General features: G+C 31.5%; 1 protein-coding gene across 1 annotated transcript; it reads left to right on the top strand.

The window, feature by feature from the left end:
* The first annotated feature begins 29286 nt into the window (after nt 1-29286).
* LOC134694573 (degenerin-like protein unc-105) lies at nt 29287-33098 on the top strand. Its single transcript, XM_063555588.1, has 4 exons — nt 29287-29339; nt 30025-30135; nt 31228-31303; nt 32746-33098. Exons 1-4 carry the CDS (start codon nt 29290-29292, stop codon nt 32989-32991), a joined length of 483 nt encoding a protein of 160 aa, XP_063411658.1. The 5' UTR covers nt 29287-29289; the 3' UTR covers nt 32992-33098.
* Nucleotides 33099-72089: the final 38991 nt, after the last annotated feature.

The following is a 72089-nucleotide window of genomic DNA, read 5'->3' as shown; positions in this document are numbered from 1 at the left end:
TTGTAATTTTAGTTTCTTGAGTTAAATTTGGAGTTTAATATTGCGTTTATTATCACTGAACTAGTGTATATTTGTTTAGGGGCCAGTTGAAGGACGCTTCCGGGTGCGGAAATTTCGCGCTACATTGAAGAACTGTTGTTGACCGTCTCCTGTTTTTTTCTATGTCTAAGTTGTTGTCTCTTTGACACATTCCCCATTTCCATTCTCAATTTTATGAACAGATCTTATGCGTGAGTCATCGACTGTTTGTATATCTTTAGTATGTTTTTTTTTATAGTCAGGGGTAAGATCGTAAAAAACATGTACTTTCAATTGATGTTTTCAATTTTCCTCAATCAGAAAGAAATAGATGTGAAAATACTGCTTAATTAAGTGCTTATATAGAAAAGAAATGTTGTATGGTTACTAATGAGAAAACTCTCAGTTATTGTAAAAAAAAGAAAATGTGGTATAATTGCCAGTGAAACAACTCTCCACAAGAGACCAAATGACACAGAAAGTAGTTAGTTTAAACATTGTATTTGCTCAAAGCAAAAAAGGATCAGACACAGGTAAACATACTTATAAAGTCTTTTCCACAATACAATAAGTATAACAAATTGAACGTTAGCATGCATCATATAATAATAATACTTAACTATAATTAAAAAAGTAGAGGGAATGGGGAAAGAACGACAGAGATTAGGTTGATGATGATAATGATGATGAAGTGCGTTTTACCTATGTTGATACTATACTACGAAGAATCGGTTTGATCTTTTTAACAATTTGCACATTTTGATAATAGGAGAGAGTTTCTTTTCCAAAAACCTGTTGTTTTAAGTCCAAATCGCAGCCTTCGGGAAGCTCTAATCAAGTCACAATTGAAGAACGATGCCGAACATCTAAATTGGGTTAATATTATATTCAATTTTCTTGGACCATATGAATAATGTTTTAGAAATTGACGAGTTACAGCCCCTAACCACGATAACGGGTCTCCAAAAGTAAAATGTTGTAAATGCAAAAGTGGTTATAATGAAATATTTAAACCAATATACCATTACTACAAATACAAACAGTTTAACAAAACTGATTCTCATCCTTTGTACTTATAACAAAATTGTTTTTATTTGTTATGCATATATGTGTATATGCAAGCATGTGTATATACAAATGATCTTTTTAAATATGTTTTGAATATGTATTTCAAGTTGAAGTGCATGATATGTGTTTATATTTATTTTATCCCATCAGACACTAAGTGTACTCAAGTTATGATGTACATGTCAATGACTGTTATTGAGGTCACAAGGATCACCCAAATAATGACCTTTGAGGTCAAAGAAAACAACACATTTTTCTCATTTTTTAATGTAATTTGTAGTTGTATGTATGCTAATTTTTTCATGATAACACATATAAAACCAGTAAAACTTTTTGTGATTTGTGACTGTTATACGTAGAGACATCTATACGCATTCTGGTTTACGTTTACAATGAACACACTATACATGTTTCTTTGACTGAATATCAATCATTTTGTGCAGACTAGCTTTTTCTTTGTATTCGTAAAAAGTATCATACGTTTCATTATAGTTGATTGCTTCAAAAAAGATTCAAAATACTATAAGCTTGTATTGTTACTTTTTTTAGGGTCGATTACCCCGCCCCTCCCCCTCATAAGTTAAATTATTGTATATTTAATTTGAATAATTGTTTTATAACGTGATATCACCGGGTTTAATTTCTTTTAGCGATTTTAACCTTTTTATTTTTTTCAAAAAATAATAGTAAAATCTGCATTCCGTATACATCATGTACATGTTTGACTTCATAAATAACACTTGGAAATAAATTTTGAACAACGAATTTGTCACAATTTCGCTTTGTCGTCTGCCCAAGTTAGTCTGGTCTTGCAATATGCATGAGATACTTGAACATATTTATAGAACCGTCGCTTTTCAAAAGAATTCACGTTTGATATCATTAGTTGCGGTTTACGTGCTATTTCACAAGGTTCGCATTAAAGTTATACATGAACAGAATAACTAACTATAAAAAAAAATTATGATGATTTCTTCTTAACGTTCTGCTGCTGAAACAAAAAGCTGTGATTTTTTTTTATATTCGTAATTTCGACGAATCAAAGCAAGTTCGATCTATAGGTCATATACATGTACTAGTATGCATTTAACAATATTCAATCGTTGTACAAATTTATTGTAGAACATGTAGAAGAATCCGTCCGTTCCGATCAAATCTTAACTGAAGTACCATTGTGCACATATACGGATGCTGTATTTAAATCAGATCTGTTCTGGCGGTTTTTGTCGTCTTTTTTTTTGCAAAATAAATACTTTTAATGTGACTATCTTTTATTTAACTATCATATGCGAGTTTATCTATTGTCGAATAAAGGATCATGGGAAAACTGTATTTGTTTACGTTTCGAAAATACCTAAATAATTGATTTGAAGGAAAATTTCACCATTTTTTTATTGTGATATATCTTTTTATTGTACAAAAACAACATTAAAGTTTAAATAAAAGCAACATAATATAGCATATCGATTATTGAAAGCGATCCATTTTAACTATAGATGCGATGAATTATCACTATTAGTGCAATCATTTCTGCTGTAGAATTTTCAAAGATGCGAAGAATTTTCATTGTAGATTTATGTGAAAATGGACTTGCAACAAATGAAAAAACTTAGTTGATGACTAAACTATTTATGATATTTTCAAATTGAAATAATTGGTATGGACAAGAAAATGCATGAAAAAGTAAAACATTCCAGCTGAGGTATACTGTTAATTTGTCAAAAAGAGATCAGAAAATGGTTTAATATTAGTTTATACTGCAACTAGTTGTGCTTATATCCTAAATATAGTTACACAGCTAAATTTGTGCAATGTCATTTTCATCATGGAAATATACAATAATGTATATTTTCGGAAAATATATAATGTATTTGTTTGATCTTTAGAAACAGAAGAAAAGCGCAGCAGAGCCTCGCTTGTCGGAAAATATATAATTTATTTGTTTGAGCTTTCGAAACAGGAGAAAAGCTCGGCAGCCGAATGTACATATATTGTTTTTTCCTGATATACACACCCAATACTCGAGCCTTTCGTTGTCAAATGTAAATCATTCTCTAATGTTTCAAAGCAATCGACAGTTTTAACGCGGACCGCGATGACGACACTCAAAATGAACAAAAGAAAAATTCCCATTACCACGTGGTCAACGAATTATATAGAAATTGTTTATGAAAAAAGTTCTCCTAGATGATATTTTCTGTGATAAAAGTTCCACTGGAACTTTTTTCACAGAAACAACTTTTGGCTCACACTATCAGCTCGGGGAAAGAGCTCAGGTAAACATGAGTAGTATAAATGTTTTTTAAAATAGTTACTTCACATCAGTAATCCATTTATATTTTAGGATTTACTTCATTATTTTATTTTTGATCTTATATTGCGTAGACCTACATCTGAATGTGCAAGGCTTGGCCAAACTTTAAACGAAATGTTAACTAAAAAAAATGTACTTAAATCAAGGTGAATGTAATAAGGGTATACTTGATGTAACTGGCTTAATAATTTCAAATTGAAACACACCACATTATTTTCTGAGACTTCAAGAGAAAGAGAAAGAATCATTTTATTTCGACGAGATCAAGAAGGTTTATTATTTATATACGGTGGTATTGGATGATTAAAATTCAAACTTCGCAAGTATTCCTCACAGACAATTGTATAACATGATAATGCAAAGGGACAAACGTCATTGAAGACTCATGGATGGTCTTCGGCTGTTATCTGCTCTTAAGTTGGGTTGTTGTCTTTTTGACATATTCCCAATTTTCATTCTCTATTTTTTGAATTCATCGTATTATGACAACGAACAATTGTTATGTAATATAGTTAAGGCTCTAAAACATGAACTAAAACTACCGGTTAACCGTTTAATAAGTCGAACGACTATTCGAGTAACGGTTAGGCAAAATTGCACGATTTAACAAAACTAATATCAAGCCCATTATAAATATATTTGAAAAGTAGAGTGGTTTTATTCCTTTTTATCCCATCCCATTTCGGTTTTGAGCCAAAGATAGATATAAGAAGATGTCGTATGTGACAATGAGAGAACTTTTCATCCGAGTCACAATTTATAAAATGTAGACCGTTATAGGTTAAAGTACGGTCTTCAACATGGAGTCTTTGCGCACATCAAAAAGCAAGTTATAAAGAGCCCCAGTGTAAAACCTTTAAACAGGAAAAACCAACGGTTTAATAGATATCAAAATGAAGTGTCATGGAAAGGGATAAATAAAACCAAGGATAAAGAACCCTCCTATTTATAAGATCTTAAATGGATTACATTTGACTTGAAAGTGTCTGAGCAGATAGTTGATGAAGCAGGGGTATGTCAAAGAACGTCTTGTCCTTTTTCTAAAACAAATCATCGGAAGATACCAAGAACTTGTTGATAAATATTCCATATCAACTTCAAAAATAATACAAGATGGTCTTGAAGTATAGATTTTGCGTACTGACGTTGGTTATTATCTTAATAGCGTGTTAAAGTATTATTTTTGTCGTCTTTATTAATATTACTTTTACTGCTAAATCAGTTTTTTTAGATATCCATTTAACGTGACTCTTGCTTATGTATAACACCATACTTTGAACGACAGAATTATTTCATTTATTAATATTACTTTTACTTATGGAAGTTATGGTTCATGACATACTTTGAATGACAAATTATTTTATTCAATAATACTACTTTTTCAGTTTAGGTGTAATACCACCAAATCATGGTACGTCACATCCGGTTGCATACGAAAGTAGGTCTAAAAAAATATTCCCTTGAATTTTACCGTTGTAGGTAATTAATCCTACATTTTATTGCAGTAAAACTATTTCTGTGTCATAAACATATGTCTTGGGTATTTCAAAACACCATTATTTTTTATTTGTGATTTCTATAGAAAATTTTGTAATCTTGAGGTTACATGGTGACTAAACCTTGAACACAGATAGAATAAGGGGAGAAATTTGATTGGTTAACTTCCAATGATGGTTATTTTCTTTTATGCAATGAAATGTTATGTGAAACTTTTTCTATAGAACTGGACAGGATAAAACTTTACTCATGCCAAGTATTTCTTTATTTGAAACAAAGATAAATTCTGCACAATTTATTGAAAAGTGCAAATTTAACAAAGACTAATATGGGAAAATCAATGGTGGTATTATACCTTTAGTCTGGGTTTTTTTATGATATACATTTGATGTGTAACTGTACTTATATATCCCGTCAAACTTTGAACCACACTATTATATTATCTTATTTATTATTATTACTTTTACTGTTAAGTCTGTTATTTGTTATATCTACTTTACGTGATTCTGCATTTATGTATGCCGTCATACTTTGAACGAAAAAATTATTTTATGTCTAGCTGTGCGAATTTCAAACGCGCAATTTTACACCAGTACTGAAACCTTCCATTCTAGACATTAAATGTTTTAAGATGACTTAAAAACATGTGAGAAAGCTTAAGAGAACGATTTCTGTCATAGTTTTATTCTTCAGCGATGATTTTTACATCTCAGTTAGGTCAAAATAAGGGATTTTGGCGAAATTTGACAAAATCAGCAGGATTTCAGCCAAATTTAAGATCAGGAAACATAGAGCACAGCCGTCGAAAAAACCTTAACAATCAAGTTAAACATTTAAAATTTCATTACAAACATTAGTGTCAAGGATCGTATTTGTCGATATATGCGCTCTATGTTTCCTGTCCAAATATTCAATGGAAATTTACCCATTTTCATTGGGTTTTTTTTCCATAGAAAATCAAAATTAGTACTATTTGTGACGTCATGAATAGAACGCAGGAACGTAAATTTGCAAAAAAGACTTATTTCCTCTCTTGTCACTGTATAAGCTTTAATTCATTGTGATATTGGTCAATACGAACCTTCTCCTTTGATGTATGCCTTTTTGTGCTTCTTCGATACATTTGTTTTTTTTATAGTGATTAAGATGATAACACAATATTGACTACTTTACAACTATTTTTGACATTTTTACTCTTTGAGAATGTTTGTTTTGTTCATGCATCGTTGAAAGTGCAATGAAAATTGATGCGACTGTCATACAAGTGAGAGGTTTATCTGCAATAAAACCAGGTTCAATCCACCATTTTCTACAGTAGAAAATGCCTGTACCAAGTCAGGAATATGAGTTCAGTATTTTTGTGTTTTTACTTTTTTTTTTTAAATAAATGTTATTTCTATTGAATTTATTAGAGTGTCAAATCAAACTTTGCTCCGCAAGTTAAACTTTATCAAATACTTCTCTTACAATAGCTATAATTGTTTGAGCAAGTCGGGTAAATTAAGTTTTTAATAGATAAAAAAAAATAATATAGTGAAAATGCACCGCATATACAATAGTAATGAATCGCTCTACACATGCTACAGTAAAAATGAAAGTGAAGTATTCGACAGTAAACATGACTCGCATAACGAAAGCATCATAGTGGAATTTAGTTCAATATGAAGAAACTGAATGACGTTCTATTCTACATTATACAACTTTAATAATTGTGTTGAAATGAATATGTTTCTGCAAAAACATATTACCTGCTAGTTTTAAATCACCTTTACGATCTGTTCGTGAAATGTCCTAAATATTCACCTATTTCGGTATATATTTTACAGTTTTTTCGCACCTCTTACATTGTCTTACTAGTATTATGTATTTCTAAACATATACATTTTACCTCATTTTCTTAAAAAATAAAAAATAAAAAAAATCGTCTGTTAATTTATCATTCTACATCTGCAATTTATGGCATATACAGTGAAAATGATATTTTAGGATCCGCACTTTACATACACTGCATAAGGGAAGTGCAATTTCATTTTTTACTATTATTAGCATTCTATTACTATTTTTGTCTGGACCAACAGCTTTATTTGAATATAAAGTAGAACTAATATCTTTAACGTCTTCTAAAGTAACTTTAATTTCAGACAAAATGTTAATACCTCCACCATCGAAGTCGGGCAATTTTTCGTTTAGACTAGACTAGCTATTGAACAAACATATCTATTTAGAATATCAACTTTTTCTTTTGCATCATAAGAAAATTCAAAATTAATACTAGGGTTTTGCATCGGTGGAATATCATTTGTAGATCTGTCTTCTTTTAATAAGGAATTTGTTATTTTTCAATATACTCTATTTTTCGTTAGTTTAAGTTCGTTTAAGTTTTCATTGATATTTTCTTTAACGTTTTGTTGAATTTGTTTCTTTAAATCATGTTAAATTATTCACTCGATTCCTTATGCTTTTTAAATTTCTTTTCGTTTGTCATGCTTTTAATCTTTTTTAAACATTTACGAAACCTGTCTCGTTTTCTTATTTCTTTACGGAGATTTGAATTAAACCAAATTTTATCATTAGATCGAATATTTACTTCTTTTTCGGAATGAAAGATTAAGTCACTTTTAAAAGTTCGTGCGTAGATATATTGCAGGATTCATGGATGCTAATATCAATATCCAGTAAATTATTCCATTCGACCTCTGACACCATCTGTTTCATTAAATTATAATCCCCAATATGTTTTGTTTTGTGTTAACTAACCCCAGAAATACTTTTTTTGCCAAATTTAATGAGTCTACTGTGTAAAAACAGTGTGGTTCCAATTTGCAAATTAATCCAAGAACATGTTATTAAACAATAAAATTAGGAATGGAAATGGGGAATGTGTCAAAGAGACAACAACCCGACCAAATAAAAAAAACAACAACAGGTCTTCAATGTAGCGAGAAATTCCCGCACCCGGAGGCGTCCTTCAGCTGGCCCCTAAACAAATATATACTAGTTCAGTGATAATGAACGCCATACTAATTTCCAAATTGTACACAAGAAACTAAAATTAAAATAATACAAGACTAACAAAGGCCAGAGGCTTCTGACTTGGGACAGGCGCAAAAATGCGGCGGGTTTAAACATGTTTGTGAGATCTCGCCCCCCCCCCCCTCATACCTCTAACCAATTTCGTAGAGATTTTTCAATCAGTGAACTAATTGATTTTCATTTAACATCAAAGTTAGCTATCATTTATTATTAAGCGTAAATCGTAATAATGGATAAAAAAATTCACTTATTTGTATGTATTACTGCACTTCGAAAATTCTAGCAAGATGTTCAAATGATTTGAACAATAGAAAAAGACGCCAACATAACAGATATGCTTCTTAACAAAATAAAAGATACCTTACGAAATTTCGCAGGAAATACAACTTTGCATGGAATTGACAGGGTTTCATCAAGAAAGCACGTCATAGGAAAACTTATCTGGGCTTGTATTGTATTGACATGCGTGTCTACATGTTTCATACAAATATATACACTTGGTGTCCAGTATGCAAGGTAAGAATTGTGTGTCTTATACTGCAGCAAATTCTATGAAATATGTTTATACCTAAACGAGAAACGAAACTAACTGCAAATTTTAAGGCATTCTTTGCAATATGATATTACATTGTTATTGTTTTCTCATCGTTACAATCTATATGAACTGTAAACATTAAATATGATTGTTGTTAAAATCGATAATTGAGACAGTATAACTTTGAAGTCATTAAATAAAGATGGATGCACGGTAAACATCAAAGAGACAGCAATTAAATAACACAGTTAACTAACAACATAAAGACATCAAGAAACAGTCTTAAAAAGAATGCACGGACAATATTTACAACATATTTTTGACTCGGTGTGATTTCAAGCTTAACAATATATGGATACACACCTTTTGATTACTGAAGGTTATTTTTAGTTATGCTATTGACACTGGCATTGGATTGCATGAAATATGTTTAAACTTTAAATCGCTCCGAGTAAATCTCGCATATTAATGATAACATTCATACAAATTGTAAGTTTAAGATTAACCAAAACGTTTTTCACAGTGAAAGAGGGATTATAGATATACTGTGGTACTCTTTACTCGCGTATTGGCATTAATCTATGTGGATTTATAAGAACTCGAGAAAAAAAACTTGGGGAAACAAAATCACGGTCATTTTCTGCAATGGATTCTATTAAATCCTTTGTTTTTTCATTGCCTTTACACAATAATATCACGTAAAGAACTGCCAACCCGTCTTAACGAAATAATCTCAATGCTCTTCTCCATAACAATGCCACCACACGCTACAAATTTATTGTTTTTGGAATATAATTCGCTATGTTTTGTTAAAAATGAACATTAGAAAAACATTCTCAAACAGTAAAGAACAAGTGATCAGTGTAATTGAGTTTCTCATTGACAACATAGTTGTTGAATTTGTAGGTGGAATAGTGTCTACTTAACATATAATATTATTAAACTTTAGTTTCCCCCTTGTTTGTCTTCGTGCTATTATGTTTCTTTCGGTCGTGTGACTCAGTATTTATACAACTCGACATCATGTTTTTGACTTTTGACTTTTGGTTGTGCATGGTGCAGTTTTGTCGTGAGGTGCGATTCACATAAAACGAGTTTTTACAGTATTGATTCTTTGTTGTTTACCATTGAATTTGTATTTAATTGATTCGTACTTTCTGTAATATTATGTTGTCATTTCAATGTTATATTTAACTTTGCCGTTAAAGTGCGAGGTTTGGCATGCCTTAAAACCAGATTCAACCCACCACTTGTATTCCCCTTTAAAAGTGTCCTGTACCAAGTCAGGAAGATGGTCATTGTTATAATATTGTTCGTTTCTCTTTGTGTTGCATTTTAACGTTGAGTCGTTTGTGTTTTCTCTTATTTTTGAGATATTGAGATAAGACGTGGCACGGTACTTGTCTATCCCAAATTCATGTATTTGGTTTTTATGTTACATTTGTTATTCTCGTGGTGTTTTGTCTGATGATTGGTCTGTTTCTGTGTGTGTTGCGTTTCGGTGTTGTGTCGTTCTTCTCCTCTTATATTTAATGCGTGTCGCTCGGTTTTGGTTTGTTACCCCGATTTTGTTTTTTGTCCATGGATTTATGAGTTTTGAACAGCGGTATACTACTGTTGCCTTTATTCATCGATAATGTGTATATACTATAAACACCAATGTAATTTTAACGACAAAAAATGTTGACGTCATTATCCAGTTTAAACTTTATTATCTTTCTTCTTGTTGTTTGTTTTATATTAATTTGTATGCTTGATTGATTTCGTTAGTTGTAATATGTCTATCATGCATGTTTACAGAGTTTTGGCTGATTGATCCTGGTTATTGTTACATTAACTTATGTTTTTATTAGTTTGAATGTCCCTGTAGTATCTTTCGCCTCTCATTTACGTCTGTGTGGGTTAATTTCCAAATGTTGTCAATGTAACGGAGCTATAAATAACTTTCATACAATTGGGAGCCGTAAAAAACTAGGTTTAATATATACTGTGTTTCGGAAAATGTCTGTAGCAAGTCAGGACACTAGCAGTTGTTTTTCACCTGCGTCTTTGATTGATAGCGTGTGGTTTTGTCATTTTTTCAAGATTTCTTTCCCCTTTATGCATTTGCCTTGAAGTTCTGTATTTTTGGTTATTAACGGGATTGTGTGACAAAAACTATATGTAACACTTGTCACACTTAATTGATTTTTGTTGAAGGTCTAATTACAAATAGTTGATAAATATTCAGTAGGTGAACGAATACGCAATAGTCTAAATAGATTAGGATAAATGGATCTACTGGAATTCGAGTCCTAAAAAAAAATTAGGGTATGTTATGCAGATTGTTATCTATAGACCTTACTAAGCATATGTTATCTCTGCGAAACATCAGAATATTCATCATAGTTTCGAGTTGTCGTGATTGCGTAGATTTACATCGTGCACAACCAAAACGAAGCCCGTTATAATCAATATCATATTCCTTCTGGATAAGACAAGCCAAGGGATGAATGTATTTGCATGTCCCCTTTTATCCGCAGGTCTCTAGTCAAAGTTCACTAAAAGTATTTCACCATCAGCTTTTCCATGGGTTTAACAATCAAATATAAAAAGGGTAAGCAAAACCTGCTCCACATGTGGCACCCGTCGTGATGTTCATGTTAGTACAAACCCGATGGTGTGTCTTATTCTGTAGGTCACATTGGGGGAAAGGGGATGATATTGTAGGAAACTGTATATAATTTGTTTCTCTAATAAATTGAAATAAGAACGTCGAATTCCTTGTCCAGAGGTTTTTGTTGACATTTGTCACTTTATGCCTTGAAATAAGTAAGATTGCTGACACCCGTAATAGCTTCATACTTATTTTATTGCAAAGTTAACTTGACAATAAAGAAAAAGAGTACTAAATGTGTAAATATCATATTAAGTTTAAGAAACAACTTTACATGTTTCCGTTATTGGCTTAACGTTCGAAAGCAAAAATTACAGGCGTATTTAGAACATGTCAAATACTTGAATTTTGAAATAATCAAATTAATTTTACAGTAAACAAGTCAACACGAAAGTCTTCATCCAAAACCAGAAAATTTACTTTCCTGCTGTTTCATTTTGCAATTTGAATCCGGTCAGCTTTCTAAAGCTCCAAAACAATCGTCAACAATTAATGTCTGCTTTCTTCATTTACCATGAGTACAAAGAAATAATTAAAGACATCAATAAACAATTTGAAGACTCACCTGAACGTAACAAGGTAATTTACATATTGTTTTGGCACAATATATTTTTATTCATGATCGATGTACTACACGTTTTATTATGTTAAAGTTACAAAAAAACAGGATATGATAACGAATATGAGATGTATGAAGATACAAGAGCGCACGAAAGTGAAGTCCTGGTACATTATCCATACCTGAAAATAACATTTTCCATGAACACCTGGTACATTATCCATGCCTGAAAATAATTTTTCATAAACACATACAGTATAATCCTTTATATCATTATGGATGACTTACAGGGTGATTGTTTAGTACTGTGACCACTTGTAAAGCTCCATAAAACTTATTTTATTTTCACGACTTATCTATGTATCCTAAAAATCACTTAATAACCATTTACCACTCTTTGGTGTTTAAAGTATTTCAAACACTTACAACTAATTGTCTTGCTTAATAATGATCAATTCAATTAAACAGTCGGATATTCAATACTGTAAACCAACTTATTTTCACGGATACTTTATTTCGGTTTAACCCTACCTAGCGACTTCGAGTCGGTTTTATTTCGCAAATTTCTAATTTAGTCGATATAATTACGTAAGGATATATCCAATATTTGCATATTCGCGACGAGTTATTTTCGCGGTATTTTCTACTCGCGAAAGTCGCGAAATTAAATCGCTCGCAAAAATAAGTTGGTTTACAGTATTTAAAACATAAAGGTAATGTACAAAAGTAAAACCATGTGAATGTGTGCCGTGAAGATCCAACAAACCATCAGTAGTTACAATGTAGCCTAACTAATATATTTCTCTCAACCAATGAGATGATAGGTGCAAAATATTGCTAAGTATTCATTCCTGTGTCATATTACATAATAAGGTAAATGACTAATCTTAAAATTGTATAATCAGAACCCTGAATATTGCAATCATTAAGAAATGTTTTCTAGTGTCATGTACTATGGAAACAGGTGACTACACAACGTATGTTATATTAATTAGTGATTGCTTAACGCCACATTTGCCAAAACAACTTTGCATTATTATTCTTTTGTTTTGTATTGTTTTGTTTTGTTAATTCATTGAAGACATACTATTATATGTCAGATTTTGATTCTTGGAAACACATATATACGTTCGAAATGGAGACGCAACATACGTTTTTTGTTAATGTACACTTTTTTCGTAAACTAAGTGACTTCTTTTATAGAATTCAAAATAGTACTCTGAATTACTTTTTCAATTTCCTGTATATTGTTATGTCTGAAAAACAATAATCATATATGTACACAAATGTATATACTAAACCGTTTTTATTTTAAATCTACTCATTTTCAAAATTTATTTTTTAAAGTATATAATATATCTTATAAATAAGAAGATGTGGTATGAGTGCCAATGAGACAACTATTCACCCAAGTCACAATGTGAAAACACTAAACACTTATAGGTCAAATTATGGTCGTCTATTCGGAGCCTTGTCTCACACCGAACAGCAAGCTATAAAGGGTACCAAAATTCAAACAGGAAAACAAAAGGCCAAACAAACGAAAAAACGAGAACCGAGAAATGATTATGAATCACAGTTACAAACAACAACCAATCGACCAATGTACATATAACAGACGAAGACCACTATAACGCAATTACAAAATCCCGCACCTAGTGGTGGTGTTCAGCTGGCTCCTAAATACAAATGTGTACTAGTTCAGTGAAAATGGACGTCATACTTAACTCCAAATCATAAAAAAACTTAAATTAACACACATACAAGACTAACAAAGGCTAGAGGCTGTTGACTTTTGACAAGCCCAAAAAAACAGCGTGGTTAAACATGTTTTGTGAGATCTCAACCCTTTCCCTTTACCTCTAGCCAATGTAGGATAAAGAAATACACAGCAATACGCATTGTAAAACTCAGTTTAAAAAAAAATGTGTGTACAATGTCAGAATAGGTGACACAATGATATATGAATTAACAAAAGACTACTAGCAGTTACTGACAGACCTCAATTAAACTGAGTGAAATATTATGACTTCATTATAAAAATATCAGTCCCTCCCGTGAAGTTTTTCGTATCATACCACCATAAAATATATTAGAAGAACTTAAAGTGTATCATGCCAACAACTGGTTTTAGAATAAATGTGTTTATTTCCGATGGAAAGACCATAAGAGTTAATCAATATCATTACAAAAAAACGCCATCCTTAATGAACTGACAACAATATCGTAACTAAATCTTTTTCTAATTTAATAAACACAACATCAGTTGCAGTTTTTTAGTTTAAAACATGTTTTTTCGTCTTTTATAAGATTATTTTTTTACTCACGACAGGTAAATAAATTAATGAGTGATAGATTTTTCTCACAAAAATGTAAAGGTCTCAGTGAATAAACTACAAAAAGAACAATTGTTTTATTAGATAGGACAGAAGAAGATAATTCGACAGTGGGTCTGTGGAAACGTATCATTTGATTCGCAATAAATTGACTTTTACATCATAGATGTGCTTTAAAGAGTCATTGTTGATAACAACATACGGGAGTTTTCTTTTCAGTGAAATATATCACATGCATTAGTTTAATGTGCTATTATCATTTGCACATATGTTGTGTTTATGGTTCAGAAGACTATGTTAACCGTTACAGAAGTCAGAATCAATATGTTAAAAATTTTATGAACATTTTATTTTTAGAGCGATGTCCAAGGAACATTTGAAGAAATCCAGGGTAAATTTAATATATATTACCAAGCATGTTAAAAACAAAAATATTATTTTGATATATAGTAGAACCTTTAAGCAACTTCCTTTTACCATTGACATGATGTAGTATAATTGCCAATGAGTAAATATCCAACAGTGACCAAATGCAGCGGTAGTAAGCAACTAATACTCCAACGACGAAAAGACAAACAGCAATAACAAAAATCACTAAATACAAAACTAAAGTCTGAGCAACACGAACTAAATCTAAAGCCAGGGGTGATCTCAGATGCCCTCGAAGGGCAAACTAAACGCAATATATCTAGATTCTGTCTATAACTAAATTTCTAAATAGATAAAACATTTACTAATTGTATTTCAATTAATAAAAAGGTGTCGGATTAGTAAACAATAGATTTCGTTCTATGTCACAATTAAGTTATTTTCATCAGATCTGGGTTTTTTTTCAATATCGTGTTTCGACTTCCCAAGTTTTTCCAAGCGAGGCGAAAGAAACCAAAGGGACATTTAAACTCATAAGTAGGAAATAAACTAACGGCTTTCACCTGGAGGAAAATCAGTTCAATATAAATCAACTGCATTTGTTTTCAATCAAATTGAGCATAGACGTCAACACTACCATTACGGGCATTTGCAAATTGTGAAGGTATTTAGACATGTCATAAATTGTTCGATTTTGGTGTTTGCCCACTAACTTGTGTGTTCTCCTCATAATTTGATTATGTATATACTGAAAAAAAATTGAAAACCATCTACAGTCCTTGTTATGTTTTTCATAGTTTGTAAAGTAATAAAGTTGTTAATGTTAAATATCTGAAAAATCTAGAGATAATAATTTTCCGCCAAATTTTCAATTGACTATATTGTAAAATGAAGGACACGGATCTATAATTTTTTCCACTTCTTAGGTTCCGTTATTCATAAACTATCAAACTATCCTAGTCCGTTGAAAATAATGTTAACGTAAAACAGAGGAGAAACATGCAAAGTATTTTTTTACTACATGTACCACCTTTAATGATCCCATTAGTAAGGAAGCAATCAAGTCTTAAGATGAATCCATTACCTAATTATTTGAGTAACGTTTATACTACTGTTGGTTAATCATTACTTTCGGGAGGTTGAAATATAAACGTATCTGCAATAGTGTAGACTGGTACTTTTGTGTCAAACATTTTTTTGGATACATTTTGAGCTTCAAAGTAACAGCGATTTTTTTTAACCTAATTAGTTTGTTAAATATTTCATCGATGAAACTGTCCATTACAAACACCAAACCAAATTAAAGGGTTATCTCTACTGACCCAGGTCTACCGTCTCAATCTATTATGTGTTTTTGTTGTGAATTATATCAATTTAACACAAGCGAGCGCATTTTCTTAACTAATTTGTATAACGACAACCTTTGTGAAAATTCCAAAGTCAAATCGCGCATTAAGACATGCCAGTTCCAATTTATACGTAATTTCATTCTTTTTTTCCTTTTTTCCTTCTCATTTGTTTATGATTCCATGACACGGCAGTCATGTTGAAATTTACTCAGCTAAACAGAAACTGTATCAATGCCAGTCGTTATTTGTGTAAAGTTTCATAATTTTTTCATCATTTTGAAGTTTTAGCTTTTTTCATGTTTACGGTAAAAATACGTGCAACTTTTAGGGATGAAGTTAGGTAAAATTAATATATATATATAAACGAGTCTAAATTGAAAACTAAGTTCAAACCTATGATAGCGTTGGATAAAAACCGCGTATATATATAATTGAGTACTGATACTATAAGTCGGAAAAGCATCAATTAAGGCTATAATTAATAATAGGTTATGGAACTCCTTTTTGAGATATTTGATTTTTTTAATGGCAGGAAAAGGCTGACACGGCCGACTTTACCTTATATTTAACATTGGCATTATGTGGGTCTCATATCGTAATAAAAGAATCTACTGAAATTTTGGTAATGACCTTCTAATGAGCTCCATTTATTGTATTCTTCTATAAAAATAACCCATTTCTCTGACGTCTTGTTATTGTTCATACTGTAGATAGTTTATTAAGTATCCACTGACCACTATGCTACTTATATTATAACTTTAAACCTTTAGCTTTTAATCCTTTCTCTTCTCAAAACGAATTCAATATGAAGGGTTCGAACTTGTGCATATTTTCATAATTTATCATTACAGTCTTCAGTTTATGCATAATACCACTATACCAAGAGTGCTGACATAGATCAATATTTAAGTTACACTCTTGAATCGCTTAACTGTGAATACATGTCCATAAACTGGATTTCTATTTCATTGATAATTCTGTTTTGTAATCTATGAAATAAAATATTATGTCTTATACAACAAATACTAAACGAGACCTGATCATCTTTAATAAGAAGCTATACGATAAAGAAATGTTGTCTTTTGTCAACATCATGACTTTAATGTAATATTGACAGACGTTCAGAACAAACAGATCAGTTCCAAATGGTGAAGTTGAAATCATCCCTTCGTAAATTTTACGGACGCCATCACGAGTTGGTTGACCGTTATGGAATAACCATTTCACAAATGATATCGGATATGTTCCTCACGTCGTAACTACAATCCCCTTCCCTTTCATGAATTTGACCTACCGAATTAGACTATTTACCGGATTTGTAATCACATAAGCAACACGACGGGTGCCGCATGTGGAGCAGGATCTGCTTACCCTTCCGGAGCACCTGAGATCACCCCTAGTTTTTGGTGGGGTTCGTGTTGTTTATTCTTTAGATTTCTATGTTGTGTCATGTGTACTATTGTTTTTCTGTTTGTCTTTTTCATTTTTAGCCATGGCGTTGTCAGTTTATTTTAGATTTATGAGTTTGACTGTCCCTTTGGTATCTTTCGTCCCTCTTTTGCAGTAAAGTAAATACCCTGAACACTGTTAAGCCAGTTTCGTGTGACCTTGAATTATCCCTCAACTAAAGAAATGGTAGTTTCGCGCTGTAAATACAAAAACAAACCATTATTTACACAAAGATTTGGCCATAACGTAAATTTACTTTTATATATAAATATACCTTCTAATATTATAATGCATTTATGTTTATCAGCAGAGGATTCAGATATCTTGAGCATGTTGAAAAGAAGCGAGCGATTCAGGGTGGTAATGTTTATGTTCTTTGAATATTTTGCTGATAAAGAAGAGACGTTATTCAAACAACTGTTTGCGGATTTTTCTGAATTTGTAATCCACTGCAAGTTTGAGGGACGTCAGTGTAATGAAAGGTTTTTATTTTTCTAGCCTATGTTTATGCTAATGTCTAGTCTATATACTTTTAAAATTTGTAATCCAAATGATTGAACGACATTCTGATAAGTATTTGCATATTTGCCAGACCATATGAGTATTTGGACCATACGTCATGACCATATTTGTATATATTCATATGGTCCGACCATACGCGTATGGTCGGGGTAATTAACAGGTTTACCTTTAATACATAACTCTTCATATAACCCATCTAGTTGTCACTATATATAAAAAAAGCAGATGTGGTATGATTGCCAATGAGAAAACTGTCCACAAGAGACCAAAATGACACAGACATTAACAACTATAGGTCACCGTACGGCCTTCAACAATTAGCAAAGCCCATACCGCATAGTCAGCTATAATAGGCCCCGATATGACAATGTAAAACAATTCAAACGAGAAAACTAACGTCATTTTAAAAAAAGACACTACCATAAGTCGTTTTATTATAGATCTATCAAAAACCAAAATAACAAGATTAACTTATTAAAATAAGCAGTTTCACACGGTAGATGTCATTACTACTCAAAACGATAAGAAATACCTGTTATACCTACATTTGTATGATCATGTTATTACGAGTTAATGGCAAAAATGATAACTTCCAAAAATATCCATTATAAAAGAAGTCAACTGTTCTACTATAAACTGACGTAAAACTCAACATGCAGGATATTTTGATAATTTGCTTACTTTTGAAACTTTATATAATTAGCAATAGAAGTTCAGAATTTTGTCACTTATACGTATTTTTGTTTTAAAAAAATTGAAAGATGTCATCGGCAAGGACCTTAATCTATTTCTGTAATCTGGTGATATGATTCACTTCAGTCATGTAACGATATTGAGAACTAGAGCTTTAAAAAAACATAGAACCCTCGGAACGACCCCTTACCTTAACTTTAATTCTCTCCAAGCCAGAACTCGCATAAGGCCTTATCGGAACGACCCATGACCCAAGACAAGCGATGGTACCGTGTGGAAGTAATTGCTACCTGTCTTATACACATCATGCATATGTCAACCTGAACTTGCATGGCACATTTGCCATGGACATTATGCAAACATGAAACACATTTTAAAGTTGAAGTTACATTCAATAAAACTTATTCTAAGTAGCCATAAAGTTACGATTATCATCCCGAATATTTCAACGGCAATTTTCAAAGCGTTTAGACGATTCCAGTGCACCGTTACGATTCAAATATGATGTAATGATATAGAAAAACCTTGCAGCTGAGTAACTTTTGGCAAAAACAATCAGAATATATATTACATATTATTCCATATTAGTATTATTTTAGTAGGTTTTTATATATGAATTGGATTTTAAATAAAAAAGCATATTCACCTGGAGAAAAGTGTTATTCACCGCGCTAAACGTCACGCGCTTTTACATGTAACGTTATGGTAAAATGTGTGATGTACAATTGGTTTAGATAAATATTTGTCATTAAATACATGGTTTTCTCTTAAGAAATGGAATAAAACAATTACTGTCTTTTGTTTCGGTAAATATGTGGTTTAATTGACTTTTGAAAAAATGATATTCACTTCGACCCTCGGTCTCATTGAATATCAGTTTTTCAAAAGTCATTAAAATCGCATATTTACCTCATCAAAAGACAGTAATTGTATAATATGTTTTCCATTTTTTATTTTAATAAGTTATATGTTAAAATGATAAAAGTCAGACTATGATACCAGTCATAAGAAGAAATTTCTACCATAATGTTTATTCCAAAGATAATTTATTATGTAATCCTATTTGAATTTGTTTTATGTGATTAAAATTCTGAGGCATCGGTCCTTTTATTATGCTTATGGAATAAATATCACATAACAATAATTCCAATTGGAACTTTTGTTACATAATAAGTTATCTTTGGAATAAATATTATGACGGAAATTATTCTGTGACAGTATCACATCTTCTAATATTCTCATTATTAGTCAATGATATGTTCTAATTATTATCACATGTCTTTCCGTAACGTTATCGCATGGCATTCCATTGATACTCGGCAAATTCCGGAAAATACACCTCAATGCTACGTTTTCACTGAAAAACATTACAAAGTAGTGTACAAAACAATTATTTGGATATTGGAAAATATTTTGTGTAAAATAATTAATAAAAGAACAAAAAATAAACTAACAAACAAACTATTAAATAAATGCATTTTAAAAGGTTTCAAACATAATTTAGAAAGTGACTTTAAAAAAGTTGACTTTTCCAAACAGTGTTCACTATATATATTTTTGTCGATTCGTCCATATCAAAATATGTTTCTTCTCTGTTGAGGCATATGATAGAAAGATTTCATATTGAATGAACAAAATTCGGGGTCCGACGTCCGTGAACTTTTCAGTCTTTGTTATTTGGATGGAGAGTTGTCTCATTGGCACTCATACCACATCTTCCTCTATCTATTTGAACTTTTATTGGAAACCAAGTAAAAGGATCAATATATGAATTCTGGTTTTTTTCCATTGTTGAAGCATATGATAAAAAGATCAAAACATGTAATTTTTCATATCGCATGTATTATCAGCCCTCGGTCAATTTCAGCCTCGAGCCATGCGTGATACAACAAGCGATATGAAAAATGTCATGTAATAATCTAATAATATATACATCCTCCTTCATTAATAACTGCTGTTTCCTTTGAATCTTAAATAAGAAATAAGAAAAAAAAATGTTGCGTTATAACGCTAATGTTTGGGTTATATTGCAAATGTTTGCGTTATATTTCAAATGTTTACGTTATAACGCAAAGGTGTGCGTTATTACGCAAAGGTGTGCGTTAAATCGCAAAGGTGTTAACGCAAAGGTTTGCGTTATAACGCAAAAATAGAAAGAAACATTTAAAAAAAAGATGTGTGTCGCTAATACGCTTCCGTAAGGATGATTGCCGTTATAATTTTTATTGATTTCTAATCACATATCAGTGTCATCAAAGGAATTTACAAAAGAATGACTGGACACTTCATTGGTGAGTTTATCCTAAAACACCTATCTATAGATGGACTGGTTTGTTATGAGCGAACCGGTTAAGCTCCGCCAAGTCAAGTAAAATAAATCGAGTAATACATATGCTTGTGTGTGAGATAATAGAATTGAGAAAGGAAATGGGGAATGTGTCAAAGCGACAACAACCCGACCGCAGACCAGACAACAACCCGACTGTAGACCAGACAACAGCCGAAGGCCAACAATGGGTCTTCAATGTAGCGAGAAACTCGCGCACCCGGGGGCGTCCTTCAGCTGGCCCCTTAAAAAAATATGTATACTAGTTCAGTGATAATGGACGTCATACTAAACTTCGAATTATACACAAGAAACTAAAATTAAAAATCATACAAGACTAACAAAGGCCAGAGGCTCCTGACTTGGGACAGGCGAAAAATAATTGCGGGGGGCTAAACATGGTTATGAGATCTCAACTCTCCCCCTATACCTCTAGCCAATGTAGAAAGTAAACGCATTACAATACGCACATTAAAATTCAGTTCAAGAGAAGTCCGAGTCCGATGTCAGAAGATGTAACAAAAGAAAATAAACAAAATGACAATAATGCATAAATAACAAAGGATTACTAGCAGTTAACTGACATGCCAGCTCCAGACCTCAATTAATTAGTTATCAATGGTTCCAAGATTATAATTAAGTACGCCAGACGCACGTGGCGTCCACATGAGACTCATCAGTTGAAAGATTATGTCTTCATCATATGAATATCTGGCAGAATCCCTCCCGTTAGGGGTTTAGTATCATACTATCATAAAATATATGAGAAGAACATAACCCGTGTCATGCCAACAACTGTTTATTAAAATAAATGTGTTTAGTTACGTTACAAAGACCCTATAAGTGAATCAACATTAAAGCCAAAATATGCAATCTTTAATGATCTGACAACAGTATCGCAACTATATCCCTTCTTAATTAGTCTGTTTAAAGGTTTCGTAAGTTTTTTTTAGGTGAATACTGACATTTTTTTGCTTTGTAAAGAATATAACCATAAAAGACTGAATGTGAAATACCTGAACGTATAAGATGTCTGCATGTTGAGTTAAACTTACTAATTATTTCCTTAGACCGATGATAAAATTTTGTAAATGTTTTGACTAGTTTATGATATCAGGAACCCTGTTGTAATAGTTTTTCAGAAATACAGAAATTTCTCTCGCTAAAATCTAATACGTTCTTACATACACGAGCGAATCGTACAAGTTGAGATATATAAACACCATAACATGGTGACAAGGGAACGTAACTATCTAAAAAATGATAATTAACGATAGGAAATGAACAATCATCTCTTTTATCATAATGTTTTGTATTAATCTTCCCGATAATGATATAGATATCAAGATCGAGGAAAGGGCAGTAGTCATTGTTAGTATTAGCTTTATTTAAAGTAAGTTCAATTACTAGATAAATTTCTTTGGTATACATACAGTACTGAAGTCTTTATTATTTAGTGCCAATATATCATCCAAATATCTAAAAGTATTGTCAAATTTTTGTATCAAATATTGTTTCGATGGGTCTTTGCTAATTTTAGTCATCAATTGTAACGCAAAACAATACAAAAACAGGTCCGCAATAAGTGGTGCACAGTTAGTTCCCATTGGAATTGCAATAACTTGACGATATACGGAATCTCAAAAGCGAACACAAATGTTATCAAGTAAAAATTCAAGCGCAGATATAGTATCAAATCATGTCCAATTGACATAGTACTTTTGTTTATTGTTACTAAAAATCACCTAAAAGAGTTTGAACATATGGACTTGCATTCTGACTTTTTAAATGCCCAGTTAATTAGGGATGTGATTTTTTTCTTAATAAGAATAAGAGGCAAAGTGGTATATAGAGTAGAAAAATCAAAACTTTTAACAGATTCAAAATCACCAATATATGCATGCAATTTATCAAGTACTTCCAATGAGTTTTTAACACTCCAAAAGTAATCAATTCTACTATTTTAAAAGGCCTTAATTGAACAATTTATTATCAGGTTTTTTTATTGTACCAAGTGTACTAGTAAGTAGAATAGACAATTAAGTAGTGGAACAATTGCTTGAAGAAGAAATAAATCTATATTTGTAAGTTTTTTGTGTAGCTTCGGGAGCCAGTAAATAGTTGGGACTTTCATTGTATTTGGTTCTGCTTGAAAAGAAGTAGCTAAAGGTTTGTGTTTGTTACAGATGTCGTTTTCTAAAAATGTGGTAAGTTGGAATGTTGGTGAATTCGTGATTTCCTTACTATTCTTGACAGTAATTCGTCTTGCAATTGATTACAACTTGATTGATCATGATAACCTACTGTTAAATGTTATCGTGAACAATTTCGCCATTTAAATTACAATTTTCCCGTACTTCAACCAAATGATGTGCGTTTTCTGCGAATGCTTTGAAATTCTTAGCTATTTAATTACTCATACAAGGTTACCGAAAGTTTCATTTCACTGAAATATACTTATTTCACTTCAGTATGTTTGTACCATTTCTTGACAAGCACTATGGTCAGTGTTACAGATTTCCATCAAAACCAACCATCACAACACGTGCAGGGCCACTCTTTGGTAAATAAAGTTTGTGTTATACTTTGTATCCAAGGCAAATTTGTATTACATTTTCTAATCATGGTTTAATAAACAATTCTTGTTGTTTTTTTAAACTAAATTAAGTTAACTTGAATCCGAGAGCTTACATTTGTACAGACAAACACTATTAAAAAGATCTTAAAAATTGCTTTCCTCTTCAATTTCGTTAATTTTTACAACTTATAAAAGTATTGTTATATCAATTATTGAATTTTAAAGTAAATACATATTGGGTCGAGTTATTATCAAGAGCCTCTGATATATTTTCTTTATATGTATACAGCATTACAGTTGCTAATCAACGTAAATCAGAGTGATTATGTCCCATACATAGCTGCAGAAGCTGGTATAAGGCTGTCCATTCACGAACATGGTTCGCAACCTTTTTTGGAAAATAATGGATTTTCTGTGGCTACTGGATTTAGAACAGATGTTTCATTATCTCAGGTAGGCCTTTTTAATTACAGGAAGCAAAAATAAACGATTAAGTGGTGTCATGTATACGTCTTTTTTTTTGGCAGTTAACACCACCTACCTCCATCTAACATACGAAAGAATTTGGCAAGGAATATTAAGCAAAAGTTGTAGCTTACACATTTTTAACCCGAGTAAAAGAAAACCGAAAGAATTGCATGATAAGCTATTAGTGTATCGAAAGGGTAAACATTTCCAGCTTTGAATGCAAAACTCGCCATTCTCTAAAATGGTAAAGATATGGATTATGACACACGGTACGGTTAATTTAAAAATCAGAAGACCCAACTTTGAGACCGCGTAAACTCTCTCGTACGTGCACAATTGATTCCTACCGATATAACATGTTTTTTCACCAATTAATTTTTCTTAAAATTTGCATACATAAACAATGGCCTCTATAAAGATTTGAGTTAGAAATAGTATTCACCAGACTCGTTTCCATGGTAACGGTCACCAAAGTTGTTTAATCACGTGTATGCATAAATACATACCTGGTGTAGAAATTCTGGATTTTTTTTTTTACGCCTTTGAAAGTATTTGAAAGGTTTGTTCTTCATTCAGTACAAAAATATTATTAAAAATTTAAATAAAACACAAATAATGACAGTTTTATTCATATTTATTTATTTCAGCTCCAATTCCGTCAACACTGCTGCACACAAAAAATCACAGATTTTGCTAAAAAAAAAATCTATTTTTCTTAAATTTAAAAAAGAAATGGTCCATTGAATATTTTTTTCAAATATGACATAAGATGGTCAATACAATAAGCTTTAGAAAAATGAAAATAAAAAAATGGGTAACCAGACGATTTTTTGACCGAAAAACGTTTTTGTGACCCCTAACGACACAGTGATCAACAGCAGTTCTTTGTATATCTTTCAAAATCGGTGTACACAGTGTGACACATGTTGTGATATCCTTTGTTAAACTTACACAGAATAATAAATCCTCAAGATAATCAGATGAAAGCATTTTGTTTTTGTTTCTACGAACAACGGTTACCATGGAAACAGGACAAGAAAGATAAAATTCAAGTTTTTGCATTGTTCTGATCAGCAAAAGTTACAACTTATATTGCTATCTGTTTCTCTCCTTATCGTAATGATAATTCGGCTTGTGTTTCACTTCTGTACTCATGATAATACTGCAAGTTATACTTGCATGCTTCCAACTTACGGTGTGTAGAGGAGGTGTAACATTTAACTTGCCGAAATCTAAGAAAAAATAAGCTATTACAATATTGTCATGAGACAATCAAGACCTAAATGATCTAAATATCGAAGAATGGCAGACAAACTACAAATGTAATACAAAGGATAAGAATGCAAACATTCAAATTTAAACGATTGTCATTGCAGAATCGTCATGTTATAATTCTAACTTCTAAATATTTTTTAAAAGAAGAGAATAGAAAGAATGCCTGGTACAACACTGTGTGATACAAGTAATAAATTCAGTAGCATTAATGTAAGTCATTTATGTAATATTATTTTGTTTACACATATACATTTTCACTGTCCAGAAGGATATATGAATACATTGCCCCAAAAAACAAAAGAACGGACATTTTTATTACCTAAAATATTTCTATTTTGAACGGACATGTTAAGTTCGAATAACATCCAGAAAGGCGTACAAAGTGTCCTTAAAAATAAACCATGCCATATATCATTTAAAACCGATATTCTCAATTAAAAAGTAAGTAAATGTGAAAACAAAAAATGTTGATTTCGTCAGCGAGATTAGATGTTTACATGTACTCTTAAAGTTGTTTTTTTTCACTTTGGATATTCATTTGTCTACACGCCTTGACCAAAATTACTTTGTAATAGACTGCTGCATTTTATATAAGATACATGACCTTACATCAAATTATGCTGATCACTGTCTTTTGCAGCAAAATCTCAACATATAAACAAACATTATTCAAAACAATAATTAGAACCGAAAAAGGGCTAATTAGTCACACCACAATGACGTCATTGCTAGATAAATCATTAGTACCCCTTTTGATTTTGTAATTGTCTGTTTCAATGTATATATGATAACAGTTCAGGTAGAAAATCATCACAAACTATTTGTTCATACAAATCTCACTTTATAAAATGCGTGCATCCGATGCGCGTTTTTACATTTACTTTGATAATCAAGTACGCACACCCCATACAATGTAATGATGCTAGTACAGAATTATAAACAACAGATGACAAAATGTATACAATGTACCGTGTTGAATGCGTCATTTAGACAGTATCTCAAAAGATCAGAAGGTGAAATTTCATTTCAATAATACGTGTTCTTCTATCTACGATGTTTCATTTAAAATATTTTATAAAAGAGGGACGCAAGATACCAGAGGGACTGTCAAACCCATAAATCGAAAACAAACTGACAAAGTCGTGGTTAAAAATGAAAAGGACAAACAGACAAACAATAGTACACATGACATGAACATAAATGGTGTATGGTATGAAACTTAATTATGATAAATAAAGTTTAATATGAATAAAGAAGCTATTTTTATAACACATATCTATGTTGCCATTTTAACATAAAATATATAATTTAGTTAAGCGATAGAACTGTTGCGTTGGTATGTGAAATTGTAGTATGTGCTTATATCCAACATGGCGTTAGCATTGCGGTTCAGGTATAAGAAGATGCTGCTCAAATGGAAATTTCATTTTGTGTTATAAATGTTGCATAACTGTTTATCCCGGTATGTCCAATTGTGCGTCTTTTAGATTACATTTTATGTTTCTCCTCAAAACAAAAGTAGTTTACGTCAAGTGTTGTATGCGTATCCTTTATAAAAGATGAATATAAAATAAAACAAAATAATTTCTAGTTATTAAAATAATGTCGATATGAATAATACTGTTTTTTTTAGTTTTCTAGATTCAAATGCCAGACACTAGTTTAACTATATATATTTAAAGATTTTGTTAATTTTTATAAGAACATTTAATTGTCAACATGAACGATGAACGTGTCAAGGAAGTTTGTGAGGAAGAATTACTGTAATCATCAGTATATAAACACATAGTGTTTTTATGTTGTTTGCTCTTTACAATGTGTCATTGATTAGTGTGCTTCAATGTTTTTCATGTATAACATACCCTGAAGATGAAATACGATTGTCAAATTGTTCTAGTCTTAAAAATGAATTGTAAATTAAAACTGAACACAAAGCAAGCTACAATCAATTAATCGATCATATACACATGTTTAATTAATCAATCAAAAATTGTAATCTTTTTTTTCATAAGTTTTGATCTTTGAAATGTTCCTCTGAATATGAAGTTGGAATTTGTTGTTTGTTATCTGACACAACTGTAGACTCCTGTCCTTTTCTACGACGATTTAAAATATTTGTATACTATTCAAATAAAAAGAACTGAATTTAACGTGATAGTGACGCCAAATAATAGAAAAATTAAATATACCAAAAATTCAATTCAAAGTGTTCAGACAAGAATGGTTTAATCTGTATTGAGGTACAAATCTTTTATGTAGGCTTGTTTCGAAGAGTGTGTCGAAAGAAATGTAGAACAAAAATGCCCGTGTTATATGACCAATGCTGATATCAGGACTGATGTAGATGTACCCTGTTATATGGAAGGTATGATAACAAAAAATAGTTTGCAATTATCATTAGTTAAAAAATTTACTCCAAGTAGTATATATGTGTCGTGCTTCCACATGGGGCTGTTGTCAAGGTGAGATGTTCAATATCCAGTTCCGTCCTTTGAGAAGCCAGTGTCACGTTTCGTCAAAGGCCACGTTCTATCTAGACGCTATCAATTTAGTTACCCAGTCACCTTAACTATGTTATGATTTCATTAAATATAATCATATACTTCTACTTTGTCATGTCCTGTTTACAATTCCACCTGATTATAACTTAAAATAAACGATTTGATTGGTTCATTCAAATTTTAACCGTTCATCATCTGGTTCACGAACTCAGAGCTTATTCAAACTTAGTGTTAATAAATTGATTGGGTACATCATTAAAAATAATAATAAATGTCATGGTAATTTACAGACTTTGTTATATTGCTGTCTGTTATATTAAGTATCATGCTTGCAAACATTTAAATGCAACAGAATGATAAATCTATTTGCCTAAGGTTTTTTGTTCAGTTAACAGAACACAATTCAAGGAAAAAGAGACATAACTCGACCCAGTGTCTTGAAAAATATAGAATGAATCTTTCACCTCAAACTTTTGCTTATAGACAAAATAAATAAACTCAGTCCATATTGAAATAGAATGTCCTTCTATGTAGCCTGAAACCGGAACTTTGAAAACAAAATCATAAGGAAAAGCCATCTGGCATGTGTCAATATAACACCAGTAACTGACTCGGTTAACTTTCCTTGTCATTCATATTTGTTATTTAAAAACGCGTAAACACATTGCTATATTTGTTTCTTTTTGTATGTTTTTCACATTTTGCCTTTTCATTACTTTGTCCTGTTTTGTCTTTAGGCTATAGCAGCTTATCAAAAGACACTGGATTTCAGCATGAAAATCATACCATTTGTTAGTAATAACATTGGTTACTTTCGCTCTAGTGAAGTATTTGTGCTCAAGGTTTTTCACACCAAGAATCTAGTTATATAGCGGTTTGGAACAGGCATGATACGTATGACTGATTTAGTCTGTAAATTTCCAACAAAAAATTCTTATTTCTTTATAAGAACAAAAGTCGCAACTGCTTTAGGTAAAATTGATCTTAGTTAGTTTAGAGTTTTATGTTTAGCCTTTACCGTTATTTTTATGTCATGTTTTATAACGTTTTTTTTCAAGGAGGAGTGGTAGGTGCCCTTAAACATTTCATGGTTTCTTCTTTAGTATACTTGATCAATGATACAAAACACTTGCTGTTAGCACGGATATTGCAAAGTACCCTTAGATAGTTTGAAAATGGTACCAGAAAAGTGGTAGTTGTGCTATTAATGTCAGAAATATTCATTCGTTGATAATTGTGATATCGAAGACATTCCTTAATATCTTAAGTTCAATGAAGCTGTTAAACGAATCGAAACGATTAAATTGTGCAGAACCATTAACTTTATTGAATTTACAGAACATTCAATATAATTTCCATTGTATTGTGACAAATACTTCTATAAATAGACGAAGATGTGGTACCAGTATGATTGCCAAAGGGACAATTAATCACCAAATCAAATGACTAAGGTCTAAATGATTTATGTTCTTTTCTAAGTTGGCAAAATTGGTGTTGGCTTTTGTGATTGGTATGTTTCTATGATTTACTGGGTTTTTTTTTTCGTTTTCTTCATTTTCCGGCGTGTTAGATTTTCCTTTCCATGCACATTTGTACTTGATAATTAGTTTACATGAGATTTTTGAAATTATACATCTTACTTTAAAATTGAAAGACCAGAGTAGCTAAAAGATAATTATGTATTAATAGCTTCTCCTTACATTAAAAAGACTTAGTTTTATTGTAGAATCCTTCGACTGCAGAATGGATGTTCGTGGAAACGTGACGGGATGTAAATGCAACAATCCTTGCAGGTAAATAAGAGATTGTCGACCAAATGTTACCACCAATGTAAATCAATCAAAGGATAATACTATTTTACATTTAAATATGCGTGTTTAATTGAAAGCCATATTTTAATCATCCTTTTTTTAATCTGCTTTTATCAACAACAACAACAACTTGTAGGATTTCATTTTTTAATAATATGCATTTACTTTTCTTTTATTCTAAGCAGATTTATACTTTTTTTTTAAACAACGTGTGTGTGTTTTTTTTTTTTTTATCTAAGTTGATCATTGGTTAGTAATTGATTATTCATACGTTCTTGTTTTCTAATGATTTTGTGATTGTGAATTCAAGAAAAAGGGCGATCATACCTGAACGGTCATATAGAAAAGGTCAACTTTATACACTGTTTTAGCAGATTATTTAACAAACGATTCAGTTTGCCAACGTATCGTCAAAAAATAATTAGAGAAACAAATTCTTCCATCAAATTTTGTGTTAATCGATATTATTCCACTCTCAACTATGTAAATTTGAAGATTTTATTATTTCCAGTAGATAGAATATTACTCGATGAGTTGGTAGAATCTATATTCATGTGCAGGCAATAGGCTGATAAACACATGACACCCTTCCCAAATGATGTCCGTGCTGCCAATATTCTTTCTTATCTTTTGTTGTTTCAATTTCATCCAATTTTTTATATTGTAGTGAAAATCAGTACATCAAGACAATTCATACTAGTAGGTGGCCAGCTAAAAGCTATGAAGTTTTACTTGACAAAATATTAAAAAGAAAAGGACTCTCACTTTCAAATACAAGGTAACATATATTTCGTTATATCACCAAAATGGTTCTTTTGATATATTTAACTGAAAAGATACTTGTTATCATAAAGAATCTAGCAAGTCAATACTATTAAGACACGCAAGGTCTTGAATATCGTACCAAATAGAACAATTACTTCATATGAACAAAGGAATGAACATAACATAACATTGTTTTGCCATATGTGTTGTAGGGTTTGCTTACCCTTCCGGAGTATCTTATATCACCCATTGTTTTTTTTTTGGTTGGGTTGGTATTGTTCAATATTCATATGTATATTCATCATTTTTCCTGTTTTGCCATGCGGTCGCTTGTGAATTTTTCCAGTTATGTCTGTTTTGATACTGTTTTACGTTAACTCCAGTTTATCTATACTCATTGCATATACTCTTTTTTTATTATTTTAAAACAGATACTATGTAACTGACTATTGTTCTGCAAACACCCTGTTGTAATGTTTTGAAAGGAACAATAATCTTGATTCAATTTTTGAAGTTTAAATGCATTTTATTTAAAAGCTTTCTATGTTTTAAGTACATAATTAAGATTTTTTTTTTAATATTTTCGTCATGCATAGAATAAAACTAGGTTAGAACTATGTTTAAACTTTTGTATCACAATATTTGTTCTCTCGATAACAGATGCAGATGCGAAAACAGATGATATCAGTGTTAGTGATGTTTGCACTATGCAATGCATAGTAGATGTTAGATAAGAGACACGAGTAGTATCCAACCCCTTCAGACAATTAACCTGACATGAATTTGACTATTCTTTTATGCCCCTTTTTGGTGGTACAGCTGCTAATGTGGCTACTTATTTTTACATTTATCATCTTTTTAATGAAACTGTGCACATTGCTTATTTTATCTTAATTGGAGATCGAACACTTTTTTTAATGCAGTTAGTGAAAAATAATCTGATAAAAAAAAGATGGAAAAAAATGCATCAAATCAAAATATTTATTAAGTATTCTTATAACGTTTTCTTTTCAATGTTGATAGGCAAAATTTGTAAGCATATATGATATATATTCGATATTATTTGCAAAATTACATGTGTAAGTTAAAGCTTTTTGTTTTGTAGTGATAGTTTGTTGCAAGTCAACATATACTTTTCGTCGTTATATGAGGAAGTTACAGAAGAAACACTATCTTTCACGGTATAATATTTTTCAAATGTGTTCAACAGTTATATGTTATTGTGTCATTGTTGAAGGGCTCGTTCGTGTGTTTGTACCCAGTAGTTCAGAGAATTTTGGCGTAACAGCGTTGTGGTTGGCAAAGTAACTTTAAAAAACAATCCACCTCCATGCAATCCTTGTTAAATAAGATTGGAGCGGGGTTTGAACTCTCAATCTCAGAGTGGACAGGCTAGTGATGACTGTCAATAAAGTACTTATGCAAATGTATAAGATATGATATGGCTGTCAATAAGACAACTATACAACAGAGCAACATGACGTAGATTTAAACAATTAGAGTTATCTGTACTGTCTTCAACCATGAGTAAAACCAATACCATATCGTAAGCTATAAAGGGATCCAACATGACAACATGTGGAAAAATTTCAATCGAACAACGAAACGGCCTTATGAGAAAACAATTAACGAAAAACCGACAACCACTGAATTACAGGCTCCTGCATAAGGGCATGCACATACATTATTTGGTGAGGCTGAACTAGTTTGTGAGTGATCACCCTTCCTTGACAATGGTGACTCAGTACAAATAAGAACAAACTGTATATATCAGTTTGAAACGGCTTGACTCATGCGACCGGCAAGAACCACAAAAAAAACTTTAATATAGACAAAAAATACAGTTTACAGATCTTATTGTATGAACAGTTACAGAAAACTCGTTCATAGACAATTACGAGTTATTAATAAACCATGTTTTCCAATACTCGAGTACCAACCAGTACTCATTAAATGGATTTTGTGTAAAAACGTCATAAAAAGTATGAGAAGACAATGACCAAGTGTAAGCCCAAAATATAAGTACATGACATCGACAGGATGTTTGACAATAAGTATTGATAAATATAAGTCTATAAATATTAATGTATGTTTTAACTATCAAAACAAAATTGATGTCAGTACCGATAAAACCATATTCATAGAGCTATATATGGTATTCATAAAGAAAAACGTATTCAAAGGATCAATAAGATAACACGGATTCTTTTGGAATTTAAGTGGTTTTTTTAACAAAATCACTGTAAAAATTCGGATGTAATAACCCGTTTTAAGAAAACCATCTGGCCACCATGAACCCATTTGGGTAGGGAATTGTTAACAATGTATAGCTGGAATTCACAATAATGGTTATTAAGATATTCGGACAACATTGATCGCGTGATAATTTGTATGCATAATTGAATATTATATTCAAATCTTACTTTTAAACTTCAGCAAAAGTGAATAATATAAAAACAATCTATAGTTATCACTAGATTGGGAAGACCTTTTTTATACCTAATTTCCTTTTTGAATATTTCTTTTCTTCAAATTTTTAATTCCAGATTTCAATATTTTGCTTCCATGTGGATTATATGATCCACATATTTTCATAAATTATTCAACTTTTTATCAATTTCAGTTTGAGAACTTTCTGTCGAATATCGGAGGACTTCTTGGTCTATGGATAGGAATGTCCGCCATTAGCATTGGCGAATTGCTAGAACTGTGTTTCTTTCTCTTGAGAAGTATGACGAGACGTAACAGAGTTGTAGAGAACCAAACTGGTGTGAGCTTAAATGAAATTGGAGAAACCACTGACCAAAATATCACACAATCTGTTCATATTGATATGTCAATCATCGACGAAATGGAGAGTGGTCTATAAAAACGACTAATTCGTCTAGAGAAAAAAAACAGGGACCTACCATTGACTGATAGGATGCATATATTATTAATCTATGTAAAAGTATTTTTATATTAGTAAGCCTTGAACATGCGTATTTATTGTATATAGTATATTTTTTAATTGTTTTGACTATACATATGGGAGAAAATCTAAGCCTGAAATAAGTTCGAAAAATTTGAGTTTTTCGCATAATTAAATCTCGTTAAAATTCAATTGATGTGCAGTATAAATATGTCGTTACAAGTATATCTTCTTTTAAATATAGACAACTTACATGTCATTGTATGAATGAGTTTCCCTGTTATGATGTTGACAAACTTATTTTGACCGTTTTGTATGCCCTGTTGTTATCGTATTGTCATTCACACTATTTCAACAATTAATCACATTAATTAGAAAATTAGAAAAACAAATATCATGGTATCCTTGTTGACGCATCTTTATTAAATACAATAACTTAGTACTCGGGGTAAAAAAATCTTTTATGTTTGCCACTGGTGACACATATTTTCTGAAATACATTTACTCTTTGCATTTACGAAAAACTTCATATCCAGAGTTGATCGTTATTAGTAGGGATGTCAACGAGTACTCGATTACTCGAGTATCGCTCGGTAGTACCGAGTATCGATTACCAAAAGGATACTCGACTAATCGGTTTCCTGTAGGAATGTTGTTGCTTTATCAAGTTAATACAAAAACTATGTTTATTGAGAGCGTCTGCCGGGAAATTGTATATAATTAAAATTGATAAAAATTGAAAAACGATTCAAATATTTGGGCTTAACTGTTATTTAAAATTCCTCCAAACAGAGGTATATATTAACAAGTGTATTTTTCCAAGGCTTACACTTTTAGCGAAGCGTAGTTATCTCCAACCTCTGTACCGTCAGAGCGTATATTTACATCAGCAGACATGTTATTTACCTGCGAAATCGATACATGCCAGAACAAGCTGACAAGATTTTTTTTTAAATGAGAACCAAATTATTTGCTCCCTTGTATCGACCCTCATAAAATAATTAATTGCATTAGAAAGTTCTTATCATTACCACGATAATAATTGTGTTGTTTGGTAATTAATTACTTGATTAGAATATAACCACTTTACATAATTAGTTCATGAAGTAAATGATGTATCAATTATAGTAAAAATTCCTTGTACAATTATCTAGTCCTAGGTAATAATGTTAAGGATATTACGATCTTAAGACTACGACCCACAATACATAAAAATAGTATACTTTAGTGTTTCCATTTTGTTAATGTATACCGAGCGAGTATTCGAGTATCGCTCGGTAAATACAACGAGTAATCGATTAGTAAATATTCACCGAGTTGACATCCTTAGTTATAAGCGATGCCTTCTGGTCAAACAGTCGGATGATTTTTGCTCGGGAAAAACTGTAAAGTATTGTACAGATGCTTGTATGAATCATTTATTAAATAGGATTGTTATGCAATGCATGTTTTGTTTACGACTGAAACCTTTGAGGTATAAATATTTATGTAATCATATCTATTGATGTTATTTATCTGTTTAATAAACTGCACGCTTTAACCAAGTTTTAATTCGTATATTTCATGTAAATTTACAATACAAGTGTAATGGAATATTCTTCTTTTACACAAGAGATAGACGCGATTAGTCGACATAAAACATAATAATATGCAGTATAATTGCAAATGAGACAACTCTTCACCAGGGATAAAATGATCGAGAAGATCGCAACTATCCGTTGGCCTACGGACTTCAACCATCAGCGAAACCCACTGGTATTAAATCAACTCCTTAGGCTATGTTCTTTTTCATTTATCAATAACCTCAAAAATACCTCCCTATCATAATTATCAGTCTGTACCTAGGATTTATTATCTCTATGCTAAATTATTTTAATCTAACATTTTCAATTACACACACATTTTCAAAGAACTCACTATTGACGACTCATAGTTTCGATTCGTTGATTGCACCTCTGCTGGTGTTCCATTCATATATAATCCCACTGCCTACGTTTTGTTTACCTGATTATTGCGAAATGTTTGATACAACTCCCGAACTATTTTAAGTCCAATAACATCAATTAAAAACGAAAGTTCTAAATACTTATGAATGTAGTCTGAGATTATGCCAGGTAACGGATAAAGGTAGATCATTGGTTTATATTTTTTTATCATGAAATAGAGCTTTCTTTTACTTTGCCAAATTGAAGATTTTACTATGCCTTTTTCCAAAGCATAATATAAAGTATGGGTCACCGTGCTATTTTTCATGCTTCAATTCGTTGAACATTGCCTTAATTTGGTTACATTGTTCATGAAAAAACACATTTGTGTGATCAAAAAGAGTATGCGTGATAGAATTTTAGAATAAATTGTGAGAAGATAGGTTTTATGATATGTTTAAGTAAATAAAAAGAAACAATGGTGTCACCGAACTTGTTTTCATGCTACCAGTAAAAATTGAAAATTTCTCTATCAGTCCAATAGATATCTCTTACTAAAAGAGTTATCTCCCCTGAAATGCCTCTGTTTAAAAAAAATATTTCAAAAACACAAAATTTGAAAAAACAAATATTTTGAGTTATTCAATAAATCACCACGTTTTATTTATATAAATAAACAGTCAAACCCAGAAATTGCAAATCTGTCCCTTAATTTTCAGATTTGAACAAACAACTAGACTGATTTTGTACTGGGATTGTACAATCCAAGATTGCTTTATACCATGAATCTACCGTAAACGCGAGAGGGAGACAAATATATAAATTAAGGCTGTAGATTGTTGATACAAATCAGAATTAAAAAGTACATGGATCTATGAGTACACATGCTACATCAATCGTAAAAGATAGAGTGTAGCAAAACACCTGTCCTACCCCATAACAAATATATAATAGTCCCCGCAGATATAGCCCTAGAAAACATGTTGTGTATGTGTAAATCACATCGAATAAACTGCTTAATAAATGAATTAGGTATTGACAATTATCATAGAAACTCTACATTTAACGCCACGATCCTTACCAAGGAGGAATCCTAGATAATCATAGGTCTGTTATTTGTTCCTTTGAACTTTAAACCAAAGATGAAGAACTGGATCTTCCTTCACCTCACTGGATACCTTAATTTCATAAATGTGTGAATCAGATGAGGAAACAAAAAGTCCAAAGATCTTTTAGAGTACATAAAAATTCTGTAAAGAAATACACTCTGACTCAAAACAAACATTTTTAAGAAAAAGACATTATCAGGATGCTAAATTTCTTGATTGACGACATTTTTGTTACGTTTGTAGGACGTGGTGTTTTTCAACAAACAGTCAGCAATCCTAAAAGAACCAAATGTGCACCTCTTCTTGCCTACTTGTTCTTTATTAATGTGTGGTTGTCTTCATCCAGGGCTTCTTAGGAAGAAAGAAAAGAAGTAAACATTATCCTTTTACTTCACTTTTCGCTATATAGATCATTTTCTCTAACATCCCTTCTTAAATCTTTCGAACGCAACCACGAGTTGGTTAATCGTTATGGAATATTTCTTACACAGATGCCGACGGATATTTTCCAATTGTTGTAACCAAAATCTCGTCATTTTTTCCCAAAAGTAATATATCGAGTTAGAATTATCATTTCTCATTTTTATTTATTTTTAGTACTAACATGAGCAACACAACTGGTGTCACATGTGCAGTAGGATCTTGTAACCCTTCCTTTAGCAATGTTGTCTCTCAGTCATCAGTTAATGTCTTTGCCGTGTTCTTTGATTGTTGATTTATGGTTTGAGGTCCATTGTTCAAGTTTTGATATTTGTATGAAGTGTTTAAGGATATGTTGCTTGTGAGTCTGTTATACAGATTCGTGTTCCTTTATTGTTTGTAGTAGTGGTTGTATCTGTATATTAACGAATTTGTTTTACCTCTTGCACCAAAATAATGTTAGCGTACCGTTTCAGCCAAAATTCATGTGTTACGACATGTTGCATCTTACAATTTAATAAAAAAAATATGTTGTCGATATCTTATACGGTTTATGGAATTTAAAATATGACATTGACCTCTTACCTTGACCTAATTTTCTTATTTATGGATCAACAACGTCATATCAAAAGATCCTTGGTCTCTTTCAATTATGGTTTACAAGATAGAAATGCATATCAATTATTTTAAATGCATCAGGGGAAATAACTCTCATATGGAGTGTTCATATCGCTTCGATTAAAATAGAACAAATCATGCGAAGGATATAATGAACAATTTTATAAGGCACTTATTTGGCCCAAAAATTATTGCAAATTTAAAAGTTATCAAACATGTTTGTATTCTTAAATAACTGAAAACCTTACTACAGTACAAGGTACTCAGAGAAACAAAACAAATTTAACATTGAATAAGTTTTCATGGCAATAAATCATGATTTATTTTGCATATTTTGTAACATTTCGTGATTTTCCTTGTTTTTCATCAAATTTTATGTTTATTTTAGATTGAAAAAGTATGTTCGAACCCAAGAAACAACTTTATATTTGGTGGGATCATGTCTATAGTAATAATAAAGCTTCTGTTAAATTATTTTGCTGTTTCTTGCCTGCGCACGATGTTTCCGTAACAGAAATATAGATGGAAAACTGCATAAGATCTGTATTTTTCATCGATTTTTTTTAAAATGGTACATATTATGACGTATTTGTGACGTCATCAGGTAAGAATCTTCATGTTTTTCTTTTATATTTCTTGAACCTATGCATTTCTAAACATTATGTGCCAATTTGAAAAACGATATCAAACATTTATTTTTTTGGGGCCAAATCCAGGCCTTAATGCCCCTACTCTTTTGTCGCCTCATTTTGCAGTTACGGGAGGGATGCAGTCACAAGGAAAACTGTGTTTAGGGAAATAACTCTTACAAAGAAAATTGTTCCTCTTAGCAACGTGAAATTTAAAAGCGCATAAACTATACAATACAATATGAAAAATATCTAAACAACATATTGCGCAACAAATATTTATCACAAGATTAGGCGGAAGAAACAAAAATTAATCAGAACAAATACAATAAGTCTTTCCACAGAAAAGTGGAAAGATCTTATAAGCCTATTTCATGTCTGAAAGGTATTATAGTAAAAATAATAACATTTTATTCTGGCTTTATATATATATATCCAAGTTTTCAGAAAAAAAATAAGGATGTTTATATTATGTTTACGTAAATGTAAATTGTGCATCACAAAACATTCATATATAACATATACAAGTGTTATTTTGATATATTTTCATGTCTGTGACTTAAAAAGACTAAAATATCATAGTTCTGCATGGTTTTATTTATAAAGACCCATATATATGGCGTGTGATTTGATGTATGCACAGCAAATGACTTATAGGCTGTTGATGCATCGATCTTAATTCTTTTTTTGAATTAGAAGTTAAAAGGAGTCCTTCATTTTTTGTACAAAGTCAAAATACAAATGATAATTTGCACATTTTTTTGGTACACAATTTTAACTTGTACACAACATAGAAATCCTTGTGTATTGGAATTGTACCAAGGTTCAACAAATACGGTTAAGACCCCTTATCACCCTTGCAATAAAATGGACTCATAATGTGTCCACTTCAACAGCACAACAACTGTTTAAAAGTCTTTGAATAAGTCTTTAATAGTAGGCGAATTTGGAGCTAAAGGTTGCACTTCTGTTAATAGAGACATTAAATTTCCCATAGGAACTCCTATTACCGTCAACACTGTGCCACTTTTACAATAAGTTTCTTAAAAATTATATCTCAGAATGGAATGTTCATATGCACTACTATTTGTTTCGAAGGTAAAATATAGGGCTGTGCGGAATATTTTCAACATTTATATGTCTCGAACTTCTACAAGTTTAAACTTATACTCAAATTCTGTACTACTCTTGCCTTCAATTCGGGTCACTTTAGCAAACAAACTCTTGTTCTAATGAGGGTAATATTACTTAATTGATTTGAAGAAATTATCAGTCAATCTAAAACATCGTTTGGGGAAAATGTAAACCAATTACACTACAAACTGCTCAGAGTCTGAATTGACCAGTTTTTGTGCTCGACCAGTAAAATCGAGCACACATTTTACTCGACTAGTCTCGACTTTGTCTCGACTGGACTTAACTGTACTTAAGTGTACTCGACTAGGTCTCGACTTAACTTAATTAGTCTGAAATGGTCTTGACCAAGGCTCGACCTGTCTCGACCTGTCTTGACTAGTCTCGACTCAGTCTGAACCAGTCTCGACCTGTCTCGACTAGTCTCGACTCAGTCTGAACCAGTCTCGACCTGTCTCGACTAGTCTTGACCTTCAAATTTAGTTTTGACTGGTATAAAGAAGCCCATCTAACTTAATTAAATATTGATCTTACAAAATTCAAGCTTATTAGGTAGTTTGATGACTGGCTGTGAAATAAAAAAAAAAAAATTTACAATAGGTAAAAATAAAAATTATTATATAAATTCAGATAGGCATCTTTAAATTTTCTAATAACTTTTTTTAAATCAACTTGGATTTTCATCAAACTATGCACCTATCTAAGATATATATCAAGCTTACTGAATCCCATTTCGTTTACTTTTTAGTTGTATATCTATGAAATTTAAGAATTAAAGTCATCTTGGTAAAAAAAGCTAGGATTTGCAATTTCGACAAAATAGAGATAGGCATCTTTAATTTTTTTAATAACTTTTTCAAATTAACTTATATTTTCATCAAACTATGCAGCCATCTTAGATATAAATCAAGCTTACTGAATCCCATTTCATTTACTTTTTTGTTGTACTGTTGTAAAATTTAAGAGTTAAAGTCATCTCAGTAAAAAAAGCTAGGATTTGCAATTCAGACAAAATAGAGATAGGCATCTTTATTTTTTTTAATAACTTTTTCAAATCAACTTGGATTGTCATCAAACTATGCAGCTATCTTAGATTTATATCAAGCTTACTGAATCTCATTTCATTTACTTTTTTGTTGTACTGTTGTAAAATTTAAGAGTTAAAGTCATCTCGGTTAAAAAAGCTAGGATTTGCAATTCAGACAAAATAGAGATAGGCATCTTTAATTTTTTCAATAACTTTTTCAAAATCACTTGGATTTTTATCAAACTATGCAGCTATCTTAGATATAAATCAAGCTTACTGTATCCCATTTCATTTACTTTTTTGTTGTATTGCTGTAAAATTTAAGAATTAAAGTCATCTCGTTAAAAAAAGCTAGGATTTGCAATTCAGACAAAATAGAGATAGGCATCTTTAATTTTTTTAATATCTTTTTCAAAATCACTTGGATTTTCATCAAACTATTCAGCTGGTGTATTTCTGTCAAATTTAAGAATTTAATTAGTCTACATGTAGGTCAAAAAGCTACAATATTCCTCATAATTTTGGAAAAAGTATATATAAATTAGTTATATAATTCCTTTAATGTTTTATTCCTTTTGATATATAAATCCTATAAATATATCAAAAAGCAAAGAAAAATTAAAGAAATTATTCAAATAGTTCTTCTGATTTGTGGTGATTTATAAGGCAATACATTCTGCTTGGGGCAAACTTATTAAAAAGAACACATCTACCTGAGAGTTTTAATTAAATTCTAAATAACATTTATTCAAAGTTGCAACATCCTGTTCAATCTAAATCGCAAGGCTTTTTCAATTCTCTTGATAAGTAATACACGAGTTTAAGAAAAGTAGGGCTTTCTTTTAACCTGTAAAACTCAGGTGTACTGATGTAATTAAACCATGTATAGTGCCATGTCAATATTTTAAGATTTGATTAAAATTAATTTTTACTGTAACTTTGGAACACATTTCTTTTTTCAAAAGGTTATCAAGGATTGTTATATAAGTTCATGATATCATTTTTTTGTTTTACTACAAAAAAAGGGGTTTATTTTGTTTAAGCTGATTTGAAAAAGATATGAAATCTTAAAAAAGACACCTTTTTTTTGTTAAAACAAAAATTTAATATTTTTATTTAAAGAAAGATATATTTCTAATATCAAAGATTTTTGACCTACATGTAGATTAATTAAATTCTTAAATTTGACAGAAATACATCAGACTAAATAACAACTTATGGTTTAGAAAGATATTTAGCAAGAATATTGCAAAGATAGTTATAAAGTTTGATGAAAATCTAAGTTGATTTCAAAAAGTTATGAAAAAATTAAAGATGCCTATCTCTATTTTGTCAAAAATGCAAATCCTAGCTTTTTAAACGAGATGACTTTAATTCTTAAATTTTACAACAGTACAACAAAAAAGTAAATGAAATGGGATTCAGTAAGCTTGATATACATCTAAGATAGCTGCATAGTTTGATGACAATCCAAGTTGATTTGAAAAAGTTATTAAAAAAATTAAAGATGCCTATCTCTATTTTGTCCTAATTGCAAATCCTTGCTTTTTTTTACCGAGATGACTTTAATTCTTTAATTTTACAACAGAACAACAAAAAAGTAAATAAAATGGGATTCAGTAAGCTTGATATATATCTAAGATAGCTGCATAGTTTGATGAAAATATAAGTTAATTTGAAAAAGTTATTAAAAAAATTAAAGATGCCTATCTCTATTTTGTCCAAATTGCAAATCCTAGCTTTTTTTACTGAGATGACTTTAATTCTTAAATTTCATAGATATACAACAAAAAAGTAAATGAAATGGGATTCAGTAAGCTTGATATATATCTTAGATAGGTGCATAGTTTGATGAAAATCCAAGTTGATTTGAAAAAGTTATTAGAAAATTTAAAGATGCCTATCTGAATTTATATAATAATTTTTATTTTTACCTATTGTAAAAAAAAAAATTTTTTATTTCACAGGCAGTAATCAAACTACCTAATAAGCTTGAATTTTGTAAGATCAATATTCAATTAAGTGAGATGGGCTTCTTTATACCAGTCAAAACTAAATTTGAAGGTCAAGACTAGTCGAGACAGGTCGAGACTGGTTCAGACTGAGTCGAGACTAGTCGAGACAGGTCGAGACTGGTTCAGACTGAGTAGAGACTAGTCAAGACAGGTCGAGACAGGTCGAGCCTTGGTCAAGACCATTTCAGACTAATTAAGTTAAGTCGAGACCTAGTCGAGTACACTTAAGTACAGTTAAGTCCAGTCGAGACAATGTCGAGACTAGTCGAGTAAAATGTGTGCTCGATTTTACTGGTCGAGCACAAAAACTGGTCAATTCAGACTCTGAGCAGTTTGTAGTGTTACGTAACACATCTTTTTTATGTTTCTGCTTGAAACATTATCAAATAAATAGTGTAGTGTAATTAATTGCAATATCAATTACATATTAGTTAAACAACATTTATTTTGTTGCAACTTCCATTTTGTAACTGTTCAAATAACTGTATAATCCCACAAACAGAAATTTTAATTTAAAACATTTCTCTCGTGTGTGATACATGTACATTAAATATTGCCGATAGTATCTGCAAATTGCTGCTAAGTATTTGTTGTGTAAAACGAGCTGAATACTAAATTGAAATTCTATTTGTTATCAAAATTTGCGGTGATTAAATGACAAAAAATATTTTTATTAAGGAATGTATCTCCCGTTACCGTTATTATTGTATAATAATTCATCAAAGGCATATTTTGGAACCTAAACTCATGTTATAATAGTAGGCATTGATTGCTAAACATGTATTTTCTTGATAAAAGAAATAAAAAAATATGGCATGATTGTCCAAGAAATAATTCTCCACCCAAGTAACAATGTGTAAAAGATAAAATGTCAAAGGTCAGAATACGACCTTCAACAACCTTGGTTCAAACGAATAGCAAGCTATACATGAAAACAAACGATTAAATCTAAATGAAAAATCGTGAGACGAGCGATCAGTAATGAAAATAGTAACTTTTAAGGTGGAGGTTTATAGTTCCTTTCAATTTTAAGTGGACAATATACAATAATGATATATGTTTATATTCGTTGAAAAAGTAACAGCCAAATTAAAAACCACCATCTGAATGCAAATACAATGTACTGCTTGTTTAATTCATGACTGTTTGATATATTAATGTGAAGTTTCTGTTTAATAAGATCGTGAAGAAGAGCAGAGAGTGGACAAGTTACAACTACTATACGAAAAGAAAGGATCATTTCAATCACTCAATTATCCAAAAAATAAATGTGATTTATTCACGTCAAAATTTATTGTCTATTATTTTTCCTCTGCTATCGATTGGTTCGAGTCTTCCAAAATACATGTAGTAGGACTATATTTTGTTGAAGTTAAAAATCTACCAATTCATATCGATGACTGAAATCATAATAAACACATTTAATTGCATTAATTAATTAATTAAGGCTGACCTATAAACAATGAAAATACTGGTACAACAGAAAGAAAATTAAAAAAAATAAAAATCATCAGAAACATACTCCAATGAAGTAATCAATTGACTGTCAGTTGTCATGCATATTCATGTAAGAGTATATATTTTAGCTTACCTTTTATATAGGTTGCTTCTGGAGAAACAACTAGTCGATGCAACGTACTTCAAAGCTCTGAATCCTTTTCACGGATTTGGCTTTACTTTTTTGAACTTTTTGATTATAGCTCTTCATCTTTTATTTTAGCTTTGGATTTCAAATAAATGTACCTAACCGTGTTTCAATTTGTAAAAAAAATCTTTTAGCATGATACATAATTTGATTGTAAATCTTTATGATTTACGATGAATGCTTTGTAAAAGAAAAGTGAAACTTGGAAAAGATAACTAAATTGAAATTAGAAATGAGTACCGTATAAAGTGTGTTTGTTTTAAATCAGTGGAGTGCGATCTCGGAACAAATTATAAAACTATATTGCCGACTATGAAATGGTATTGACAGTTCAAGTGTAACCCATTTGTCCTCTGTGCATGGGTTATTTTGTAGAAAAGTATGTTTATTATAAATACATGATTTAAAGAGATTTTTTTAGTTTAATAAATATCGACTTTCATTTAGAATTCGAAAAAGCAGTTCTGATTTGTTGATAACTTCAAATATTGTGATCTGATATCAAATCACAGATATGTGTATGCTTTGAAGCACTGAACGAAGTATTGTTGGGAATTGTAGGACAATAGATAAAAACCTTGTGTGAAAATGTTACCAGCCAGGATAAAAGAAACTTTAATAAATTTCGCAGGAAATACAACTTTACATGGAATAAACAGAATTTCATCAAGCAAACGTGTTATAGGAAAGCTTCTCTGGGCTTGTGTCTTGTTGACATGCGTGGCTTTATGTTTCAGACAAATATATACTCTTGGTATACAATATGGAAGGTAAGAATTATATTTATTACACAAAACAATGGAGTACGCTTTTGCTTTTAATTTTTTTTTTTAAACATTGATATAAACTTTCATTTATGTTGCCTTTTTATTTTTTTTAGTTTTATCTTTACAATGCTATCATTGAATTATATTTAAACTAGAGGCTCTCAAGAGCCTGTTCGCTCACCTTGGGTCTATGTACATATCAAACAATAAACAAAGATAAATTCATGTAAAAATTGTGTTTTGGTGATGGTGATGTGTTTGTATATCTTACTTTATTGAACATTCTTGTTGCTACAATTATATGTATTTATAATGAACTTGGCCCAGAAAATACAGTGGAAAATATTTCCTAAAAATCCACAAAAAATTACAAAAATTTATGACTATTGGTCTATGTGAATATTAAACAACAAAGGGCGCAGATGATGATGACACAATTGTGTTTTAGTGATGATGATGTGTTTGTTTTGAACATCATTGCTGCCTACAATTATCTCTATCTATAATGAACTTGGTCCAGTAGTTTCAGTGGAAATGTTAGTTAAAAATTTACAAAGTTTATGAAAAGAGTTAAAAATTGTCTATAAAGGGCAATAACTTAAATTTGACCCAGTAGTTTTAGAGGAGAAGATTTTTGTAAAAGTTAACAGACGACGGACGACGGACGCAAAGTGATGAGAACAGCTCACTTGGCCCTTTGGGCCAGGTGAGTTAAAAAGATGGATGTAAGGTACACGTTACGGCGACCTTTGTTACCATAACATAAATACAGAATACTTGAATGTTCCACCCGACCTTATTATTATGAATATCAAGCGATCTGACAGGGGCGAGCTTATTTTATTTATGGGAGATGAAAACATTTATAATGTCACTACTCTTCAAATTGTTATTTTTGTCTTAAAACTATGTTTTTTTAGCTCACCTGGCCTTAAAGGCCAATTGAGCTTTTCTCATCACCTGGCGTCCGTCGTCCGTCGTCGTCCGTCGTCGTTAACTTTTACAAAATTCTTCTCCTCTTAAACTACTGAGCCAAATTAATCTAAACTTTGCTACAATCATCTTTGGGGTATCTAGTTTAAAAGATGTGTCCGGTGACCCGGCTTTCCAACCAAGATGGCTGCCACGGCTAAAAAGAAAATATAGGGGTAAAATGCAGATTTTGGCTTATAACTTAAAATCCAAAGCATTTAGAGCAAATCTGACAAGGTGTATAATTGTTAATCAGGTCGAGATCTTTCTGCCCTGAAATTTTCAGATGAATCGGACAACCCTTTGTTGGGTTTCTGCCCCTGAATTAGTAATTTTAAGTACATTTGGCTGTTTTTGGTTATTATCTTGAATATAATTATAGATAATGGTCAACTATAAACAGCAATAATGTTCAGCAAAGTAAAATTTACAAATAAGACAACATGACCGAAATGGTTAATTGACCCCCTAAGGAGTTATTGTCCGTTATAGTCAATTTTTAACAATTATCCTAAAATTTGAAAGTTTTTACTAACGTTTTCCTCTGAAACTACTGGGCCAAGTACATTATAGATAGAGATAATTGTAAGCAGCAAGAATGTTCGGTAAAGAAAGATGTACAAACACATCACCATCACCAAAACACAATTTTGTCATGAATCCATATGATTCCTTTGTTTAATATTCACATAGACCAAGGTGAGCGACACATGCTCTTTAGAGCCTCTAGCTATGTTTGAAAATATGATATAAAATGAAAACGTTAAGTACATCATTTAGCTTATTCACGTAGTGATTGTTATGAATTAAGTGAAAGCGGATGGATGTGAACGAGTAACGTTACTGTAGCCGCTGTACTGTCTCGTGACTTCATTGCCTATCATTTTAGAGTGTAAATTCAAGTCCATAACATAACAAAAACCACGCCGGTAATAAAAAAAGAGATCAACCCAAAAGTGAGATTTTACAACATATTATATTCCACATGCGGCACCTGTCTTGTGTTTATATAAGTGTAAATCTGGTGATAAGTCTAGTTAGTTGACCGTTATTGAATTACCGTTTCACAGATAATTTCGGATAGGTTCGTAGTGTCGTAGTAACTACAATACCCTTCCCTATTAATGAACGTGACCTACCGAATTAGACCATTTACCGGATTTTTAATTGCATAAGCAACACGACGTGTGCCACATGTGCAGCAGACTATGCTCAGCTTTTCGGAGCACCTGGGAACACCCCCAGTGTTTTGGTGGGGTTCGTGTTCCTTTGTCTCTAGTTTTCTACGTTGTGTCTTCTGTACTATTATATGTCTGTTAGCCATGGCGATGTCAGTTTATTTTCTTTCTATGAGTTTCACTCTCCCTCTGGTATCTTTCGTCTTTCTTCCAGTTCGATGGTTCACACTCGAAGACAATCAGGTAACAATAAATATAATATACCTGTCGTCATCTGTAGAACAGACATTCCATTACTGTCAACAAACTCGTGATAGCATATATAAATTTGTGGAGTGATCTTCTTAACGTCACCAATTCGACTTCGACCATTATTTGTAAACAAAAGATAATTATTATATGTATATCATATACAGGTGCTACTTGAATGTGGCTATACTGGATGAAAAGTTCACAATTGTGAAGCTTAAATTACATCTTTTGTTGTAAAATTTGTTATCCACAACTCTCGTTGTATCTTTTTTTCAAATATAGGTCAAGATATAATGAAGACGTAACTGTATTTTTTGTCTTTTTTTTTCAAATTTGAAAGTAAAGATACAATGTATGTTGAAAAATATTCAACTTCAAGATAAGTGCGAAAAGTTTATAAAACTCCGGTTTTTGTGAAAGTTGTTTTCTATGTTATGTCATGTGTATTATTGTTTGTATGTTTGTCTTTTTTCATCTTTAGCCATGGCGTTGTCAGTTTGTTTTAGATTTATGAGTTTGACTTTCCCTTTGTTATCTTTCGTCCCTCTTTTGTTTAAAGTTCCGTTATATTGACAAAATTGAATATATGTATATATATGACACGCCAACGGAAAGGTTTTTGCTGGTAAAATATGTTTTGTTGTTGATAAAAAAGTAATAACACAAAAATACTGAACTCCGAGGAAAATTCAAAAAGGAAAGTCCAAAATCAAAAGGCAAAATCAAAAGTCCAAACACATCAAACGAATGGATAACAACTGTCATATTCCTGACTAATGTAGAAAATGGTGGACAAATATACACCTTATTTATAAAGTGCAACGTATAAATAAGTAAAACGTACATGAAAGGATAAACCAAGTGTAAACAAAACTTAAAACCTGTGTCCGAATCCCTTCCTACACTAAGAATACCCAAAGCAACAAAATCATAATGAGATAAAAATAAAATAAAATATGAGATGTATGAATATTTTATAAAGCCAAAAGTCATACGACCAGAATAAACATAATAGTACGCAAAGACACATAAAGTCAAAAGTCATACGACCAAAGACAAATAAAGCCAAAAGTCATACGACCAAAGACAAATAAAGCCAAAAGTCATACGACCAAAGACAAATAAAGTCAAAAGTCATACGACCAAAGACAAATAAAGTCAAAAGTCATACGACCAAAGACAAATAAAGTCAAAAGTCATACGACCAAAGGACAAATAAAGCCAAAAGTCATACGATCAAAGACAAATAAAGTCAAAAGTCATACGACCAAAGACAAATAAAGCCAAAAGTCATACGACCAAAGACAAATAAAGTCAAAAGTCATACGACCAAAGACAAATAAAGTCAAAAGTCATACGACCAAAGACAAATAAAGCCAAAAGTCATACGACCAAAGACAAATAAAGCCAAAAGTCATACGACCAAAGACAAATAAAGCCAAAAGTCATACGACCAAAGACAAATAAAGCCAAAAGTCATACGACCAAAGACAAATAAAGCCAAAAGTCATACGACCAAAGACAAATAAAGTCAAAAGTCATACGACCAAAGACAAATAAAGCCAAAAGTCATACGACCAAAGACAAATAAAGCCAAAAGTCATACGACCAAAGACAAATAAAGCCAAAAGTCATACGACAAAAGACAAATAAAGCCAAGTCATACGACCAAAGACAAATAAAGTCAAAAGTCATACGACCAAAGACAAATAAAGCCAAAAGTCATACGACCAAAGACAAATAAAGCCAAAAGTCATACGACAAAAGACAAATAAAGCCAAGTCATACGACCAAAGACAAATAAAGTCAAAAGTCATACGACCAAAGACAAATAAAGCCAAAAGTCATACGACCAAAGACAAATAAAGCCAAAAGTCATACGACCAAAGACAAATAAAGCCAAAAGTCATACGACCAAAGACAAATAAAGCCAAAAGTCATACGACCAAAGACAAATAAAGTCAAAAGTCATACGACCAAAGACAAATATAGCCAAAAGTCATACGACCAAAGACAAATAAAGCCAAAAGTCATACGACCAAAGACAAATAAAGCCAAAAGTCATACGACCAAAATCAAATAAAGCCAAAAGTCATACGACCAAAGACAAATAAAGCCAAAAGTCATACGACCAAAGACAAATAAAGCCAAAAGTCATACGACCAAAGACAAATAAAGTCAAAAGTCATACGACCAAAGACAAATAAAGCCAAAAGTCATACGACCAAAGACAAATAAAGCCAAAAGTCATACGACCAAAGACAAATAAAGCCAAAAGTCATACGACCAAAGACAAATAAAGTCAAAAGTCATACGACCAAAGACAAATAAAGCCAAAAGTCATACGACCAAAGACAAATAAAGTCAAAAGTCATACGACCAAAGACAAACAAAGTCAAAAGTCATACGACCAAAATCAAATAAAGCCAAAAGTCATACGACCAAAGACAAATAAAGCCAAAAGTCATACGACCAAAGACAAATAAAGCCAAAAGTCATACGACCAAAGACAAATAAAGCCAAAAGTCATAAGACCAAAGCCAAATAAAGTCAAAAGTCATACGACCAAAGACAAAAAAGCCAAAAGTCATACGACCAAAGACAAATAAAGCCAAAAGTCATACGACCAAAGACAAATAAAGCCAAAAGTCATACGACCACAGACAAACAAAGCCAAAAGTCATACGACCAAAGACAAATAAAGCCAAAAGTCATACGACCAAAGACAAATAAAGTCAAAAGTCATACGACCAAAGACAAATAAAGCCAAAAGTCATACGACCAAAGACACATAAAGTAAAGCAACTGCAATCTATCGTATGATTTAGAGGTTTATACTACATACATGGGTGCAGTTGATAAATGGCTGGAAAGCGAAGACAAATTTATAATAATTATCTGCAGATTGTCTCGTTTAACAGATTCTGGTACTGTTTTTTTTATCTCTGGTAAAGAAGGGTATATCAATGAAACCAAGTCAGAGCAATTTGAAAAATTAATGAAAAAATATCATCAATATAGTCTTGTTTAAATCTAACTGATTAATCTTTTTTGATCTTATTATCTGTTTCAAAAAGTGACTGAAGGCACTCCGATTGATATATATAAAAATATGAAAAGGTTGACAAGGAGATGTGTACAGTTGATACCTATACAAACATATTCACCAAACTCCATGACAACGTAAATGATTGATCATATTACTGGCTTATTGTCGTTCTTCAGTATAACACCTGTTTATAGTCAGTCTAATATGAACAAAGAAAGAAGTCAACAAGAACATAAAGATGACGGAAACAATCAGTTCCGATTATGAACACATTCTTCAAAAGTAGAAAATATGTTGTCAACTAAGAAATCAAACATATTGATAGAGTGAAACAAAGCAGGATCAATTCTATTAATTTGCATTTCAATTGGGATTGTGGAATATTTGTGTAAAGAATTAATAATCGTTTGTTTCAATACTATATAAACAACAAAGAGACTAAGATAGTATGCATTCTAACAGATCTTTTGATTTTTTTTCCGTATCCAAATATAAGTCATGCTGCACCTAGAGAAGGTAGTTAATGTAACTTCATTATTCATCTTTCATTGCTTACAGAACGGGTTTTAATAATTTAGAAAATGGTTTTGTTGGCCATTGTTATATTTTAGTTCGTTTCTGTTTGTTACATTTAAAGTTGTGTTTCTGTTGAGTCGTTATCGACTCCTAGGAGTCGATATTAAGAATTGAACGATGCACAGTAAGTGCGTGAATTTTTCTTGCTACCTGATTGGAAGATATTACGAGACGTGAATAATCAAAGTTTATTGATTGGTTAGAACAATCCAAACCTAGTAAATGTCCTTCAATCCCGTAGAGTATCGGATTTGTCCTCTCTATTTTAGCAATTAGATTTTACACAGGTAACTTTTATCTATAAATAGTCGAATCTTCTGGAGTAAACCACAACGTTAAACGATATATACTTAGTCTACTTCATAACGTGTGACCTCACGTGTGTGGTAAAATTTGTTGATTGATGCACATGGCTATTCTAGTAAAAGAATTAATCTACAAAGCGAGAGCACTTTCCATTTTCATCAGCTAAGAGTCGACTATAGCCCTTTTTGAAAGGCTAACGCTTGTAGTTCTTTTGTATTTGATACGTTTCCCTCAATTTTAATTTGTAACCCGGATTTGTTTTTTCCTGTATCGATTTATGAATTTTGAACAGCGATACACTACTGTTGCCTTTTATTTGTTGAGAACATCAAAGACCTAACACTTTAACATTGTTTGTAATAAATAAGGACACATATATAAAGTAGATATCTAGTACAATGAAGGAAGGTCTAATCCTTTGTCTGTAATGGAAATGCCAAAAGGAACATAGAACATACCTATGCTTTTCAAAACTTCTTCATCACAAACTGTCGTGTGGTTATATATGAAGTTTCTAAGTGAATCGTCAATTATAACGAAACTGTTTATCAAGCAGTTTATGTAATGAAACTTATCTCTCTCTTCCCAAAACAAAGTCTTTTTATATGAAGAGAAAATAGCGTATTTTCATAGACGTATGCTAGATTCTTAGCGTTTTTGGGTCATTGAATATGTAGCATTTAAATTCATAGTCTCATACAGTTTTTAATTATCATTTCAAATGACCTTTCATCCTTTATCCATTCGGAGAAAGTACATGCATATGTATTGACGTCTTCATTTGGTTTTGGAAAATTATCTAATTTCTGGGACAATAAATTCCATAGGGATTCATTCGACTGTTTTGTCATAGTGATTGATTTCTTCTTGTTATGTTGATGATTAGTGTATAATGTTATGTATATATGTCTGCTGTTAATTTCGCAAAACCATAAGCAAAACGCGACTTTTAAGGTCAATTACTCCTCTGATTAGTAAATTTTTGATGTCGGCCGTCTTTACTTATTAAATACAATGACGAAAAACCAAACAGTCGCCTTAAAAAACAAGTTTTTAAACTCAAATACTAAATCAGGTGATCTTAAAAGGAAATCAGCATTTGTGCTACATGTACCCCAAGAAACCAAAACACGTCTTTAACTACCTCGATCATATATTTCATTCTACAGTAAACTAGTCAACACTAAAATCTCCATCCGATACATGGAAGTGTACTTTCCTGCTGTTTCATTCTGTAATTTGAATCCCGTCAGCTATTCAAAGATGGAAGCACAATATTCAAAGTGGGATGGACATGGAATGGAGAACTATTTGAGTAATGAATTGTTTTCAGAGCACCAAATTATAATTACAGAAATCGAAAAACGTTTTGATGATTCAACAGCCAGCCATGGAAAACGTAAAAAGGTAATAACTATTTCATATTTTACAAATTGTGACTTCGATGAAGAGATGTCGAAATGTCAATAGCACACACACCTCATCCTAATATATCTACCGAAAACGTATATGGACTTTTAAATGACATATTAAATTAGATTTGCTACGATGGACTGTTCGCGTATCAAACCAGTTTATAACTAAATGATCATGTGTCTAAGGCCGTGTTCACACCAAACGCCGTGTACAGTAAACATGTTTACATTTGGTTTAATGAACTGTAAACTAGTTTCACATAAGATTTGTCCACATCTATACACCTTGTTTAGTTACCTGTACATAAGATTTGTTCACACTTGTAAACTATATGTCATTTAAATGTTCATTACGTAGAAACCGAATTCAAACTTTCAAACAACTTTTCTAGCAGTAAGGGAACGACCATTTGACTTTAAAAAAAAGGGGGATGGATTTTTCCACAATTTGATTTTAAAAAATCGGGTCATAGAGATGATTAGAATGAAAAAATATTCTAAATCCAAAGTTTCCCAATACATTATAGTGTTAAATATTGAATTGCTATCATCGAAATAAATATTAACTTTCGCGCGAGAAAAAATTCGGACTCAGACCCCCCTCCCCCCCTTTGTTTTTAAAGTAAAGTGGTTGCTCCTTTAAGAAAGTAATTTTGGATGATTTGCAGTAGTTTAAAGATGTCTCGACTACGCATTAAAAAAGGCAGCATCAGCTTATAGACAGAGAAAAAGAATTGCGATTTTAAGGATCAGTACATTTCTATCTTTTCTGTTTTTTTCAAATGATATTTTTTCTACAAGTTTTTCTTTGGCAAAATAATAGGGTGATATTTTTTTTTTTTATTTCTAATTGTATTTTAACGGATCTGAGTTTCTACACAAACAAACAAGTAACCTCACCCTTTTTCGGTTTTGCATTAATGAGTGAATCGTTGTTTGAATAAATACCAGTGGCAAATATTTCTGTTAAGTGTGTACGTCCAGTCGATATTGGAAGACCTTTTGTGTTCGGCACAATGATGGATGAGTCTTGATAAGGGGCTAATAAGTCTACGTAAAGTGTTTTATAACAAATAAATATATCAAGTTTAGACAAATATTTCTGTAAAGAACTTTATTAATAAGTGTTATAAGTATCAATTTATATAAAAATCGTTTCTTTTTTACGTATAAATGGAAAAATTACAATTCGGAATGCCTAGTTTTGTGTACACTGAACCTACACAAGGCCTACATCGACTATCGACTGCATGTAGGCGAAACATGATTTAAACTACATGTAAACATTGAGTTTTATCAATGGGAACGTAATTATGTTTAGTTTATGTGTGAGTTACACTAACATAACACCGAGTTTAGGTCAATGTGAACACGGCCTAAGACTAACGAATTAATATATTAATTTATTCTTTGCCTACAAATGATTAGGTTAGAGCATTTCTGATAAATTTAAATCTAAATAGCGTTTCAGACGTACACACTTTACTAATTGTTATATAGATTTGCGTCAACTAGGCATTCAATATTTTCAAAGAAAAGAATTTTATAGGAATATCTTCAGCACTCTTCAAACTATATTCACTTCTCCAATAAGAAAATAAACATTTGATTAAATGTGCATAAAGGATGCACTAAGGTAAGGTTACGAAAAATTTGCCCGATTTTTGGACTCCATTGGCTTTTTCCTACGATACACGGTAAAAGGTTTTGCCTCATAACACTTATTTTTCTTTTCATATAAAATGTCCAATGTCTAATCCCAAACTTGAAGCCAAAATTGAGGCAGATTCAATTTTATTTTCTTTCGACCCAAATTATAGCAATGCAAATTTAATATAAAGGATTTTTAGTATCATATTTTAGAAATATAATAACTCCAGAAGGAGCTCCATAACCTATCAATAGTGTTAGAGTAGTTTGTTCTTTAACTAATGTGCTTCCAACTTGAAGTATCAATGGTAATCCAGATTGTTTTACCGAAAAGGGAAGTGCATCCGAAAAGGGACTTAAGTTATACTATTTCGTCAAATGCAATATCTTGTGTGATGTATTTTATTTCAATTGTTAATATGGAATTGTACAGAAAAAAGGAAAATCACAAAAATACTGAACTCCGAGGAGAATTCAAAACGAAAAGTTCCTAATCAAATGGCAATTTAAAATATTAAAACACATCAAACAAATGGACAAGAACTGTTATATTCCTGACGTTGGCACAGGCATTTTCAAATATAGAAATTGGTAGATTGAACCTGGTGTTATAACGCTAAACGGTAAACCTCTCACTTGTATGAATGACGGCCGCACCAATTACGTTATATTTACAACGAGGCATGAACAAAACAGACATAATATCTAAATAGGTCAGACTATGGGTACAGCAGTCATCACTGTGTCACAATGTCAAACCAAACAAATATTTCACCAAAAAACTCAAAAACAACATTCATTGCTCTGTGTTTGACGTCAGACAGTGTATTCGTCACAAAATGGCGCTTCGAACGCTTGAAATTTACAACGGGTATTTCAATTGGTGTTTTTCCGTATTTTTTTGGGGGGAGCCTATTTCTATTTTGAAATTTTAATGAACTTTGGCAAAACCTTAAGGTAATTTGGTCCTTAATACTCTTCAACTTCGTACTTTATTTGACATTTTAAACTTTTTTGGATTCGAGCGTCATTGATGAGTCTTTTTTAGACGAAACGCACGTCTGGCGTATATACTAAATTTAGTCCTGGTATCTATGGTGAGTGTATTTACTACCACTGGGTCGATGCCACTATTGGTGGAGATTTATTTCCCCGAGGGTACAATGTATCACAAGCTCAGTATTCAGCACTTTTTGTGCTGACATGCATTATCATTGATATGGTTATATTTACAAATTAACTGTTTACAAAATTTTGATTTTTCTTAAATACATGTACTAAGGCTTTTCTATCTCAGGCATAGATAACCTTAGCTGTATTTGGCAAAACTTTTAGGAATTTTGTTCCTCAATGATCTTCAACTTCGTACTTTATTTGGCATTTTAAACTTTTTGGGATTCGAGCGTCACTGATGAGTCTTTTTTAGACGAAACGCGCGTCTGGCGTATACACTAAATTTAGTCCTAGTATCTGTGATGAGTTTATTTACCACAATCAATCTCAATATTTATTTTCATTTATATTTGTTTTAAGAGAAACATTCGTGAAGCAGTTGACAACAATCAGGGTAAATATATCTTGACAAAAATGTATCTTAAAAAAAATCATCTATTGCTATTAATAATGAGAGGTGGAAGACATAGATAGTTTAAATTATCTTAAAATTTGTCTTTGTTTTTATAATTTTGGGTAAAATTGGAATATTTCTAGTTCCTTAATTCTAGTTGATTCTCTACTTTCTAGGTAAAATATTTATAAAGTGCTACACTGTAACATATATCTCGTAGACAATGTCAACATATTATACTGTGCATTTTGAGAAGTTATATATTCTTTACTATTTTGTAACCTGTATAAAACGTTATCAACATAATTGCATTTTTAAAAACATCAATTTATCTGTGTATAACTATTTATGTTTTCAGTTCCTATTGTTGCAATTCAGAGAACATTTTACACAGTTCACTTGAAGGGAACGATAACACTGGAATGTGATGTGACCGGCAATACTCAAGCTCTTTCTATTAATTGGCAGAGGGGAAAAGGCGGTATCACCTTGGATTTAACTAGTGATAGTGTAAACAGGTACAATGGGTCTACACCCGACAATCCGTCACTAACAATATTCAATGCCGAACAGAGTGATCGTGGAGTCTACCGATGTACGGCTGAAAATGATTACGGCATTGCTGAGAGTCCCAGAATATACTTAAAACTTGTTGTTGGTATGTAAATATTTCTAATTGCTTCCGATGCAGTACGGCTGGCAAAATTGGCGCATCCGACACTTCATTTAATAGAAAATGTTGGGCTGTAAGGTGGCACAATACAAAGATTTTCTACCCCAATCTCTAACCTTTAAAATGCTGAACCTTTCTAATGAATGCATACAAAATACTAAAAGAGGTATATATTGATAGATAAAAGATTAATCTTTTAAATGGTTGCATAATTTTTACAATGCAATTATTTTGTAATAAGTGGCAAAATCTGTGTCAGTTCACTTGAATAAATTTAGCTCTACCATCTTTTTAACTCTACAGGACATTTTTATCGAAATCTTAATCAACATATCATGGGCTTCAAAAGCTTAAGGGTGTCTCAAATTGTCCTTTTAGTATTCCATCTCTTTTTAATTTCTAATTAGTGTAAACATCATAACCACATAAAAGAAGATAATGTTTGATTAGGTGTAAAATTTGTTCTATTCATGATTCTATCTGAAATCTGAGACACGTTTTAGTAGCTATATATAGATAACGGTCATAGGAACAACATATAATAAAATAAACCCTCTAGTGATACCTATGCAGAGGTTAATTTCATTTGAAAGTGGAAATTTGGTGAAAAATATTTAAGACACAATTAACATCATAATTGGTTATATAATTATTGCATAACACTATCATTACATTAATTCGAAAGAGTAATCTGTTAGCTTTCAAAACCACCACTTTGATTAATGTTCAAGCATTAGTAAGAAAGTTACAGCATTTGAAACCTTGGGAGTTGTAGTTATAAAATCTGTGTATTGAGCTATCTTAATAGGCGTCTAAGTGGCTGTAAGATCCGGAATATTCTTTGTCACTGTTGGTGGGTTTGTTTTCTATGCTTAAGTACAGCTCTTTGTAAGAACCAGGCAGAGTGCGATACATAAACGTTTCAGATTTTTTCTATAATTGGTCTAGTAGAAGCAATAAATGAAAAATGCTTGAGTGGGAAAATATGAGTGGTTGCCATGGTAACGGACACTCTATTTTTTGGTTGTTAAGCATGGTAAAATCTTTCAAAAATCAGCTAAATCACCACAATTCAGAGCCTGACTATGAATAAAATCGTGCATTTTTCATTAATTTTCATATGTTACATTGATAGAACTTGGTTTAAGCTTCATTTTAGTGAAAATTGCATGTCAACCTTGTTTGTATTTTTTTTGTAAAATTTTGTGAAAAAATGCATATTTTCAACTTTTCTGGGATTTTTGCTGAATTACCACATTTTCTCCGGTGTTTTTCAGAAAAGTGCAAATGTGTACATACTAGTTAGCACTGAAGTTTGGATACTACTTTACCAAATTTAATAGAAAAATGTGTGGGATTTTTTTTTAGTTTTATCACCTTAGCAACCGATTTTTTCCTTGGAAACGGAATTTTCATTTGCAGAATATTGCAATTTAAGAGCTTATATGTCCTGATTTTTTTTATAACCGATAGGAAAAATACATAAAAGCTAACGCAAACTTTAAATTACAATCGTCAAGTGTTGTTGACTTCAATTGTTACCACGGAAACACATATCCTTAGCAAAATGAACTCTGAAATTGCATGAATAGAAATTTATGTAAAAAAATACATATATAGAGGGTGTTTATTTTCTAATTGGAATATGACTGCTTTGCTTCACTTACAGTCTATTCTGTTTATTTCATAAGGTTCAACAAATGTAATATACAATGTAATATTATGGCTGAAAGGTTAGAAAAAAGGGGGTTGGTAGGTTATTTTTTTAAAGATAACATTCATGTAGATTCTTGAAAAGACTATGTTTGGTCGGAGAGCCTGATTATATATTGAGCATTTTTTTCAGTTATTTTATATAAGATCGATAATCTATAACTTGGGTTTAGCTTCAGAGGTTAATTAAGGTACATTGCAGTTCGCTTGTCATGTTTTGTTTTTTTTTGTCAGATTTTGGAAACCTCAGGTTTTATTCATTGGAATGCCTTAAAAAATGGCATTGACCCATTTATCTTTTTATAAATCTTTTACATGTATAATGATAAGCAATCTGTAAAAGTCTTATAAAATCTGAATTATTCTTTGATAGTTTTGAGAATGTAAACTTGTCAATGAAAAAGCTATGAAAAGTCAAGAGAGAATATTTTCCCGCCAAAATTATAATGGCTAATATCTCGAAATCAAGCACATTGATTTGTATATTTTTTTTACTCTTTTGGTTCCCTTATTAATCCCCTATCGATATTCACTTATATTCAAATTGAAGGATCCAAAATAATGTCATACAATTGTGAAACTCCAAGTAAAATGGACAAATTTATCTTTCTGCTTAAAATGAATTTTTAATAAGGAAACATTATTTTTTTAAATCTCAGAATATGATCAAGATTCTTTGACAGAAAGTCATTGAATTTTAATTTCGATATAATGAAGTATTTTTAAGATGCTTGGATAGCAATTTAAATAGCATGAATAGAGAGAACATAATTTCATTAATAAAACATCCCCATTCTATATATATTTCTTGCCAACCTACTTTACACAAACGAGAGCTTTATTTTGTTAGTATATTTATATTCGGTTATAGCTATATTAGCAGGGTTGATTTTTGTTTTTCCGTATAACCGCAATTTTCTTTATTTTCTTTTTAGTATATCTATACTAGTAGTAACAAGGATATCGTTTCTGGGGGGGGGGGGGGTTATAGTTTGTTGTTCATGCAGTGTAAGCTAATGCTCCATGTTGAAAACCGAACTTTGGCCTGTGATGGTTTACTTTTAGGAGTAGTGACTTAGATAAAGAGTTTTCTTATTGGCATTCATACCACATTTTCTTATATTATTCTGCTCATTATTGAAGTTAATGATATGATCTAATTATTCAAGGATTTTACTTTGCAATTACTACAACAGTGATACATTTTGATATATACAGCCTCCTCTATTAATAATAACTGTTTCCTTTGAATCTTAAATAAGAAATAAGATAAAACAAAGGTTTGCATTATTTCGCAAAGGTTTGCGTTGTAGCGCAAACATTTGAAGAAAATTTTTTAAAAAAGATGTGGCGCTAATACGCTTCCGTAGATTTTAAGAAAGGTAGTGCATATGTTAGTTTAGAATCGGTGCTCACCCATTACATTAAGAATTGAAAATTCGTAATGTACAGCTGATAGAGTTGAGGATGAGTGTCATTTTTCAATCGAATGCTCACTTCATAACAATTTGAGGGAGGAACTCATTCCTAGCACATCTCGATGTTAACACAAGAAAACTTGACTATAATGGGGGATACTGACGATTGTATTGTTAAAAAAAATAGTTCTTTTGAATTAAGACTCATACCATTGACTTAATTTGAAAATAGCTAGAACATCTTAAATAATTAGTATAATTAATGTGAATTAAAAAATGTATATAGTACGGAGTCTTGTTGGTCTCGTGTTATTTTTAAAGTTTAGCGCTCGAAATTAAAGTCAGGCGCTGCATATTGCAAGTAATGCGCAATCATATTTTGTACAATGCTGAAGAGGTAAAGTCCTGCGCCGATAATATAACTCTGGCGAATGAACCCTATTTATATTTTTAAATTCTGAAAAAATGTAAAGTCTAGCGCCGATGTTATGTCAAGCGCTGTAGATATAAAGAAAGTCAAGCGCTATATATAGAACGTCAAGCGCATGTATGTTGATTTCAAGAACAGCGCTAGAGATGTAAAAGTCCATTGGACAGCTATTATAGTGAATAACTTAACATATCCTGCGGTTTACTTAAAAAGCATAATTCGTTATCCGTTACGGTATATCACCAACAGTAATCCCTAGAATATTAGCTTCTTGTCCAATATTGATAATCAGATTGTGAGCCTCCTCTCCATCCCTGTAACCAAATCAATTCTTTGCATGAACATTTTATATTATATTTTTACCATGCTTAATTTCATTAAGATAAAATTAATTGATTGACGTTTGTTTTTGTTTTCTAACCATACAAACTTTATTTTTTGCTTACATATATATAGGTGAGTTGTAATGTACTGTATGACTCAACTTAAATATATTTGTGGACCGTTTTTCCTCAAACTGAAACATTTGAAACACTCTTTTGTTTTCAGTAATGATAATAACTTTAATAAAATAAAACCTGGTGGGAACCTATAAATACTATCCCAATCTAATTAGGTTAGCAAATAGACCGATAAGTTCCAAATATGGTCCGAGACCACAATTATTTCGTAGTGTATTTCTTTTAGAACATAAATGAAAATAACAAAAAAACACCTGGCGCGCTTTCTCAAAGAAACTTTTACAGTGTGTTGTACTACTTTTGTGACAAATTATATCAAAATTATAGAAAACTTCATCGTCTCTAACTCAAAATATGGACAATTTTATGTTTAGGTCGTCTTGAAATATTTTGACAGCTTCCGAAGTGCTAATTTTAAACCTTTTTCAGCTGGACCAAATCACTACTTTCCTTTAAAATTCTGGACCCAATTTTTTTTACAGTGTAATTTCACCCCCTTACTTGCAATTTGAGGCATTAAACATGGAGAAATAAATTTGAAAGGGGTATAAAAATTAATGGCAAGTAACCCAATGTCAACACTAGGGACTATATGTGTGAACAACGAACATCAAGTGACGACAATTGTGGTCTCGGATCATATCAGTAGTCTGAAAATCAATGGATGTCGTTTCCTCTGAAAATCAATGGATGTCGTTTCCTCTGAAAATCAATGGATGTCGTTTCCTCTGAAAATCAATGGATGTCGTTTCCGGCTGTATGTTTATATTTATTTTTCGTTTATTGTCTTCTTGTTTGATTTTTACAATTGTCATGTAGGAACCTTTTCTAGCTTTTTTTGCTCTATGGGTTTAGTTGATAGTTAACCCTAATACAAATATATCAGACACTCTGCAAGTAAATAAAAACATATTTACCCTTGATTTATTTGAATTGAATTGTTTTAAAGATTTGCTTGACACATAACTTGTCGAAATACAACCATTAAATAAAATTATTAGAACCCGATCTTGAAAATTATTTTTCCAGTCATTTAAAGTTGCTTGCTTTTAAACTGTACTAATCTTCTCCTGAATCGTCCGTATAATACGGGGTTTTATTAATTCAATGGAACTGTTTTTTTCGTTATTTCCGATAAGTCTTTCAGTTACAGTACCTCCGTTTCATGCAGAACATGCACCGTGGTTTTTTTTTGTTGACAACCAGCATTTGTTTTATTTAATTTCACCACGCTACTCATTTTAAGTATATGGAATATACAATGGAACAAATTTTCACATGTAACGTCGAAAAATACCCGTTTGTTTGGATTTTTCGACGTTTTTTCGACGTTTGGACAAAATGGCTACCGTTTTGTAATGTTTCGTTGCATTTTATTCCTGTAAGACCCAAACATGCAGATTATAGAAAAAGAATCTAGACTTTATGTTCTTTTCGTGTATCTAACTTTTGTTTTGGTAAATTATAAATTACTTATTGAAATATCAGGTAACAAACCTGCATTAATTGCTAGTACTAATGAAATATCAACTTGGACAAAATAGCTACCGCTTAAAAAACGACTGTGTAGAGATGATTTTATAGAATCTACAATTTTTGAACTCACGAACAATGAGGCAAATGTTTGTTCTTTCAGTAGATGTTATAATTATCTCACATTTTTTAGACATTTTTAGCTATGTCTACTTATAAAACTACCTTTTAGCCGTTAAGTCAACGAAAAACGTCATTGGACATTTGTCTTATTCCAGCTTAATTTGCAGCCACTGAGTCAAACGAAATTCGACAAAAGAACAGCTTTAATTTAACCAAGAACTGACACACTTCGTTGCTTCTGCCAAGTTTTGGGAAGATAAAAAAAATAAGAAATGATCACTATACATAAAAGATAAAACAGTTGTTCAAAAATGTAACGTTGGACATCCGTTTTTTTCATATAGTTTTGTTGTTTTAATCCTCAAATATACTAGATATTACTAAGCATATGGCCAAGAGCTATAAGAACATAAAGGAAAACATATACTGAATTAATATTATAGTGGTTAGTGTTTGTTAACATTTTATTTTGTTTTGCGGAGGAAATTTCGAAGATTCTGTTTTCAATCAAAGGGGTTGTAGGAACAGCGTGCGTTTCCGTCAAAAACTTTGTTTATATCGAACATCGTCCGTGCAAAACTCCGTACAGTGATCGTTTCCATTCCGAAACTCTTTTCCTTTACTCCATTGGTGTAGAGTAGTATGCGGACCCGTATGCGGATTGGAGCTGGAACTGCCGGGGAGATTACATCAGTGCGTTTAGTGGCATCAACATTTTTGGCTTATAAACTTTCTTTGTCCTATTAACTATCTTTGGCCTATAAACTTTCTTTGGCCTATTAATATTTCTTTGGCCTATTTACTTTCTTTGGCCTATTAACTTTCTTTGACCGATATACTTTCTTTGGCCTATTAACTTACCTTTACCTATTAACTTACTTTTGCCTATTAACTTTCTTTGGCCTTTCAACTTTCTTTGGCCTATTGACTTTCTTTTGCCTATTTACTTACTTTGGTCTATTAACTTTCTTTGGCCATTACACTTTCTATGGCCTATTAACTTATTTTGGCCTATAAACTTTATTTGGCCTATTAATTTTCTATGGCGGCCTATAAACTTTCTGTGGCCTATTAAATTTCTATGGCGGCCTATAAACTTTCTGTGGCCTATTAACTTTCTGTGGCCTATTAACTTTCTTTGGGTTATACACTTTCTTAGACCTTTTAACTTTCTTTGGCCTATTAACTTTCTGACAGTACAGAGAGAGCACTCTGTAAAATCAGCTAAACGTTGAGATGACGTTGTGCTGTTTAGGAAATATTAAGCTTTTCAATGATCAAAATTAATGTTTGTAAAACTGCTATATAACCAGTGTAATTTTTCTGAAAAAATGCTTCGTTCAATTTTTTTGAAATTTTTATATTTTCGTGAAAGGGTCAAATTGAATACTTTGTAAAAATTTAAACGAGACAAATAAATTTTAGTGAAGGTGTTGTGTACCACCTTAAAACAAAGTAATGCAGAAATTCAATATCTAAGCATAATTATATAAAACATCAAACACAGTGACATTCTTTTTCGAACATGTTATTCTTTTTTTACAGGTAAAATTGTCTATGATTCGAAATTAGCATATAAAAAACATAAAGTATAAATGCATTCATATTTAATGGCCATGTAAAATCCGCTCATTCATTTATTACGACAGGACACCTTGCATTTACTGGGTTTTTTTTAACTATTGTCTATGGATAAACTGACACAGAATCTTAACCTACATACATTTTCCCGATGAAATTTATTATAATGTGTTACATGGGGATTTCTGTATGACACACATATAAATGATGAATACACACACAATTTGTTCTGTATGACACTCATCTCAAGGATAAATACACAAACTTTTACAAGTATGAAACGTATACATGTATAAATGAGAAAAAACTTGTATATCTAATATATTTTCCTGGAAAAACAAATCTGTAATCGTTATTTTTTTTAACGATTATTTCCAATGGTGAATTATCAATTTTTGAAAGGAAATTGATACTAATAATCTATCGATTTAAAAAAAAAATCGGGAAGAAATTTCATAAACAATCTCTTGTCGAAAGCACAGACAGAAAAGTCTAAGAATATCGGTACTTAATTTGTTTTTCATTTTCAATCTTATTTAGAAATATATGACATACATATTGAAAACAATTTAATCGATTAACAATCGATTATACCGCTCACTGGTGAGTCTTGTGTGGACAAGGCGCGTTTTTGGCGTATTGAATTGTTAGCCTGATGCCTTTTTGTTATCTATTAATCATGTTTTTCTTTGTCTAATATGTTCTCCTATTTATTTGTATTGTAGTCCTGTAATATTATGTTGTCATTTCAATGTTATATTTAACTTTGCCATTACAGTGCGAGGTTTGGCATCCCACAAAACCAGGTTCAACCCACCACTTTTATTCCCCTTTAAAAGTGTCCTGTACCAAGTCAGGAAGATGGCCATTGTTATATTATTGTTCGCTTCCGTGTGTGTTGCATTTTAACGTTGAGTCGTTTGTGTTTTCTCTTAATTTTGCGATATTGAGATAAGACGTGGCACGGTACTTGTCTATCCCAAATTCATGTATTTGGTTTTCATTTTATATTTGTTATATATTCTCGTGGTGTTTTGTCTGATGCTTGGTCCGTTTCGGTGTTGTGTCGTTGTTCTCCTCTTAAATTAAATGCGTTTCCCTCGGTTTTAGTTTGTTACCCCGATTTTGTTTTTTGTCCATGGATTTATGAGTTTTGAACAGCGGTATACTACTGTTGCCTTGATATAAAACCGTGATGAAAATGCGTAAAAGCTGTCTTAATTATTTTGTTCTCTCATAAATTTGCCTTTTTTAGTATGAAGAGGCCCACACAGTTTAAAATAATTCAGTGCCATAAATCTTGTTAAATTTAGCAAAACAATTTTGAAAAGTCACTGTGTATTTGGTTAAGGTCCATAGTAGCAACTTTTGGTAAAAGACTTTTCATGAAAAAAAAATAGTTACAAGATTCATCCAACTTTTTTCACGCCCTCTTTTTGTTTATTAGCCATGATATTTACAAATTTCTGACATACAGTCAAAACAAAATCAGCAAACGTGCTTAAAAAAATTTATCACATCATGTAATTTAAAATAACGTAAAATTATAGATGATATTTAAAAACAACAAAATTAGTCATATCTAAAGATACCAATATTCCCATTATTTCGTTAATGCATTAATTTCCGATATCTGTTCTTGATTTATCTCTACGACATGCTTAATATACAATGGAACAAATTTTCACATGTAACGTCGAAAAATACCCGTTTGTTTGGATTTTTCGACGTTTTTTCGACGTTTGGACAAAATTGCTACCGTTTTGTAATGTTTCGTTGCATTTTATTCCTGTAAGACCCAAACATGCAGATTATAGAAAAAGAATCTAGACTTTATGTTCTTTTCGTGTATCTAACTTTTGTTTTGGTAAATTATAAATTACTTATTGAAATATCAGGTAACAAACCTGCATTAAATGCTAGTACTAATGAAATATCAACTTGGACAAAATAGCTACCGCTTAAAAAACGACTGTGTAGAGATGATTTTATAGAATCTACAATTTTTGAACTCACGAACAATGAGGCAAATGTTTGTTCTTTCAGTAGATGTTATAATTATCTCACATTTTTTAGACATTTTTAGCTATGTCTACTTATAAAACTACCTTTTAGTCGTTAAGTCAACGAAAAACGTCATTGGACATTTGTCTTATTCCAGCTTAATTTGCAGCCACTGAGTCAAACGAAATTCGACAAAAGAACAGCTTTAATTTAACCAAGAACTGACACACTTCGTTGCTTCTGCCAAGTTTTGGGAAGATAAAAAAATAAGAAATGATCACTATACATAAAAGATAAAACAGTTGTTCAAAAATGTAACGTTGGACATCCGTTTTTTTCATATAGTTTTGTTGTTTTAATCCTCAAATATACTAGATATTACTAAGCATATGGCCAAGAGCTATAAGAACATAAAGGAAAACATATACTGAATTAATATTATAGTGGTTAGTGTTTGTTAACATTTTATTTTGTTTTGCGGAGGAAATTTCGAAGATTCTGTTTTCAATCAAAGGGGTTGTAGGAACAGCGTGCGTTTCCGTCAAAAACTTTGTTTATATCGAACATCGTCCGTGCAAAACTCCGTACAGTGATCGTTTCCATTCCGAAACTCTTTTCCTTTACTCCATTGGTGTAGAGTAGTATGCGGACCCGTATGCGGATTGGAGCTGGAACTGCCGGGGAGATTGCATCAGTGCGTTTAGTGGCATCAACATTTTTGGCCTATAAACTTTCTTTGTCCTATTAACTATCTTTGGCCTATAAACTTTCTTTGGCCTATTAATATTTCTTTGGCCTATTTACTTTCTTTGGCCTATTAACTTTCTTTGACCTATATACTTTCTTTGGCCTATTAACTTACCTTTACCTATTAACTTACTTTTGCCTATTAACTTTCTTTGGCCTTTCAACTTTCTTTGGCCTATTGACTTTCTTTTGCCTATTTACTTACTTTGGTCTATTAACTTTCTTTGGCCATTACACTTTCTATGGCCTATTAACTTATTTTGGCCTATTAATTTTCTATGGCGGCCTATAAACTTTCTGTGGCCTATTAAATTTCTATGGCGGCCTATAAACTTTCTGTGGCGTATTAACTTTCTGTGGCCTATTAAATTTCTATGGCGGCCTATAAACTTTCTGTGGCCTATTAACTTTCTGTGGCCTATTAACTTTCTTTGGGTTATACACTTTCTTAGACCTTTTAACTTTCTTTGGCCTATTAACTTTCTGACAGTACAGAGAGAGCACTCTGTAAAATCAGCTAAACGTTGAGATGACGTTGTGCTGTTTAGGAAATATTAAGCTTTTCAATGATCAAAATTAATGTTTGTAAAACTGCTATATAACCAGTGTAATTTTTCTGAAAAAATGCTTCGTTCAATTTTTTTGAAATTTTTATATTTTCGTGAAAGGGTCAAATTGAATACTTTGTAAAAATTTAAACGAGACAAATAAATTTTAGTGAAGGTGTTGTGTACCACCTTAAAACAAAGTAATGCAGAAATTCAATATCTAAGCATAATTATATAAAACATCAAACACAGTGACATTCTTTTTCGAACATGTTATTCTTTTTTTACAGGTAAAATTGTCTATGATTCGAAATTAGCATATAAAAAACATAAAGTATAAATGCATTCATATTTAATGGCCATGTAAAATCCGCTCATTCATTTATTACGACAGGACACCTTGCATTTACTGGGTTTTTTTTAACTATTGTCTATGGATAAACTGACACAGAATCTTAACCTACATACATTTTCCCGATGAAATTTATTATAATGTGTTACATGGGGATTTCTGTATGACACACATATAAATGATGAATACACACACAATTTGTTCTGTATGACACTCATCTCAAGGATAAATACACAAACTTTTACAAGTATGAAACGTATACATGTATAAATGAGAAAAAACTTGTATATCTAATATATTTTCCTGGAAAAACAAATCTGTAATCGTAATTTTTTTTAACGATTATTTCCAATGGTGAATTATCAATTTTTGAAAGGAAATTGATACTAATAATCTATCGATTTAAAAAAAAAATCGGGAAGAAATTTCATAAACAATCTCTTGTCGAAAGCACAGACAGAAAAGTCTAAGAATATCGGTACTTAATTTGTTTTTCATTTTCAATCTTATTTAGAAATATATGACATACATATTGAAAACAATTTAATCGATTAACAATCGATTATACCGCTCACTGGTGAGTCTTGTGTGGACAAGGCGCGTTTTTGGCGTATTGAATTGTTAGCCTGATGCCTTTTTGTTATCTATTAATCATGTTTTTCTTTGTCTAATATGTTCTCCTATTTATTTGTATTGTAGTCCTGTAATATTATGTTGTCATTTCAATGTTATATTTAACTTTGCCATTACAGTGCGAGGTTTGGCATCCCACAAAACCAGGTTCAACCCACCACTTTTATTCCCCTTTAAAAGTGTCCTGTACCAAGTCAGGAAGATGGCCATTGTTATATTATTGTTCGCTTCCGTGTGTGTTGCATTTTAACGTTGAGTCGTTTGTGTTTTCTCTTAATTTTGCGATATTGAGATAAGACGTGGCACGGTACTTGTCTATCCCAAATTCATGTATTTGGTTTTCATTTTATATTTGTTATATATTCTCGTGGTGTTTTGTCTGATGCTTGGTCCGTTTCGGTGTTGTGTCGTTGTTCTCCTCTTAAATTAAATGCGTTTCCCTCGGTTTTAGTTTGTTACCCCGATTTTGTTTTTGTCCATGGATTTATGAGTTTTGAACAGCGGTATACTACTGTTGCCTTGATATAAAACCGTGATGAAAATGCGTAAAAGCTGTCTTAATTATTTTGTTCTCTCATAAATTTGCCTTTTTTAGTATGAAGAGGCCCACACAGTTTAAAATAATTCAGTGCCATAAATCTTGTTAAATTTAGCAAAACAATTTTGAAAAGTCACTGTGTATTTGGTTAAGGTCCATAGTAGCAACTTTTGGTAAAAGACTTTTCATGAAAAAAAAATAGTTACAAGATTCATCCAACTTTTTTCACGCCCTCTTTTTGTTTATTAGCCATGATATTTACAAATTTCTGACATACAGTCAAAACAAAATCAGCAAACGTGCTTAAAAAAATTTATCACATCATGTAATTTAAAATAACGTAAAATTATAGATGATATTTAAAAACAACAAAATTAGTCATATCTAAAGATACCAATATTCCCATTATTTCGTTAATGCATTAATTTCCGATATCTGTTCTTGATTTATCTCTACGACATGCTTAAGATTTTGAAAAAGACTTCAGAAACTGGAGTTTTAATAGTAGTATCACTAAAACATCTGCTATGGAATATAACGAAATTATTTAAAACACGATTGTTTTGTGTTCCTAATGAGGTGCTGACCAAGTTTGTTGCTTTATAACCGATCTATCATCCAAGGTGGCCACCAGCGGGGGACTTAGTTTAACATAGGACCCTAAGGGAAATGCATACAAATGACTTCTTTTAGAGAACAACTGAATGGATTGAAACCAAACATGGCATGAATGTTCCTCATGAGGTGAAGAACAAGTGTTGGTACTTTGTAGCCGATCCATCATCCAAGATGGCCGCCAGCGGGGGACTTAGTTTAACATAAGACCAAATGGGAAATGCAGAGAACCACTGAATGGAAAGAAACCAAACATTGCATGAATTTTTCTTTTTTTTTTAGAGTTTTTTTTTTTTTTTTTTATAGAGGTTTTGATGAATTTTTCTTATAAGATGCTGACCAAGGTTACTTTGATTTCAAAAACCCAAGTTGAATCAGGAGAGCGATACAGGCTCTTGAGAGCCTCTGGTATTACTCGAGATCAGCTCCTCATTGTTTTTTAGTACTAGAGATAAGCTCCTCTTTGTTTTTTAGTACCAGAGATCAGCTCCTCGTTGTTTTTATTACCAGAGATCAGCTCCTCGTTGTTTTTATTACTAGATATCAGTTCCTCGTTGTTTTTATTACTAGATATCAGCTCCTCATTGTTTTTTAGTACTAGTAGAGATCAGCTCCTTATTGTCTTTATTACTAGAGATCAGCTCCTCATTGTTTTTATTACCAGAGATCAGCTCCTCGTTGTTTTTATTACTAGATATCAGCTCCTTATTGTTTTTATTACTAGATATCAGTTACTCGTTGTTTTTATTTCTAGATATCAGTTCCTCATTGGCTTTTTACTAGATATCAGCTCCTCATTGTTTTTAGTACTAGAAATCAGCTCCTCGTTGTTTTTTAGTACTAGAGATCAGCTACTCATTGGTTTTTAGTACTAGAAATTAGCTCCTCATTGTTTTCTAGTACTAGAGATCATCTCCTCGTTGGTGTTTTTTATTACTAGATATCAGCTCCTCATTGTTTTTAGTACTAGAAATCAGCTCCTCGTTGTTTTTTAGTACTAGAGATCAGCTACTCATTGGTTTTTAGTACTAGATATCAGCTCCTCATTGTTTTTAGTACTAGAAATCAGCTCCTCGTTGTTTTTTAGTACTAGAGATCAGCTCCTCATTGTTTTTTTTGTATTAGAAATCAGCTCCTCATTGATTTTTAGTACTAGAAGTCATCTCCCCGTTGTTTTTTAGTAATAGAGATCAGCTACTCATTGGTTTTTAGTACTAGAAATCAGCTCCTCATTGTTTTTTAGTACTAGAGATCATCTCCTCGTTGGTGTTTTTTATTACTAGAGATAAGCTCCTCTTTGATTTCATTACTAGAGATCAGCTCCTCATTGTTTTTATTACTAGATATCAGTTCCTCATTGTTTTAATTACTTCTTGTTAGTTCATCATTGTTTTTATTACTTGAAATCAGCTCCTCATTATTTTTAGTACCAGATATCATCTCATCGTTGGTGTTTTTTATTACTAGAGATCAGCTCATCATTGTTTTTATTACAAGAGATCAGCTCCTCATTGTTTTTTACTAGATGATAGTTTCTCATTGTTTTTATTACTAGAAATCAGCTCCTCATTATTTTTAGTACTAGAGATAAGATCTTCTTTGTTTTTAAGTATTAGAAATCAGCTTCTCATTGTTTTTTAGTATAAGAGATCAGCTCTTTATTGGTTTTTAGTACTAGATATCAGCTCCTCATTGGTTTTATTACTAGATATAAGCTCTTTATTGGTTTTTAGTACCAGATATCAGCTACTCATTGGTTTTATTACTAGATATCAGCTCCTCATTGTTTTTATTACCAGAGATCTCTAGTGAGTAGCTGATATCTAGTACTAAAAAACAATGAGAAGCTGATTTCTAGTACTAAAAAACAAACAAGAGCTTATCTCTAGTACTAAAAAACAATGAGTAGCTGATTTCTAGTACTTAAAAACAAAGAAGAGCTTATCTCTAGTACTAAAAAACAATGAGAAGCTGATCTCTAGTAAAAATAATGAGGAGCTGATATCTAGTAATTAAAACCAATGAGAGCTGATATGTAGTAATGAAAACAATGACGAGTTGATCTCTGGTAATAAAAAGAATGAGGAGCTGATATCTAGTAATAAAAAACAATGAGGAGCTGATCTCTGGTAATAAAAACAACGAGTTACTGATATCTAGTAATAAAAACAATGAGGAGCTGATTTCTAGTAATAAAAACAACGAGTTACTGATATCTAGTAATAAAAACAATGAGGAGCTGATCTTTAGTAATAAAAACAACGAGTTACTGATATCTAGTAATAAAAACAATGAGGAGCTGATCTCTAGTAATAAAAACAACGAGTAACTGATATCTAGTAATAAAAACAATGAGGAGCTGATCTTTAGTAATAAAAACAATGAGGAACTGATCTCTGGTACTAAAAACAAGTGACCACACTGTAGTGGAATATTCCAACAAGAGACGTATAATTGACTTGTATAAAATAATAAACACATCTTTTTCCAAATAGTCGAAGGAAATACGGATTAATGCCAAGACTCTCTGGGCTTTATTCACACAGTTAGTAATATGTTTATCAAACTTTAGGTTAGGCTCAAAAGTTATTCCTAAGTCCTTTTCTTCAGTAACAGGATTAACCTGGACATAATCATCCTCATTATCTAACATTGTGTATCTAGACAAGTGATTATTTTGACCAAAATGCATAACTTTACATTTACTTGCATTAAACGATAATTTCCATTTTCTGGACCAATCACATAGTCTATCTAAATCGGCTTGCAAATCCTGGTGTTGTTGCTCATTATCTACAGATGAATAAATTTTTGTGTCGTCTGCAAAAACCTTAATTAACCTAGCAACTGCATCCGGCATATCATTAATAAATATCATTCTGGAAATATGTCAATTCTAAATTGAAAACAAGAACTGGTGTGGGTAACATAATGAAGTCTGATGGCTCTTTAGCTATTAGTGACACTGAAAAAGTAAACGTACTTAATACTTTCTTTAGTAGTGTATTTACACGTACAGAAGATTTAAAAGAACAATCTAATGTGAAAGATATGGAAGAGGTACTTTTAGATATCTCAGTTACTGTTGATGATGTTTTAAAAAAGCTGAACAATTTACATGTGATTATTTTGACCAAAATGCATAACTTTACATTTACTTGCATTAAACGATAATTTCCATTTTCTGGACCAATCACATAGTCTATCTAAATCGGCTTGCAAATCCTGGTGTTGTTGCTCATTATCTACAGATGAATAAATTTTTGTGTCGTCTGCAAAAACCTTAATCAACCTAGCAACTGCATCCGGCATATCATTAATAAACGCCAAAAATAGTACAAGCCCCAGTACGCTACCCTGGGGTACGCCACTTATCACTTCAGCTCTAGTAGAGTATGTATTATTAAGTCTAACTCGCTGGGATCTATTTGTTAAAAAACATTTTATCCAATCCAAAACTTTTCCTTGAATTCCTAGATTGTAAAGTTTGCCA

This window comes from Mytilus trossulus, chromosome 13 (genome assembly GCF_036588685.1).
Source record: "Mytilus trossulus isolate FHL-02 chromosome 13, PNRI_Mtr1.1.1.hap1, whole genome shotgun sequence".
Lineage (NCBI taxonomy): Eukaryota > Metazoa > Mollusca > Bivalvia > Mytilida > Mytilidae > Mytilus > Mytilus trossulus.
The sequence above is the reverse complement of the archived record's forward strand: the minus strand, read 5'-3'. Positions and strand labels throughout refer to the sequence as shown.

Bases quoted from the DNA above. Each gene is read 5' to 3' on its own strand.
- LOC134694573 (XM_063555588.1), top strand. From the start codon at position 29,290: ATGGATGTTCGTGGAAACGTGACGGGATGTAAATGCAACAATCCTTGC. The intron at 29,340-30,024 runs GTAAATAAGAGA...TTTATATTGTAG, and splicing joins AAATGCAACAATCCTTGCAG to TGAAAATCAGTACATCAAGA. The intron at 30,136-31,227 runs GTAACATATATT...TTTGTTTTGTAG, and splicing joins CTCTCACTTTCAAATACAAG to TGATAGTTTGTTGCAAGTCA.